This window comes from Ambystoma mexicanum, chromosome 8 (assembly GCF_040938575.1).
Source record: "Ambystoma mexicanum isolate Mex_15411 chromosome 8, UKY_AmexF1_1, whole genome shotgun sequence".
Classification (NCBI taxonomy): Eukaryota; Metazoa; Chordata; class Amphibia; order Caudata; family Ambystomatidae; genus Ambystoma; species Ambystoma mexicanum.
The window spans coordinates 1556963942-1557036030 of NC_090929.1; positions in this window are offsets into that span (position 1 = coordinate 1556963942).

Genomic DNA, 72089 nt, shown 5'->3' on the forward strand with positions numbered 1-72089 from the left:
TTCACAATTCTAAACAGTAAGTTATCAGTCTTTTTAAAATATGTTCTTTGTCCATGTTAAGCAACAAATGGTTGTTTGGCTCCACCCCTTGGTCTCTCCCGGGAAGCCCAAGAGCCATCCCCCATGTTTGTTCCTTGCAGAGGCTATTTACGACTGTCTTCACACTTTGAATTTCCTGAGCTGCAGCTTGTCATTGTTCCTTTTGCCTCTGTAGAGCAAATTCTTTCCTACCCTGTAATTGACACTTCTCTGTGATTTCCTTCCTTCTGGGGGGAAAGACCTTCCTTCTGTCAGAAAAACCTGTTTTTCAAGTTCTGCAGCTTCAGCCAGGTTTACATTAATTGTTAAATTATGTGGCCTTTTCCTTAGAACAAAACAAACTTGTTGTATCAAATACAGCTAGAATTCTCATTCAGGATTTTAAATCATGGGATCAAACCATTGCAATATGGGTTACTATCAGTAACAGGCCTCTTAGATTGCAAACATTTCATTTTCAGTTTATACATGTTAAAGTTTAATCAGGCAGGCCCCTGAAAGCTGTCATCACAGCAGCCCTCTGCTGGTCAGAGAATTTTGACAGATCCACAGGCAGGCCATTTGCTGTGGAAATCTCTTTATGCTCTCAGCGTTTCAAGACATTGTAAGTTCAAAATGATTCATTAAACCAAGTGAATTGTAGCACCCAGCAAGAATTTCGAATATTTAAAAGGTGTTCTGTAACGGCATTCTTTCCAGCAACAAAGAAAAAGAGATTTAAAACAATCTTGGAGTTTCATTTAGCAAAGCACTGCTTTTTCCTACTGCACTACACTTTCAATTGTTGTGGAGCCCAGTGACAGATTTCAGTAGTGAGAGCTCTGTTCCACCACTGATAACATGTGTGGCAGATTGGGCAGCCATCTTTTTAAGCGTGGCAAAGCGCGATTTTCAGGGGTTTTGGCACACACGAGGGTTTTGCGGCCATTTTGCTCTTTCTGGCACCATCATAACAGTGTGATGCAGCATAGCAGAGCAAAGGTGTGTCAATACATCCCACAAGACTCATTTTCCTTCTTCACAACCTTCATGATAAGTGTGAGGTGACTGCCTACAGGAGTAAAGCTGAAATCAGTGATACCAATTCCAAAGGAGGCGTCCAAAGTTAATTCCCTGTTCTAAATAATGAAACTGCTGGGCTTCCGCCCTGGTGTCAATCTTCATCAAGTTACCCTCTCAGAGTCTTTTAAGTATCCCAGTCATGTCTTGGTCTGTTTTTTGGAAGATGTTTTTTCAATGCATTAATCTATGCCTTTTCCTTAGCCTTGCATCACCTCTTTGGCGATGAGATGGCCTCCTAGCTGCTTGTGTAACCCTCTTTCCCTCAGGGGTTCAGTCCATTGCTTAACTTGACAAGACCTGTAGCTCTGCCTCTTGCTCTAGACATGCCTTTCTTGGTTTGTTATATGCAGGTATTCCCCTCCCTCAGTGGCGTCGCTAGGAGGGGGCCTGGGCCTAAATTTGATTTCTTGAGATGCCCCTGCCCTCCCTGTCAGGATTTTCCTCTCTCCATACTTTCACATGTTAGCACAACATCGCTATTTGTGTTGGTAGCCTCACTGCTCCCACCAGGATCTGGACTGATTCTCCAAGCTACCTTTGTGGTTACTCTACCTGGGATTTGAGGAGGTATTCCTAGCCATTTTCTCTGCCCAGGTTAGCAGGACTCTCAGAAGGCCAACTTTCTTCAATGTGGCTTCTGCTAAGCTTTGGCTCCACTAGCATTGCCAACTCCCTTGCTCATTTCATGTTTTGCATTTACCCTCTTGTCTTGATCAACAAAGGTTCGGCTTTCCTGCTTCTTCTTCTATTTGTCTCTCTCTCTCATTATCTCATCTTTTTTTTCTTGGTCATCTCATACCCTACTTTGCATCGTCCCCGGCTTGTGTTCATCCCAGTATATGACCTTTTTGACTTTCTCAACTCCTTCGCTGCTCCTCTTCCCTGCCTGTATCTCACTTTCATACCTTTTGCCGTGGACAACACAGGTTTTGCTTTCCTGCTTATCCTGACGGCCTGTCTCTAACTGTCTGTCAAGCCCCCCTTGGGTTTGTCAGCACAGGTTGTGCACTTCTGAATCTCCTCCTTTTCCTCTTCCGGCTACATCATCTCTCTGGCTGGAGTGAAATCTGAACACCCAAAAAAGTGTTGCGCATTCGAAGTGAGGATGGTGCTGCATTAGTTGAGGTAAGGGTTCTGGTTCATGGGTCTGTTTATTTAAATGCTGGCTTCCTTAGTTGGAATTATTCTTTTCCAACTTGTTCACCTTCTCCTCAAATGAGTGTACCTCTCTCATTCATATTCCAAGGTGTGGTGTGTTCTCTAGTCCTTTGGATAAGCCCCTGTGCAGGCCCACCATGGTAGGGTCATGCATTAACATCATGACTGCTTCTTGAACCAGTGCCACATTTGCCAATTTCTTGGGGAATTGCATTTCTAGTATGTCATATGATTGGGGTCCCAAGAGCCAACCCTGGATCCTCCCTACTGGCATTTAGAAGGCATTCTCTTCCCTGTTGGATAGGTCAGGGTTTTTCCCTGGCATTGACCCCTGATGTCCCTATTGAAGCTCTAGACATGTGACCTCATCCCAGTATTCATAAATACAAATACACACACATTGGCTGTTCTGCAGTGCCCAACCTAACCGTTCAGTAGACCTATGTTGTGTTTCCTCTCTTTGCTGCACCACCAGAGAAAGGGTATGGATAGATGGAAGGCAGACAATTATTATATAATAATGGGGGCAGAAAGTGGTACTTCACATGGATGGGAGATACCGCATCTTCTCTCTTTGTGTGGTGGACAGGGAACCTAAAATTACTAAAGAACAGGGCTGTGATCAAACTTACATATATGTGTGGATGATCAATGGGTGCTATGCGTCTGGGTCTTCTGTAGTGCACACCACAAGACTTACATCTTTAACTGAGAAAAATAGATGTTGTTACTGTACACAGTAATACCCACGTTGTTACCCATGGAAGGATGAAAACATGATGGAGTCAGGATTCAAAGAGTTCCCCTCCGAGCCAATGGAGATCTAATATTTAAAATTTCTAATGCTATGTACCCATAGAACACTGAGATCCATTCAGCCCACTGCAATATAAAGCAGTTTTGGAACAGTGTGCATACCTTTGGCTTTTAGGCCAGACTTGCCAATGTACCAATACTTAATGTTGCACTTTGAAACACTTGTGTATAGGTGCGTTATAAATGCCATATCATATTATATCATATCATAATCTTCAAACACATCGTGTTATGTACGATTATCCATTTTATTGATGTCGCTGTATGAAGGATTAGTTCAAAGAGGAGTTGTCCTCCCCCCTCAGTTCCAGCCATACGGAAATTAACGCACAGGGTTGGTATACCTTCCTGGTCCTGACGAAGGCGGTCAAATGATTACCCCAGTCCATCGAAACATCTCCTAATAACAGTTTTTAGTTTTTCCCATCATGACAACCTTGGGTTTATACATCCCCAGTGCATTCCAAGGAGACGTTGACACTGAAGACAGGAACACCAAGCTTGAAACTGAAGAAAACATTACATCCCACATTCAACGTGCATTGTGTGCCCCATTTTACATTACCCAGCTCACTGAGAAGTCTTGTACTGTTTGGATACATTAAACCATTGACATTCATGCACGAAGAAAGCAGCGATGTAACGCTTGTTTCCACTAAGGGACACATTTCTCTAGCACTAAAATGAATGCAGATTTGATTTATATAGAAGACTGATTCCTCTTGCTGTCTTTTGGGACACAATATTGAAAACAGAATTTCACATGATTGATTTTTCTAATCGGGTTTGTTGGTTCTAGAATGAGCACTGAAACCGACGTTCCTTTAAGACGAGGTAACAGTATCTCAGATGGATTGGGATACAGATCTTACTCATACATCAATAATCAGACCAACTCAGGAAGTTTGGCAAAAACACAACTGTTTTATGTGCAATTGTCTAAAACAGGGAGAACTGACATCATACTATGTGGCAAAATAAGAAAACCTACGGGAGTTTATGATAGGCTTAAAGAGAACATCTAAATATACTTTGAATAAGGGCTTGGATTGTGATTGGATCTATAAGGTCAGGTGGACAGCTATGCCCACCCCAAGTGCAAATCATGTTCTGTGTCATACTAATACACAACATTCTATTGGCTTCTCAAACTGTAGGGCTCCTTGCTACGTGGCCCTCTACAATTGGTTGGAATGCTTGTACCCTTGTGGAATATTCCTCTTGCTAGCAGCACGCAAGCTGGTACCCCAGGTCCTGGAGGGTTGGCTTGGTCATGCCTCCCGACCTAATTAGCCCAACATCCATCATCACTCCTGCTGTCTGCCAGTAAATTAGTCTTTGAAAGTGGCCTTGCAATAGCCTCTTATCTCTGGGAACAAAAGGGAGTGTTTGCATGGCCTTATCTTCTGGTCTCGGTGTAGCTCGCCCCAAATTCTGTTTCCAACTTGACCATGTGACAGGAGGCTGTGTTTTGAGCTCCTTCATTGCATTTAATACTATTAGATGAATTAAACCTGCCACTTCTAGTGTTTTTTCCATTACACCTCAAACAGGAGCTTGGCTCATTTCTCACATTGAGGCTTTGCTGAACTTTGAGGCTTTGCTGAATGTCAAGATGAGTCGTGTGTCTGTTTCTTCTATTTCATTTTCAATTTGAACCTTAGGCATCAACAGAATTGAACAATCCCTTTGTCGGGTTTTGAAATAAGCTCTCTCCAACACTTTTTTCGTATAGCCTCTTTGTTGAAACATCAGGGCCATAGATCTACATTCATAAGTTTCCACTTAAGAATAGTTCTGTCTAATGCGGATAAATTCACTGTAGGGGATGCTCCACTTTAACGATGTAGGGTGGTTGCTTTTGGCGTGCAGTGGTGTGTTGGAGCTTGTAGGTTTTCGATGCAGTTCAGTCACTAAACTATCCTGAGCCACAGTTACGAGTATGTCTAAATAGACAATAGTGGTCTTACTGTGGCACTCGGTAAACTGTAGATTATATTCATTTATGTTTAGTGACTTGACAAAATCCAACCATTCGTCAGTGGGGCCATCCCACATTACAAATAGATTGTCTATGTAACGCAGCCACAGGACTACTTTGTCCATTTGGTAGCTGTTTGAGGGGACCCACACTGCGAATTACTCCCACCAGCCCATCGTTAGATTTGCATATGATGGAGCAAACGTTGTCCCCATGGCTGTTCCTTGCAACTGGGTATAAAACTTGTTATCAAATAAGAAACTGTTATTTGTTAAGCAAAGGTTGATCATCTCTAAAATCATCTAGCCATGCTCGAGGTAATTCAACGATCTGGTTTTCAGGAAGTACTCACAAGACTGCAGTCCATCTTTATGTTTCATTGAAGTGTATAAAGAGACCACATCTAATGTGGCAAGTAGGTATGTCTTTTCCAAAGGTATGCCATCTATTTTATTCAAGAAATCCTTTGTGTCTTGTAAATATGACAGCAGGCTGGTGACACATTTTATCAATGTTTCATCTACTAATTTTGACACATGTTCAAGTAGTGCCCCACATAAAGTTACGATAGGTCTCCCTGGTTGTCTTGTTTTATTCTTGTGGACTTTTGGCAAGAAGTAAATAGTGAGCATCGTAGGAAACTTAGGATGCAGATATTTACACATGTCTTCCTCCAATAAGCCTTTCTCCTTCCATTTCATTAGTAACTCAAAAAGTTTGTCGTTCATTTCTACTGTTGGGTCCATATCCAGCAATTTATAACATTTATGATCCCTTAATTGTCTGTTGGCTTCAATGATGTAATCAGACCTGTTCATAATGACAATGTTAGTACCTTTGTCAGAGGGTTTAATGATGTAATCTTCCAATGTTCTCATGCTGGATAAAATCTCCTGCTCTCGTCGTGTTAAATTATTAGAAATGTTGATTTTAGTTTTCCTAAACTTTTTGAGATCATTTATGACCAGATCTTGGAAGGCCTCTATGTTGCCACTCGGGTTGAACATGGGGTTAAAGCGTGATTTGAGTTTGAGATTACTCTTGCAAGGCCAATCAGTGCAGATATTCCTAAATTCCCACTGGGGATCATTTTTGTCTCCATTTTCTTGCCATTCGGTTTCTAGATGTATGAGATCTCGTAATACATTCATGTTTTCGATGACCAACGGAGTGTATCCCAATCGTGGTTCATCATCTTTAGTTTTGGGAGGATTGACTGCAAAGAATTTTTTCAAGCGAATCTTGCGCATATACTTATCAAAGTCTATTCTTGTCTCGGCGTAGTTATACGGAGAGGAGGGGCAAAAATTCAAGCCAAGTTTAAGCACCTCTAGTTCTTCTGCTGAGAAGATACGTTATGTTAAATTGACAATAGACATGTCTGGTGATTGGCTTTGTGTTCCCATCAATTTTTTGTTCCATAACGTGTCAATCTGTCCGACTTGTCCGCTGCTGCAGTGTCTGAGGTTGTTGACCCTCCTTGTTTTCTTGTGCCTTGTGACTTGGTCAAGTTTCCCCGTCCTCGTCCTCTTACTTTTTTGTTGTTTCCACTTCTGCCATCCATCCCTAAGAGTCTCATCTCTTCTAAAAAATTCAATTTTCTTTGCGGCTGATCATTTTCACTTTCCGTTGAATCTACATCAGAGGATGATGGTATACTAGATGCTGCGTTCTCCACATTAGATGTTATTGTTGGGAATGTTTTCCTCAAGGTGTCAAACCTTTTTGCAAATGTGAGGACCCTTCCCTTTTCATAATCCTCCTTATCTCAGAGAAATTTTCGTTGTTTCCGCAGCTTTATTTCTGTGTATATATATTCAATGAAAAAACTTTGTTAAAGGGACGTTATGGTTAAGTTGCACTACTAAAAACCTATGAAATTCAGTGAAAAAAGGTTGTTAAAGGGACGTTATGGTTAAGTTGCGCTACTAAAAACCTATGAAATTCAGTGAAAAAACTTTGTCAAAGGGACGTTATGGTTCCAAGTAAAACCGAAAAACCCTTGAAATTCGCCAGTTATGGTAAACTAAGCAACCATAACTCGCGCCACCACCGTGCACTGCTAAAACTAACACCCAGGACATCAAAGATGACATCACAAATGTCATTGATGACATCACTGATGACATCACATGTCTGGCTCGCTCTTTTTTCTTTTGCTGACATGTCTAGGCCACATGGTTTTCTTCAGTAACAGTCAGAAACTAAAAATGTTATTTTATTTGTAGACATATCCTTCAAGTAGGTTCTTACAGTAATTCCCTTAAAGTCCAGTCACATCATATGAAACATATACATATGGGAAGACACAAGATTGAAAGACAGCAATCCTTTTTGTGCAGAAAGATAATCAATAGGCTTATGAGCACTTCCTGATAGTTCTGTTGTTTTTTTTATGGCTGTACTTTCCCTGTGGGTCCATTCACATTAAGTGATACATATACATATGGTAAATAGCAGCTTTGAAACAGCAATCATTTATTTGCATAAAAATAATCAGTTAGGTTATGAATTGTTTCTGCTACTACTTGTGCTTTTTTGCTAACTTCACTTTCCCTGTATATACCCATATTGGTATGTGTTCTTGTCTCTTTGTGTTTTGTCTATAGTAAAGCAATTATATAATACATGGGTTATATTAGCTACTTATTACAGATTTCACAGTACACAAAAATCTATTAAGAAAACAATTATCATTTCATTATTATTAATTATTAACATTACTAATATTATACCTTCATCTTGTATGCTGCACACAATGCTATGTTTCTGCATGAGTAGCTTAGTATACTAGATAGAACCCCATAATAGAAAGCTATTTATATCAATGCATCGTTCAATGCACTAATAAGGGTATGATATTTATTGCAATGATCCTTGACACTTTTTTTCGCAACATTATAATAAGAATCCCTTGTACACATATTTCATGAAAAGTACATACACATCTGATGTCATCAGTGATGTCATCAATGACATTTGTGAGTTCATCTTTGATGTCCTGGGTGTTAGTCTTAGCAGTTCACGGTGGTGGCGCGAGTTATGGTTGCTTAGCTTACCATAACTGGCGAATTTCAAGGGTTTTCCGGTTTTTCTTGGAACCAGAACGTCCATTTGACAAAGTTTTTTCACTGAATTTCATAGGTTTTTAGTAGCGCAACTTAACCATAACGTCCCTTTAACAAAGTTTTTTCACTGAATTTCATAGGTTTTTAATAGCACAACTTAACCATAACGTCCTTTTAACAAAGTTTTTTCATTGAATTTTGTAGGTTTTTAGTAGTGCAACTTAACAATAATGACTTTCACTTTATATACATATCATATGGAACTGACTGAATCTCTTCTACTGTACTTGATGTCCGCGAACTCATTTAATGTTCGTGGACATTTTCGAAGAACAGTACCACTACCTAAAAAACTCTGGGGGGGTATATTTGATTGTTATATCATAACATAGGAACATTTAACAAATTTAAAAAAAAGCACACAAACACATTATATGTACTAATACATAAGAAATGTAACCCATATATACAACACACTAACCATTCATTTAAATACACTATGTTCTAAAATGGAATATACCACAAGAAAATAAATTGGCTTCCAACATAATTACCTCACAAACAGAACAGAACTGAGAAGAAGAGCAGACCCACTGAGTACATAGGACATATCTTACCTGAAATAGTAAGTGTGCTTAATGTTATTCATATATTTATAAACTTTCTGTATTAGATAAAAAAATATATTATCTTTTTTTTTTCTCTCACAGAAATGTCTATGTCTAGTACTCTGGATTGGCTAGAGGAACATTTCCCACATGAAGAAATGTCACAAGATAGTGAAACTAATGGTAAACACTTTATAATATAAACCATTTAATTATTATTATTTTGTATACATTTAACATATATATTTTTTTTTGTACAGAGCATAACAAAATAGAAACCTCCTCTGAAGAAGCTGTTATGGAAAACACGCTTGACAGCATAAAAGAAAAAATTGATTTATTGTTGACCAATTTTAATAATTTGAAAACTTTTGTTGAAGATCATTTTAAAACAAAAACGTCATACCATTGCCCCACATGTACTTAACCCCCCTCACCATATCCCAGTCAATTATCCCCAAACCCTCTCCATAACCCAAAACGTTTTGATGAGACTTCCATCCCTTCTTCACCTAATAACAATCATGATGAAACCCCTAATTCTCCTGTTTTTGTTTCTGTTTCTGCCTCACCTTCTCTGTCATAAATTATTAATATATATTAAATAAAGTTTAATTTTTATATTGTGTTGTAAATAGTTTCATTTTTTTAAAAAAAACAATGTAGGTGTCTGCGGACAGTGCAGGTGTTCTAAAATGTTCGTAAATAAACGAAAATGGAGGTGTCCTGAAGAACACTATACCTGTCCGTACTGTGCGCTACCAAGTTGAAACTGTTCTAAGAACACACGCGGTGTCCTGAAATGTTCGTAAATAAACAAATATGGAGGTGTCCTGAAGAACACTATACCTGTTCGTACTGTTCGCTAGCAAGATGAAACTATTCTAAGAACACACGCGGTGTCCTGAAATGTTCGTAAAAGAAAAAAATGAAAGTGTCCTAAAGAACACTATATCTGTCCGTAGTGTTCGCTAGCAAATTTAAACTGTTCTAAGAACACATGCAGTGTCCTGAAATGTTCGTTTCACGTGTGACGCAATTTTAATTAGTTCAGGACCCGAACAGTGTCCGTAGAACATCAACGCGCATGCGCTAGCCAATCTCCGTGCATTTGGTGTCCTGCGGACATGCTCTTCCTTCGCGGACTTGTTCGCGAACGGATCATATGACCACGCCCACGCTGATCGCATGTTCTGAATGAGGACACTGTTCGGGTCCCTGAACAAATTAAAAGTACATTTTCAATTAATCCATGATATTTTTCAATAAAATCTCACCATGGCACAAGTCCCACATAGTAATCCTGAGTTTCTACATATCTTTTGAAACTTTTCAAACTTTTTTTTGTGTTCGATCTGTCCGCGGACAACCCGAATGTACGCGAACCGCGCACAAGCACCCATATAAAAGACCACGCCCTAGAGCTTATTCTCATTGTGTTTCTGGCTATTCTTCAGAGCACAGCTATTTCTCCAGCAACTTGCTGATTACACCATCGAGATGGCATCCCTGGCTGCAGAACTGCCACCTGGTGCTGCACCTGCTTCAGCACCACCCCCACCCCCTCCACCACCACCACCTCCCCAAGGGCCTGAAGAGGGGAACAGGAGTGAGGATGCGGAGGAGGAAGAAGAGGATGATGAGAATGAGGTAGAGGAAAACCCTACTACCCGCACTAGGCGTGAGTCTTGGGTGAGGCGGTTATTTACCATTCATGGTTATGTTCCTAAGGCTCGTGCGAACCGTGTTACCTGCAATGAGTGCAAAATGATACTCAGTCGTGGGAAGCACGGTAAGTACAGCTTTGGGACCACTACTATGAAGCGACACCTGATGTCATTTCACTCTGGGGCTATTCGCAGGGTTGTACCTTGCGAAGAACGTAGCAGGTTGATTTCCTCTACTTCATCCTCTGTTTCATATTCTGTCACCACAAGGACCACCTCTGTGGGACAGCGTCTTCCTCAAGCTGCCTCACAGGCCATAGAGAATGCTGATGACCCTTACCTTTCGAGGGTCACAGTTGTATGTATGTACTGTGACACAGTACTCTGCAGGGGGGAGCAACTTCGTAGTGCTTTTGAGACTATCGTCTCAGAGCACGAGAAGATCTGCTTACTACCCAAATAAAACCCACTCTACATCTTCCTCTCTCAGCTCGCCCTTTCTTATCCCTGTGGTTGGTGTCCCCCCCTTTACCTTCCTTTCCCCTCCTCTCCTAGTGTGTCGTGTATAAAAAACCAAAAAAAATACAAAATATCAAAAATCAAAAAAAAAATAAGGCTCTTTTCAGAGCCGCCTTTCACAGCTAAAAAATAGAAGTGAAAATAAATGAAGCAGGGCCCTTTGTATTTTTTAGAAGTCTGCGGACAGTTCGCGAACATTTAAAAAATTGGGTTGCTACCCCATCACAAACATTGCAATTTTCTCTGGGAAGAAGTGGTGGCTCTGAAAAGAGCCTTTGGGTGGTGTTTGTAAGTCAAAAATTATAAATGCTTAACACCTACTTCAAAAAAGGTCGCAATGCATTTTGTACATTTCTCAGAAAAATCTGATTGCCAGCATAAGTAAGATGGACTCCATCTCTGCGAAAAATGTTTGTACTACGAAACATAATATTTTCATTGTGAAAAGAGGACATGCCAAAATCTCTTAGAAAGGCACAAACAGCCTTATTAACATTGCGCCTTGCTTTTTCCATTTGTGGACCAAATGAAGAAGAACGAAGCCACATTTGTCTCTGCGCAATCCGTGAAAATATCACTTGAGAATTAGGAAACATGTCCATAACCTTCCGAAGTCCTTCTTTCATAGCAAGTTGCAAAGCAATTCCAGTCACATGTCCTAAACTGTTCCCTCCACAATAAATTACAATTATGTCTGGATGTTGCTCTGTCTCCAAAGTAGCACAGAGAGGTAGCAAGTCCAACCACTTCATTCCACGTACTCCATGCCAGTGTACTTCCACATGTGGGAATCCAAGATCTACAGCTACTCCACAGCTTTCTGCATGCACCTTCAACCAATGTATCCACGAATCTCCCAAAATCCAAACAATCTGTTTTCTGAAACACACAGCCATAGCTATCTTTTGTTCTCTCAGCAAAAAGGGTATCTGAGAAACTCTCTCCTGGCACAACACACCCACTAAACTTTCCTGACCAATCCCTTTCAGTGCTTATTCTCATTTGCATGACTTCTGAACCCAAAAATCCCCGGATGTAACTCCCGATGTCCGCGAACTACCGCCATGTCCGCGGACATATCGTAATATGAACAGCCCTTCTACCATTTCCACTTCACTCTCTCTGCCATTCCCTCATTGGATGTAGCTAAAAAATCACATGACCATGCACCAATCACATTCAAGACCTCTAGATCTAACTGCATCATCATAGATCAGCACTGCAAATGTACTGTGAATCTCTCTGAGTACAAGTGTCATATCATTGGCAAGCACCATCTACCAGAAATACTGTACAAGTCTCCAAGATTTCTACTTGCAGCTCCATGCATATCCATATGCATGAAAACAAACTTCAGGTATGCATATTTTCTGTACAGTAGATGAACACATTTTCAAACATACTTTTAGCTTGTGTAATCTGTAAAATGAATTTACTGTATTTCTTTCAATATCCTAAAATCAACTATCACTTATAAACCTTTATACTATTTACTTTCTTTATACACACACACTCAAATCATGTTAAACTAACATTTTTTAAATGAAATATATAGACTACATATATTCAAACAAAATTGCATGCAAGCACAATCTATGTTTAAATCTTTAAAAAAATACTTATACAATTTCATATTTTTTTGTTTTTTATTATTTATTTACTTAATTACTTTAATTTAGACATGACATTGAGGCGCTATTACCTAGAACAGCTTACTTACAGAAATAGTAGTATTCACTGGTATATTATAAATTTCACAAGACATAGTAAAGATTTTTTTTTTGCTACAGTTAGTCATTCAATACAATTTGTTCATTAAGAACATATCATATGTACTGAACTGATGCAATGTATCTCATGTAAATAAATTAGTTTAATGGTTTTAAAGAAGGCACTGAGTATTTCAATTAAAAAAATCAATATCTAAATTAAAAACAGCGCTATATACAAACAAAGTTACTAATTTGAAGCTTTTACAATTGCAGTGAAGACCAGTCTACTGAAAAGAAGCAGCAGAATTTGAAGAACAAAAAAGAACTAAGAAGTTACCTGTTCATTTAAGAAAAAAAGTAAGTAGAATATCACCATAATATTTGTATTATTAATCACACATACTATAACGTTAATACAAGCTATTGTGGTGCCTAAAAATAGAGATTGTGTACCATTTTGTCCAAAAATCACCATGTCTTAAAAAGTGATTTACAGCCAGAATGGTCCACAAATTTCTATTTTTGGACACACAAATTACCCAACTGAACCGCTACAATTTTCATGTTATAGAACAAACAACTGTTTTAATTGAATACATTAGATTTACTATTTGTACTTTTCCACACCACTAGCTTACTTTTTTTTGTCATCTGGACCCCAGTTTAGTAACACATAAATTCAAGAATACCTATCCCTACTAGTTGTAGTTCCCAATGCACAATCACACACCATTACATACATCTTTATCATCTTACTCAAACACTCATGCACACAGCACACATACATTCCAGAACACCCCAACCCATATCTTCTTTATTTTTTTCAACAGACCCTAAAGAATGCCTACCAAAAGTCAAGTCCGTAGAAAGCAACGCAAAAGTAGAGCAAATGAAAATAAAAGTGTCCAACATAAGCATCCATCTCTAGCAGAATTTGTAAAAAAAGTTGAAAAAAACAGCTAATACAGTCATTTAGTGAAACACAAGAAGTTTCAAGTACAAAAACTTTGCCTACTCTATCAAAATGTAAATCAAACCAAAAAACAATTAACAGAAAATCAGCTATCACTACAGATAAAACTACTTCTTCAAATTTTAATATAGTGCAAAGTAAGCATACCAAGAAAGGTATTTTAGCTAAAATGTACCGTCACAAAGTCCTTCAAAATCTTATAAAAACAGGAGAGAAATCAGGTTCAATGCTTAAAACCTATCGTAGGAAATTAATCTTCGAAGCGTTGATGGACAGTGCAATTCTTCTGAAAAGAAAGTTATTTATTTTACTGTTAAACAAAATGAAACCACTAACAAAACTAATAACTAAATTACAAAAGAGACTTCTCAATAAGCGAAATGTCAACAGAAAGAACCTCTTAAGTATCTGCGGAGGTGAATGGAATCACACTACGAGCACAGAACCATATTTTAATGAAGAAGCGTACAAACAAAAGCAAACAAATACAATTGCCATACATAGCAGTGGTCGAGGTTATGAAAAAGTGAATAATACCATAATGGAACAAGAAGTACTCCTTACAAAAATATGCCCTGAAAACCTAGAGTTACCCCTCCATTCCACTGAATCAGATCGTCTAGTGTACAAATGGCCATGCACGACAATGTGTAACATTCCCAAACAATGTTTCAAATCTTTGCGCCAATTCCTCAATAAATATGTAAAAAGCAAAGACAAAATCAAAATTAAATTACTGCAAAATTTGGATACCTGTCCAGTGCGCAAGTACACAGGACTACAAGGACATTCATTGGCCTGCATTACAGGACCTACTTGTAAAACCACTTTCCATGATATCAAAAGGATATGAACACATCATTCAACTATAAGAAATCTAGTCTATAAACTGTGCTATGCTAAAAGTCCTGCTTTAGCACTAGCAAAGTTAAATAACATCCTTCTACATGGTACAGCAAAAGACCTACTTGAAGAAATTCACTATATCCAGAAAATATATTTTGGAAGTGAAAGCCATTTACATAATGAAATAGCTTTAAACCAATTAAGCAACAATTCTACACATGGCAACTTTTTGCTAAACACATACAAAAAAGAAATACTAAAATGTAAAAGTACATCAGCTGAAGTACCAAACCATGTATGTGTATGTTGCTGTAGAACATTTTATAAAAGTAACACAAAAACTGTAGACCTATCATACAAAATAGAAGACAATGATTTTCTAAATGGTTTGAATTAGCTCTCTACCTTGTAGCAGAAAACAAATACGAAATAACTGAGCCCTTAATACTTTGCAGTTACTGCACTACAAAACTTGACAACAACCAAACTCCGTCACGTGATATCACAAATAATTTGGAATTATACCCAGTACCAAAACCCCTACAACAACTTAATTTATATGAGAGCATCATAATTCAAACAGTACACCCATTTCAAGCAATAATACACCTTCAACCAAAACCAGCAAAATTACCTCCTTCTGAATTGGTAAAAGGCATTCGTGGAAAAGTAGTTTATTTACCATTAGATCTAAAAGAAAATGTGCATACTCTAGGAGTGCAACGTCCAATGCAGCAATCTTTAATTATCTTAGTAAATGGAGTACCTACAAAAGACAAAAAAATATGGCAACAGCTGGTAGATTTATATAAAGTTAGACTAGCCTTCCAATATCTTAAAGAGAATAATGAATATTACAAAGAAATTAATATTGAAGAAAACTTGAAAGATACAACTGAAATAATTCAAGAAACACAAGAAGCTGGTCAATTTGAGCTACTAGATCCTGCTACAATATCAATTACTTTAGACCATTATACAATTCATCCTTTGCACTGTAATGACACCGTAGAAGATGCACTGGAAACTTACCAAATGCGTCAAACAAAAGGATCGCCAATCAGCATATGGGAAAAAAGTATAGAAGCACGTGCTTTTCCTCTACTCTTTCCTACTGGCAAAGGAAGAAGGTATGATGATAGACCTATTCAAATAACAGCTTCAGAATACCGCTCATTACGGATGTATTCTGAAGATCCCAAATTTAGACAAAATGTCGAATACATATTCCACCTACTCTTTGAAAGTGAACTAGCAACTTTATGTTACGGAGTTGCACACTTATTAAAATCAGGATCACACTTTCAAAATATGACAGCTACACAATTATTAGAAAAAGTGCAACAAAAGGATGAGGTTTTACAATCAAATATTACAAATCTATTAGCAAATATGCGTGGTACTAAAGAGTACTGGTTTTGACGTCATGGAGATGTACGTTGTATGATCAGAAACCTTGGCCCACCCACTTGGTTTGTTACATTAAGTTGTGCAGAATATGCATGGGAAGATTTACATGATTTCCTACGCATATCAAATAAAAACAAAACAAACATAGATATACTAACACCTGGAGAACTTTGTTCTTTGGATCCTGTTAATGTTTCAAGATATTTTCACCATCGCTTCATTGCTATGCTACATTTTATTTGTAATAAAACTGTTCCTCCCCTTGGAGAAGTTCAACACTTCTTTTGGAGAAAAGAATACCAAGCTAGAGGAGCACCACATATCCACATGCTTTTATGGATTAAAGATGCTCCTAAATTTGGTCAAGACAGTGATGCCACTGTTTTACAGTTTATTGAAAAATATGTCACTTGTGAAATTCCATCAGAAGCCACAATTAGTGATCTTCATGCACAAATTTTACAATTTCAAAGACACAAATGTGGAAAATATTGTCGTCGCAAATACAAAAACAAAGGGAAATACTACACCAAATGCCGATTTGGTTTCCCTAGACCAGTAACAAAAGCAGGTCAAGTGAACAACCTCATGTCTTCAGTTAGACATAGTGTTAAAGGTAAGTCACCTAAAAATACATATTACATACAAAGAAAAGAAGACGAAAAATATATCAATGATTATAATGCAATCATTGCCCACTTATGGAATGCAAACATAGATGTGCAGTACATTGCAGACAATTCTACTGCAGTTGCACGCTATGTCACAGCATACTTAACTAAAGCAGAAAAGACAGAGCTCCAAGACCTCTGGAATGACCTGTCATCAGATAAAACAGTATCTCAGAAATTATACAGCTTAGGCATAAAAATGCTCACCCATAGAGAATGTGGATCATATGAAGCAGCTGATCGTTTAACTAGTACTGCATTGTATGGTAAATCTGAAAATATAGTATGGCTAAGTCTTGGTCCAGCTAAATCTAGAAAAAGAGTTCTAAAATCATATGAAGATATAGAAACAATAGCCAAACATGATCCCAACAGCCAAGACATTTAAAAAAAAGAATTATTGGACACATACTACCCAAACAGAAGTAATACTTTGGAAAACATGTGTCTATACCACATAGCCCAAAACTACACATACAAAAATAATATGAAACCTCATGAAAAAAAGGTAAATATAGAGTAACAAACTGTGAAGGCAGCTTAGTTGAACTCACTAAACCAAATTTAATTAATCATATCAAAATGTCATTAAAGACTCCTCAACATAAAGAAGTATATTACATGTCCCTGCTACAACTGTTCAAACCATGGAGAAAAGAAGAACAATTACTAGATAACTATGATTCATATGAGGATGCTTTCAAAGCAAATGAAAGCACTATAACTGATGTAAACTTTACGCAGTACAAAACAATGTTGCACAATGAACAGCAACATGAAGAAGAACTCCAAGCCCAACTAGATAAGGACACTCCTGAAAGTAGTCAACCTTCTGTAACTGGAAGCCAAGAACCACTGGGAGAACCACTAATAATAAATGAGGCAGAATTAGCTATGATAGAAGTAGAAAACACCATGTGTCAGTATGAAGATAAGGAAGACTTAACTATACTAAAATCAAAACTAAACAATGAGCAAAGTAGCATTTTTCAAGAAGTAACAAAACAAATTGCACATGGTGTAAAACATGAAAATAAAGAATGTTCCTGCCATAATTATAAACCTATACTACTGTACGTCAGTGGTGAAGCTGGTTCTGGCAAAACATTCCTAATCAAAATCATTAGTAAGTTCCTTCAACAATTGACAAACAACAAACTGTCAGCTGTTGTCACAGCCCCCACAGGTTTAGCAGCCTACAACATAGGTGGTGTTACATTACACCGATTACTACTATTACCAGTAGAACACCAGAACAAATTAGACTATTACAAACTATCTGCAGAAGCTGCAATGGAATTACGCAGAGTATTGAAACAAATGAAAATGCTACTAATAGATGAAGTGAGCATGGTCTCCAACCTGATGTTAGCTTTGATTCACCTCAGATTACAAGAAGTACTCAAAACAGACTATGAAGAGCTCTTTGCAGGAAAACACATTATTGTTTTTGGAGATCTGCTTCAATTAACTCTGCTGTAAAACTGTTGGCAGCATTAGAAATGTCAACCTTTGGCAACATTTCCAATACAGAGAATTAACAGAAAACATGCGGCAATCTGCAGATCTCACATATGCCAACATTTTAAAAAATATCAGAGTTGGTATACTTTCTAAAGAAGCAGAAGCAATATTGAAAACCCGGCACATTAATGCACTTTATGGCGTTAATGCATGTGCTACAGATGTTATGGAACAATTAGCCCACAAAAATATCAATTGTATGGCCTTAATGCCAACTCTTGCAAGCTGTTTCAAATTCAATGAAATCATGCTAAATAAAGAAATGCAACCAATCATGGAAATTAGCGCCACAGACAAACTAGATGTACATGGTATGACACTACCCATGTGTGACCAAGCCACAACAAGACTAAATAGTTTAGAAAAATCAATCTCAAACACAGCAGGCTTAGAAAAGATATTAAAATTATCCTTAAATTGCAGAGTAATGCTTAAACGTAACCTTGACGTGGACCAAGGACTAGTTAATGGAGCACTGGGTACAGTTGTTGGCTTTCAAACATACCCACGCGACAACAAAATTCAGTTTGTCAATATACTCTTTGACAAACTTTCAGAAGTAAAAAGGATAGGACGCTCAACAGCTAGATTCCTTCTCTTCAAAGATATGTATGTACGCAGAGAACAATTTTCTCTAACTCTTGCATACGCAGTCATGATTCATAAATCACAAGATCTTACCCTAGACAAAGCAATGATAGATATTGGTAACACAGTCTTTAAAGAAGGCATGAGCTATGTAGCACTATCACGCTTACGTACACTTGACGGTCTATTTCTAATTAACTTTGATGCAAGTAAAATAAACGCTGATATTCCTTGCATTTTAGAATACAATAGACTTCGCTCACTATACACCCCCCACCTAAACACATATTCTGTTCCACAAACAGTAAAACGTTATAAAAGAAAAATAAATCAATCAGAAATGCAACAGGATGTCACTGCAAATCCTCCAAAGAGAGTAAAAGAAACTAATACTTCATCAAGTACCACAAGCAAAAAAGAATCAATTAGGGAAAGTAAGCCAAGTACTTCTTTAAAGAAGGAAGACAAACAAAACTCCACAAAAAGCAGTTAAATACAGAACTACCTGGACCATTTAAATTCTCAAATATAGTTGGTGTAAGTTGCTACGCAAATGTAGCAATGAATATTCTATCTCAATTACCACCAATTGTTGACAACATTTACTTACACAGTACAAACCCATTGTGTTTGCAAATGTTAGTACTTCACAGAAATGCAGCAAACAATCCTGACAGCACGTATAGTGATTTTGGAATAAGACAACAATTGGACTACTGTGCTGGAATGGTGAAATTCACTATAAATTCACAGCAAGATCCACAAGAATTTCTAATGTACTTACAAGTACTGGAAAACAAAAACATACCTTTAAATGAAATCTTTCAGATTTCATACATGTGGAAACATACATGCACTCTCTGCAACAATGTGACACAAGAGGAAATCCCCAATGAACACTTCATATATATATCAATACCAAATTGTGAATCCATTCCATTTCAGCGACTTGTACAAAATGCAAACCATGGTAGATTATGCTCTACCTGAAATTCAGATAATCGCTCCACGTTAGTAATACAAACACATAATAAATAAATAATACTAATGCTTCTACGTTACAATGCAGATGGTACCAAAAACAACTGCAAGCTGACTGGATTCACACATGGTCAAATATCACTTGGTAAGAAAACCTTCACAACAATAGGTATAATCTACCACGCAGGAGCCACAACCAATTCAGGGCACTACACTGCATATATAAAAAAGAAATGTGGATGGTTTGAATGTAATGATAGTACCATTACTCTAAAACAGAGATTACCAGGAAATCTTACAAACGCTTATTTGATGTTCTTAAAACCAAAATTTGATAACTAAACTGTATTTAAACCCTAAGTAAACTTGTGTTAACAAAATATAAACTGTTAGAATACTCCAAAAGCTATCTAACTGCTCAACGATTCTACAACAACTAATCAGATAAATGAATAACACTAAATTAGACCAAAAAATACACAGTTAGAATACGCCAATTGGTATCTAACTGTCCCAAAATTTAACAATATCCAAATAGATAAATCAATACCACTAAAATATATAAAAAAAATAGACAGTTAGAATACGCCAATTGGTATCTAACTGCTCCAAAATTTTATAATATCAAAACAAATAAATAATATGTTACTGCTCCAAAAAAATACAACAAGCCAAAGTATTAAGCATTAGCCAGAAACAACAAGTGAATACTGAAAACAAACAAACAAATAAACTGTAGCATAACAGAAAATCCAACATGTTTTTTTTTTCTCCCACAGACCCAATGATTTTAGCAACAAATACAGAAACTGAGAAAATTGCACAGTACTCTGATTTGTAATCTACTAAATATGAGGGTCCAAAAAAAAAAGTATATTGATTATACAATGTAATAAGTCATTGCAAAATACTAATACTAACATGCTATTTTCTTTTATCACAGAAATTAACAAGAAAAACAAGAAAAACATGGACTCCTGTTACTAGTTACTAGACCAAACAGTAAGTATACATTAATAAGGAGAACCATAGCAGCATATGACATCCATAGTATCTAATACCTTTGTTCCTTATACATTTGTTTTTCACCCAAAGTTATAAGCAAATATGAATGTGACACCGTACATGGACATGCACCCAAGACTCTATGCCCTGGCAACAACCACTGCAGCATATCACATCCATAGAGTTGAACATTTCAGGACACCATGAGTGTTCTAAGAACACATTCAACTTGACAGAGACAATACGGGCAGCGTCCTCAGGACACCCCCATTTTGTTTATTTGCAAACATTTCAGGACACCGCAAGTGTTCTTAGAACACATTCAACTTGTCAGCCACAACCCCATTCATATTTGCGAACATTTCAGGACACAGCCAGTGTTCGACAACGTCTTCAGAACACACCCCATTTTGTGTATTTGCGAACAATTCAGGACACCGCGAGTGTTCTTAGAACATATTCAACTTGACAACGAACAATACGGACAGCGTCCTCAGGACACCCCCATTTTGTTTATCTGCGAACATTTCAGGACACGGCGAGTGTTCTTAGAACAGTTTCAGTTTGCTTGCGAACAAAACGGACACATATTGAGTCCTCAGAACACCCCCCATTCAGTTTATTTAGAACATTTCACAACACCCGTGATGTCCGCAGACAAATCGAACACAAAAAGAACATCTAACACATAAAAAACACAACTTTCATCCTATCTCATACCCTCCCACCTTCCCCAAACACTCCTACACACCAACACACTCTACTAAATACAAATTTTTAACAAAGTTTCACCGCGCTGTCCGCGGACGACTGCAAATCCAAAATGGCGGGCGCTACCGAAAATCTGATGCGCTTCACGCACCACGCCATCCAATCAGCGAACACGTTGCATGTCTGCGAACATCACGCAAGCCGATTGGCCAATCAGGACACTGTCTGCGGAGCAAACAGGGAAGTCCGTCCGCGGACCGAACACAGATATCACAAATTTTTTTTTACCTACTTTTTGGTCATTTTAAAAAAAACTACCGCTGGACGGATTTTCACCAAATTTGCAAAAGCCCACTTTCGGGACCAAGCCGCTGCTCCTGGTCCAAATTTGGTGAAAATCCGTCCAGCGGTTTGGGCTGTAGACGCGAGCAACATTTATTTCCCATTCAGTCTATGGGAAAAAAAAAGTTTTGGGACTCCCCCTGTAACTTTTCCCCCCGTAGATGAATCCTCGCCAAACTTTGTAGATCAATTCAGAGTCACCCAAATACTTATTTTGCAAAGTTTGGTGAGGATCCGTCCAGGGAGAGCGAAGTTATAAGCCGCCCAAAAAGTGCTCTTCCTATGGAAACACCAATTTAACCATAACTACATGGCCACTAGCGTGGCCATGTAATGTATTGGCGGCACCACCTGCAGTCTATTCACTATGTATAGCCAGCCTTATGATTACTTGATCTACTTGCATTACTGCATCTGTACAATTATAAAATAGCTTTACATTTTCTTCAGTGCTTCTCCGTACCTGCAATCTTCATTTTGCTCCCAAAATGTTGCTTGATTCTCTACTTCGCCATCAAATTCTATAAGGTCTATGTACTCTCTTGATTATCCTCTCTTCTGAGTGTGTCATTTCTGATTCATGTGATGTGACCAGTCTTCTCTTTCATTCACCTTCACACTCTTCTGGAACTTCCTTCAGAAGACCGTAATTCATTCGGGGATACATCATACATTTAAATGTCGATGTATTTTGTTTTAAATGTTGCATTCAAAAATGCCTTTTGATTAATGAATGTATATGTTTAAACTTGGTTATGCACTTCATAATTAGCAACAAATAAATGGTTGCTGAGCACTGCTCATAGAACGTCTAGCAAAAACATATTTGGCCAACACAAAAAAAAGGTTTCAAATTTTTTGAACTTTGCTTCTGTTAGGAACACATTCTCTGTGTGCTAGCCACGTGAAGGATTGCCATCTGTCCAGGGTGTAGAAGCCATGGATTTCTTTATTTTTATTTTAGCATAAAATGATGTGGGTAATTCTTTCTCAGAGAGGGTGGTCTGCTGACTGGATCCAGCTCTCTCCAAAGGCCACGTGAAAAGTATAGTACACATCTGTGCCTGGCTGAACTAGTATCCTGATCTGTAGCAGCCATCTCCAATGGCACAGAGCAGGTTCAGGGCACAAGTGCCCACTTCACAGCTGCAATGTCAGCCAAGTCACTGCAGCATAGGATAACATTTAAGACATATACCTCTGTTCATAAAAAACACAATTATGAATTTATTCTCATGGTGGAGGTTCCAATTTAAATATAAGCCAAACCTGAGTTAGGTTATGGTAACTGGTATGTCTCATAATTATTACAGCCATATCCAAATGATATCGCCCTGTGAGTGTCGGGAAGGATTTTAACCTTTGCCACCCCCCTATGCGCTTCAGAGAGAGACACGTCCCATAGATAGACAAGTGATGTACTAATGGGGGAGAGGGTTGTGCTAAGAAACCCTACACGAACACAATATTGCACAAAATACAGATGTATAGACTTAGTGCACATATGTAAGGAGATGCCATTTTTGTAGTTTATGTTAGATACATTCAGTCCTGCATGGCCCGGTAAACACAGGCCCGATGAAGATACCTGAGCAGGCCCAAGAGCTGATGGTAGGAGGACCTGTGCTGCTAAATCCCATAGAAACTTCTCTTTGTTCCTTAACTGTTGCAAACACTTGTTATACCAAGAAGGAATGTGCCCTGCAAGGCCGTGAGACAGCACCAGGTGCCTCACTATGCACATTCATCAGAGCCAGGCCGAAAGCAGATCTCCAACTCCCACCCAGCTCACCAGGAGTAATGACACCCACAACTGACCCAGTCCAAGACCACCGAATTCCGCGATAGTAGGTGACCTCAGACCACCAACCATAAACCCAATGGTCATAAAAGATCTGAAAGAAGATGACAATTTCATATTATTTTATAATGACACACTTTGAAATATGAGGAACAGGCAGGAATACATTACAGTCCAAAGCGACGGTGGAAACCTTGGGTGCGGAGAGTGTGATATAAACTGAGTGATGAATGTGTGGGTCAGCATGATCTTGAGCCTCCCCCTGTGCCAGTCCCGAGTTTCCCAGGTGCACATCATAATGATAGAAGAGCATTGTCTTACAATAGTAACTAATGAGGAACGCTCCTTCAGTCCCAGGAGAGATGACCCCAGCTGATCTCATGTGATGGAAGACAGAGGGACCGGGCTGGGGCCAATTGAAGCCTGGTATTCCCTATGGAACAGGCCCATGTATAGGGTCTCACCAACCAGCCATGTGGGTTTCTACTGTATGCATGACGTAGTAATGATGATGCGTTCCCTTGTAACCTTCCGCTTGTAGCATTTTCCGGCAGAACGTTCTCGAGGAGCTGAGTTATTTGCTGGCATACTCATTTTTTGTGCTATTAAAACTTGTGTTCCTTGCAAGAAATCTCTTGGACTTTTTTCCCTAGCAGGTTGTATTTCTTCTGGAGTTAGCATTCATGGGTGTGCCTTCAAAAGGTTATGTGTATTTCCGCAGCCAAGCTGTCTTTACTGCTGCCAGCAATAGTGTAGCCTTGCCGGCATCCTCTCTTTGTTCCTTTGTTAGAGCAGGTAACACCTTCCCCTGGAAGACCGCCACTCCACAGGAAGCATTTAGAATATAGGGCCTCATCACGAGTTTGGCGGTACCCTTAAATCCGGCGGTAGCGCTGTTCCCACCGGATTTAAGGGTCTGCCAAATCATGGCCTTGGCGGATTTCTCCCCAGCTCTGAGCTGGGGGGAAATCCGCTGAAAATTCTCGCTCATACCGCTGCGGGAAATCCGCCGGCGGTATGAGCGCGAAATTTCCCCATTGAGCCCAATGGGGAATGGGGCATTCCCGAATGGGCTGAATGGGGAATGGGGATTTCCAAATCCGCCAAACCTGTGATCCGGCACTAATAGCGCCGGTGGGTTTAGCTGTAGGGTAGATAGCGCCAGCGCTATTAGCGCCGGCGTTACCGCCCAACTCGTGATGAGGCCCATAGTGTTTAGTGATCCACGCATAGCCAATCAATTCCAATGTTGATATAGTAATAACAGTCAATAATAATTATTGAAATATGTTCACAAGGTCCATTTAAAATTCTGTTGATTGCTTTAATCTAATCTTATGTTCAGCCGACATGTGTTTCGACGCTAGGTTGTTTTCAAGGCTATACAAATATTGACGTATTCCGAGCATAATATCATATATATATGTTGTCAATATAAAAAAATCTAAATAATAACATCAAGTTAATCAACAAAATAAATAGGTGAAGAGGTAACATACTAAGATGGGCCGTTGATTGGGTAAAGAAGAGAATTGCACAAATAAGGATATGTCAACATTAGTCACACAAATGCTTTCATGTTGGCCATATAAGTAATCAAACTGTTCTCTCTATACCGAGTTTCTATAAATCATTAATGAATTACCACCTTATTGAAATACCTTCTTGGGAGCAGTAGTGTGCGGCACCCTATAACCCGTGCCAAGAGATTTGCAAATTAGTGGTTGTTGTGGTGTATTTCAATTACAACTATTCCTGATGAATGGCAATTGGTATAGTCACCTTAAAAGTGGTGGGGGTGTTCGATTATATTTGTTTCCTACCTAATATCTGTGATTTCAGTACCTGTTGGTGAAATATAATGTCACGTTATACACTGACATGTCCTGCTTAGCATTAAGCTCTCACTGATACCCATAGTTTTGAACTTCTCCTGAAATCTGAATGGTATCAGAACTTGCTTGCTGGGTTACTCTTGGTCAGTCCTGTAGCTGTGTTTGCCTCCAAGATCCAATAGCCTACAAAAATAAATTATGAATCATGTCTTGCTAATCGTTGTCTATTGTTGGCCGCAGTGACCATGGTAAGAAAAGTGCAGTTGTCTACCCGCTGTGTTTGTTGATCAAATTCCCCGTCTCCTGACTTCCCCCGCCCCACTTACCACATATCTGCAAAAAGTCACTGGGTTCTATCCCTGGCTCCACGCGTGTGGTTGCATTCCGGCACCATTCTACCATTGTGTTTATATTCTTCTTTCCTGTTTGACACTTAATGTGCACGCGTGTCACATCATGGTGTCAAATCCGCATTGCGGTATGTCGTAAATGATGACATTGTATTTCTTGTATATATGGTGAAGTTTAAACTATTAGGATGTGTTTGAACTTCTTAAACATGTAATATATTGCTTGCTTTTCCGTAATAAATTGAGTGGTACTGTAAACCTCTTCACTCAGTGTATTATTAAAATGTCTCGGGTACCTATAGAGATGTTGATGTAATCTTGACTAATTGATTGGCCATTTAACTAAGGCCGTAGCCTATTCGATTGTTTACTAGTGTTATATTTTGATATCCTCTCAGTAAGGAGATAATTGTTAGCATGCCCGCGCACAATATTCTGAATATTGGTTATATCTATAGTTAACTATTTGAATGGCCATTTGACTGAGGCCATTGGCTATTTGTATGTTAGCTGGTATTGTAGTTTGATATCCTCTCAGTAAGGAGATAATTGTTAGCATGCCCGCGCACAATATTCTGAATATTGGTTATATCTATAGTTAACTATTTGAATGGCCATTTGACTGAGGCCATTGGCTATTTGTATGTTAGCTGGTATTGTAGTTTGATTTTCTATCCGTAATGAGACAATTGTTGGCATTCCTGTGCACAATATTCTGAATATTGGTTATATCTATAGTTAACTATTTGAATGGCCATTTGACTGAGGCCATTGGCTATTTGTATGTTAGCTGGTATTGTAGTTTGATATCCTCTCAGTAAGGAGATAATTGTTAGCATGCCCGCGCACAATATTCTGAATATTGGTTATATGTATAGTTAACTATTTGAATGGCCATTTGACTGAGGCCGTTGGCTATTTGTATGTTAGCTGGTATTGTAGTTTGATATCCTCTCAGTAAGGAGATAATTGTTAGCATGCCCGCGCACAATATTCTGAATATTGGTTATATGTATAGTTAACTATTTGAATGGCCATTTGACTGAGGCCATTGGCTATTTGCATGTTAGCTGGTATTGTAGTTTGATTTTCTATCCGTAATGAGACAATTGTTGGCATTCCTGTGCACAATATTCTGAATATTGGTTATGTCAGTGGGCACACGGTCGGTTGGCCAAATTGATGTGGTTGGCAGTGGCTTGTCGATGCCACACACTAAATGCTCCTCTTTCTGTTGTGGTTAAACACTGCTGCCATCACAGACATATTTTACAAAAAGGCATTCATTTCGTGTTCAGCGTTGAGATCAGCCCCTCTTTTGCCACACTGGGCCCGGATTAGACGAAACAATTAATCTTAGGTTGTTCCTGTTTGCCATCTGATAGCATGCCTGCCTGTGTACGGCCAATGGTAGCCTATTGTCCTGGCTGTTCAGATTGGCCATGTGTTCCCTAATTCTCACACGTAGTTGTCTGATTGTACTACCCACGTATATTCTCTCACAAGCACATATAATAGCATACACCACCACAAGTGTGGTTTTACAAATGATGAAATATTTAATTGCAATTGTAATGCCATTACTGTCTTGGAATTCCCTGCAGTCTGCATGTGCATATTTGCACATGCTACATTTGCCACATTTGTAAAACCCTGTTGTTTTAGTTAGCCAATCACAACCCCTAGGTTGTTCAGTATCAAGGAAAGAGGGACAGAGTGTGGTCCTGATGGTGTGGGCTGGAGTAAATATGAATTTAAGTCTCTTGTCCAAATATTGGCATATATCTGGGTCCATGAGTAATATATTCCAATGTTCCTGGACAATTCCGAAAAGGGTATCAGAGCCTCTGAGTTATGATGTCAATCTTTTTTGGTGCTGTGTTTGGTTTTGAATGAGCTTGTAACATGGCAATCCTGTCTTTGAATTGTGTTTTCTGATATCATTTTTATTCCTATATCTGTTGGGTACTCTCTCTCTTGAAATGTCTTGGTCAGTAGCTGGCATTCTTCCACAAAACAAGTCTCCTCACTACAATTGTGGTGTGCTCGATAGAATTAGCCAGCATGTATATTCTTAATGGCAGAGCTACGGTGGAAGCACTCAGCAAACAGGGTAGAGTTTACTTCTGCTGCTTTTCGAAATGTTTTCATTTCTATTTTCCCTTCTGCAATGTAGATATGAAGATCTAGAAAGTCTATACAAGAGTTGCTACAGTATCCCTTTAGCGTAATGCCAAACAAATTGTTGTTCCCATGCCATATAATTAGAATGTCATCTATATAGCGCCTTCACATGATAATATGGTTCAGAAATGCATTGTTACTTAGGGCATGCATCTGTTCATATTCTGCCATGAATTGATTGGCTAATGAAGTGGCATATTTGGCCCCCCATAGCCACTCCTTTCATTTGAGCATAATAATTGTCTTCAAAAAGAAACACATTGTTTTGTAGTGTAAACTTGAGAAAGCTTTTAAACATTTTGACATGTAATTGGTATGAAGCGGATACATTTCTGTAGGTGTAGTCAATTGTTTTGACTTGCAAGCCATGGTTGATGGAAGTGTACAGTGCTGTGACGTACAAGACATGCCCTTCTTGCAACTGGATTTTGGACAGCAGTTGTAATACCTTTGTGCTGTCTCTAATGTGAGATCGAAGCAAAAGTACATGTTCTTTAATGGTGTTGTTGATATATTTAGACAGACCTTCCGTTGCCCAGCCTATCTCACTCATAATGGGCCTTACCTCTGGTAGTGCAACATACACCTTGTGTATCTTGGGCAGGAAGTAAATGGTAGGCATTGCTGGATTGGTTATGGTCAAAAATCATTTCTCGTCATGTAAAAGTAATCCCTTCGCATCCCACTCTTGAATCAATAAAAGCAGATTATTTACTATGGTCGATATCGGATTCTGCATCAATTTCCTATAACACCCTGGAGTACTGAGGTGTGATATCCCCATACTGATCTAATATTGTGTGTTCATTACTACCACGTTCCAGCCCTTGACTGCCTCCTTAATCACTATATCCTTGTTTTTTTCTAGATTTGTCAGTGCCATTCTCTCACCTTTGCTTAAGTTGCTCTTGGTTTGCTTATATTTGGTCATTTTGTTGTCCAGATGTGAGTATATGTCATTAGTCACTGCTTGGTGAAATGTTTCAATGAAGCTCTCATTTGACAAATTGGGTGTACGTTTTGACTTAGCATGAACCAATAAATCTGTGCATACGTCTTCATGTGAAACCTCTATTTTAGAATCAAGCAACATCAGTGAGTGTGTATTCTCTATGTCAGCTAATGAAAGTCAGCTCAGAGGATCTGGTATTGTTCTGGACATAAAGGTTTTCACCTGTGATGCAAAGAATTTAGTTCATTTCAATTTCGTAGTAAACTTAAAAATGTCTATTTGGAAATAAGTATAATCAGTCCTGTGGTGGGAGCAAAAGATAGCCCTTTGTTAAGAACTGACTCTTCTGCCTCTGTGAGGTTTGTTTGTTTGTTTGTTTAGTATTTATTATGCGCACCGGACCCTGGAGTATAAGGGCGCAAAAGGTAAGAAGATGTACAGCTTAGAGCACGGTTACAGGTTACAAAGGTCATCGGTTACAGGCGTGTAATACATGTGACAGGTAACAGGCAGGTGGGAGCAAGTTCATGCATTCATTTAAAATGTGTTGTCGTCAACCAGTTGATCACATTTTGCCTGAATTTGGTAAAAGATTGTTTGAGCCTCACAGTGATGGGTAGTTCATTCCACAATTGAGCAGCTTTGACTGGGAAGCTAGCTCCGCCTATGGTGGCAAGTTTAAATCGGGCTATTTGGAGGCGATTGGTGTTGGCCAGTCTTGTTTGTCTTGTGGAGTGTGTTCTGGTGAATCTGTCCTTTTAGTATTGTGGGGCTTTATTATAAAGTTATTTGTATGTGAGGGATGCGGTTTTGAGTCTGATTCTCTCGTGGGTGGAGAGCCATTTATGTTTCCTTCTTGTTTCTGAGATGTGTTCTCTCTTGGGAATGGTTAATGCAGCTCGGAGGGCATTGTTTTGCTGTATCTGAATTTTGTTAATGGTGGATTTAGTGGCTCCTATGCATTACAGTAGTCTAGTTTGGAGATGATTAGGGCTCTGGCTAATGTCAGACAACTGTGCTGAGATAAGAATTGTTTTCCTGCTCTGGTTAGTTTACATGTGTACGCTGTTGATGAGGCTAGAGAATTTACCTGTTTGGAGAATGATAAGGTAGAGTCAAGGTAAATACCTAACGTTTTTACTTCTTTGGCTACTTGTATGCAGTTCTCATCGATGATGAAGGAGGAGTAGTTTGTACTTAGTTTATTAATTGAGGTGAGCCGTAGCTAGGATAAGAAGCTCAGTTTTATCATCGTTCAGGAATAAGCCATGGGTTGCCATCCATGCCTGAACGATGCTGTAAATTTTGTTCATCAGTGCTAAGTCATTTTCGTAATTCCCTGTGAGTGGGAGGAGGATCTGGGTATTGTCAGCGTAAATAGTATACGTGATACCCAGATGGTCCAGGTCATCAAACAGGGGCTTAGTGAAAATGTTATATAGCGTTGGTGAAACGCAAGATCCCTGTGGCACGCCGCAGGTGATGGGGATGGGGTCTGCAGCTGCTGTAGGTGAGAAGACCCTCATGGTGCGGTCACTAAGGAATGATTGGATCCACACTACAGCTCAGTGGAGAAGTGTGCTGCTATATCTAAGTGGTTACACAAGACTTCATGATCCACTAAGTCAAATGCGACAGATAAGTCTAATAGCAGGAGAAGTGCTGGTTTTCCAGAATCTCGTACTTTATCTATTTGGGCTTTTAGGTCAATCAATGCAGTTTCTGTGCCGTGCAATGAATGGAAGCCGGATTGACGGGAGCCTAGTAGTTGGTTTTGTTCCAGGAAGTTCTGGATTTGGATATATGCTATCTTATCCAGAATCTTCAAGAGGAACGGTACGGTAGTAATCGGTCTATAATTAGTGTGTATAGCCGGGTCTAAAGTTGCCTTTTTAAGGAGTGGGAGCACCCAGGACTCTTTTAGGTTACTCGGGATGGTGCCCGTGGTAAAGGAGGCATTAATCAACTTTGTGATAAACGGTGCTAGGTCTCTTGCAGCATCTTTGATGAGTTCTTCTGGGCAAAGGTCTCCTTTGCAGTTGGACGGTTTTAGACCAAGTATTACTTTCTCCACCTCTAATCAGACAATCAGATAGATTTACCACCAAATTGTTGTTGGTCATTTCTGTGAGTACTTCTTGCAACCCAATCAAGATTCCTGTGGGTCCCACACCTTGCCAGAACTTCCTCCTGCAACCCCTCCTGCTGCCCCCCCTCCTGCCCCTTGTATGACATTCCATGTTGTGGTATTTGTGATGAGAGGATCTTGAAACCTTACTTGTTTCATGTTGTGCTGTGTACCTTTTCTGTGTCTTCGTATTTGGTCTAAAACACTTCTTCCTTGTGTGTTGTCGCTCTCATTACTGTTAGTAGGCCCTCCCATATTGCTGGTGCTCTCTCCATCTGATTCAATATCAGAGCTATCTGTTCACCTGTTGGGTGTATGGTCCCTTGATTTTCTATGTGCATCATTAAATTTGGTCTGGAATGTATAAAACCTATCATTGCAGTAAACCTGGTTTATCCCAAAAATACTTTCTACATTTTCTTAATTTTACCTCGTCCTGATATTGTCCTAAAATTTCAAACATCTTAGTGTAATTTTTCTCCTTAGTGGCTTCCAGATTTTTCATATCGATTATTGCTTGTCTGACAGTCACTATTTGTTCCTGTACTCTTGAATGTTCCCTATTGACATGCTCCATTAAAAGTCCTAACATTACCTTTGAGCTCTTGTTAAGATGACCCTCCCATTTCTCTGCTTGATCTTTGTCCTCTTTGTTCTCAAAATTAGAGAAAATCAATATTCTTAACCCTCTCAGCATCTTGTCATTCTCCAAATAGTTACTTAGTGATGCTTGCTCCCAATATTCATTGATTTATTTTTTCAAAAGGCGTTCCAGTCATATACATTTTTTTCTCAACTGTGTTATAGTTGATTTTGGGTGCAAACAAGGCAGCTCTTTCTTCATCCCGGGTTAGTAGGTAGTTTGCCATATTGACCCAAAATTTGGCTATAGGCAGCACCCAATCGGTTAATGTAATGCTTAATGAGGGGAAGGGTATGACCGTAGGGTGGGTGCGCTCGTGCCCTCCATCTATTGCTTAGGCTGGCTGTGTTCCCATCACTGGGCGGTAGTACCCAAACCATGCCAATTTGCAGAGTTTAGAGATAGTGTTTGGCGATTTGCGCACAGCCAAAAAAGTCCAATGGTAATATAGTAATAATAGTCAATAATAGTCATTGAAATATGTTCACATGGTCCATTCAAAGTTCTGTTGATTGCTTTAATCTTATGTTCAGCCAACGCTTGTTTCAACGCTAGGTCGTTCTCAAGGCTGTACAATTATTGATGAATTTCAAGCATAGTATCATGTACATATGTTGTCAACATAAGAGAATCAAAACAATAACATCAAGTTAATCAACAAATTAAATAGGTGACAAAGAGGTAACATAGCAAGATGGGCCGTCGATGGGGCATAGAAGAGAATTGCACAAATAAGGAAGCTGTCCTTGTAACCGGAATCAAAGGTCACACCCAAAAGGAGTAGCCTCACACCAAGGTGTGATATCAGAAGGCAAAGGTCACTGGTTCCAAGGACATGGATTGGACCCTTAAATCAGACTTGCTTTTGTCCAATCACCTATAGCCTGTTGCCTTTAAAAGAAGGGGTCTCCCACTCCACAGATTCACTTTGGAACAAACACCCAACGAAGAATTAATTGGAACTCTGCTGGGAGAGTTGACTTTCCGGAGCACACAGAGGTGAAGACTGAGTGCCCAAGGAAGAGGCAAGCTCTGCTCCCTACCCACTCTGAGGCTGCATTGGGAGTGGGTCTTCCTTCTGGAACAAGACCTGTATCTCTGTCAGCCCCACCCTTGCCGGGAGCCAGAGAACAAGGAATGAACTTGCCCCTGAGACCCCTGAGTGGGACACAAAGCATCCTGAGAGCCAAGACAGACAGGATCCCTTTTTTCATTACATCGAATCCGTCCAGCTGCCCTTGAACCGTGTTTGCAACATCTCCAACCACAGTACATGCCTGTGTTGCCCTTGGCACTCAATCAAACCTTCGTGCTTGCAGCTTCAAACCAAATTGACACTGCACCATGTTCTCACACAGCCCTTCACACTGCTTGGCTTTAATCAACGGTTCAGCGCCAGAACCGACTTGAACCATTGGAGTGTCACTCATCGACTCATACCAGCAGTTACCGACCGACTCAACCCAATTTGACCTTCAACTGGCGCTTTGTCGAACCACACACCTAATCAACAGGATCACTGCGTCGAACTGTCACTGACCCTTGGCTCGAACTGCTGGAGTGTCACACATTCACTCATGCATTCTCTCTTTTCTTGCATATTCTTTGTTCCTTCCATGGGGTTTGATTTGAGCAGTTTTTCTATTTAGTTGTCTTGCAGATGGTGTGTTTTATTAAAGTATTTGTAGATGTTTGTGTTGCTATTGAATCACATTCACACCCCTCTTGACAATAAAATCTTCCTTCTGCCCACATTACCAAAAAAGGCAAAGGAGGTATATATTTGAACTGTGTCTGCTTTACCATCATGATAGGGATCACTGAAGGTTTGTAGAAGTGTGAGGGTTGAGTAGGTGATTTGACACTACTCACGCCTATACTCCTGCGGGGAAGAAGTCATTTCGTCACACCAGGCTATGTTTACAGTTTTTGTAATGTCACTTTCCTTGATCCACTCCACTTTGCAGACTGTGATGTCACTTCCAGTGACATAATTAATTGTGGTGTCGCTAGGTATGCAAACGAGGGGGCCCCAACTCCTTTGCTTCACATGGGATTATAAACCCTATGAACTGCCTGCTGTCAATTTAATAGCCAATCACTTTCTCTAAAAGCATACGTCTCATTAATCCAAACAGCACACGTCACTCATTTCAGAGTCAAGGCAATGGAGCATGGCTTCCAAATGCACAGCGTTTAGCAAGCCTTGAAACCCTGTAGAAATGTGTGCTACATTCAAGGCAACGAAATATGTTCGAAACTCAGTCTGCTGTTAAGCACAATTTCAAAAAAGAATTGTAAAATAAACTCCTCAATTTTCAGAGCCAGAAGGAAGCCGAAACATTTCCCGGCTCGATATTGAAAGGCGGTTACACGGTGAGCGGTGTATGCAGCCTAAATGGAGCCTGACAAGCTCATATCCAAAAGGTGTTCAGCTCAGCCCATTAAAACAATCTGCTATTATTGAGCACAGTCAGACACTGGAGATGCTGAAGGTCTCACTGATTGGACCTGCCATGCGGCCAGGCAGGGAGATATTCATGTCTTGCTGCGATGAGAATACACCGTCCGCAGTGAACGCTTGCATGCATAGAAAGAACACTGTTATAAAATGGGGGATAATAAAAACCCGATCAATCGGTGTCAATTCTGCAAGAATAAGGTTCAGACCGACAGCAAATTGCCCCAAAGGAGGGGAGTAGACTTTGCTGGTGTAAGGTTTTGTATGCCTTCTTTCGTTAGAAATGCAACCAGCATTTCACCACCAACCTCTCTTATACTTTCTGGATTTCTGTCGATAGGAGTACAACACAGGTGTACTATCTTTCTGTTAACAGCCGTTGACTTGTGTTCTACGAGGTTCAGCTATTTTCTGTCCACAACTGTTGTTATCACTTAAGTAAGATTGTAACTGGTCCAGGTGTACGTGTACAGGGGCTGGTCCGAGTTTGCATTGGTACTCGGAGCCTTAGGATCTACCATCATTCCTTTTCCTGTGCCAGGGAACAGGCAGCACACAGTGGCAGAAGAGCGGGTAAAGCAGCCACTGGGTTAATGGCGCCTGTTAATTGTTGTGCAGGTGCACTGGCATGTCTTTGGGAGAGGACTGCCATCCCCCACTGCCCATGGTGGATATGAGACAGTGTCTAGGTCCCTCCTAAGCTCCTGCATAATAGTTGTACTGTGTGTGCGCACAGAATGAGGCCCAAATCCAGGTGGAGCACACACTGGGCCTGATTCATGGAAAGCTTTCCTATGGGATTTCGCCATTATAAAACACTTCCATGAATCAGGGCCACTGTGTTTTCACCCAGCGTCTAAGTGCATGCATGCATTATTTAAGTATTAATGCCCCTCTTCTTGAGCTATCACCAGGAGTTAATGGCGTGAATGGCCATCGACCCACGTTAATAAGCCCACGCTAAGTAATGGCTTATAACAAGGGACAGGGAATGTTTACACCTGCTAATGGACAATGTGCGCCTTTGAAAAGAGCAGAAAAACTTTTGGGATTTAGGAGGGCACTTGTAACCCCTTATGCCATACTAATTGGATATTGACTACCCCTATCTTCTCCTAAGAGAACATTTTGAGGGGTTTTATAGACTAAGAAAACTGATACTGAGTCCAAAGACTGCAGTGGCCCAGAAGAAGGGTTGGAGAAATAAACACAGTCTTAGGGGCACGTACTGCCAACCTAACCTCCGCATGGAGGATCCTCGGGAGGATAGCTCAGGGGCAATGCGATCGCCTTGGAAGCAAGACAGCGCAGAGCAACACAGGTTTAATCCCTGGGTCCGAGCTTTGAAACCTCTGGGTATTAAGCGCATTATAAATAAACAATTATAATTATAATTATGGGTTCAGAGTACAGCAATACCACCTAAAACACTTATTCTATGTACACGCTCATTGAGACACTTCAGAGATCCAGAGGGGGCAGTGGTCTATCTGAATCAATGACAGCATCTAAAAGACCATCACTGCAACCAGTACGGCCTCCTGCACCTGTGCACCTTGTGGGGTGTCAAGGCCCCTCTTCTTCTGCCTCTGCTCAACAGCCAGTGACACCTACTGCGAGTTCACAGCACACATCTAGCATGTGGAATTTCTTTGCACAGGGTGAAGGGCAGAATCTTGCCACCTGCATTCTATCCCTTGGGAAATCTGGGTACATCATTACTGGGCCATAGAAATGACATTATGATGACCAACAAATTACACAGACTACCCCTACCATCCAGAAAAAACTCAGCAGCATTCTGACACTGTCCTCTGCAGTGTGTGCCTCCCTGTGGTATAGGCATCACCCAAAATTAAGTACAAATAGGGGGTCATTACGCGTTTGCAGCTAATCGCTTGCTGGTAATTCAGTTTCCTTGAACTCTCAACGTACTTGCAAATCACAAGTTGGCGGAAACACCGTTGCCAGTAATAATGGCACCAGAAACTGGACCTTCAATACCGACAATGGAATACTAGATGTCCAAGACCATGGCACCAGTATTACCGGCACAATGGTAATACCAGCAAATCACGAATATGAATTTTCCGGTAATTCTGGCAATAACTGTCCAGTATTACCAGCAAATCGCAGATACCAGCACCTCAGTGCAGCTGGTGAATGGTCACAGGTGATGGTAAACAGGCCACATGTGAACCCAATCCACCCAGGTGCACACAATGCACACAGGAAGAGTAAAGAAGGGCCCCACCTTCACCAAAAACATTTCCCAACACAACCATGCTGCTACTCCTTGCGGGCAACATGGACCTGAAGGTTCTCCATGCTGAAGTACAGCTGCTGGGCTGGAGTACCAGCAGTGGCGACAGGTGGCCCGGGAGAGAAGGAACAGAAGGAACCTGCAGATGGGGATGAATGTGGCGAGGAGGAGGAACTGTGGAGTGATCCATCACAAAAGGACCACACCATGGACCCTCACAGACACATATTCCTCACACTGTACCGCCTTGACAGGGAGACCATCGGAGTACTCCTCACCCACATCCATGAGGACATAGGGAGCATGATCGGCATCAGGACAGCCATACCACTGCTAGTAAAGCTGGTATCAGTCCTGCGCTTCCTGGCCCCTGGCACGTTCCAGCACTCTGTGAGCCAGCTGCATCGAATACCGGAGCCTGCATTCTCCAGAGTGCTGGTGCATGTGCTAGATTCCCTCCAGCACCATGTGGGCCCATACATTGCCTTCCCCACCACCCTGGCACAGCTCAATGCCACCAAGGCCCGGTTCTTTGCCAATGCCGTAATGCCCAATATGATGGCAGTATTGGATTACACGCATGTGGATCTGGTGCACCCCACACCTCATAGAAGGTTTATAGGAACTGGAAGCAGTTCCATTCCCTCAATGTCCATGACCTGTAACGCCAACCTGTCCATTACGCAGTGCTGTGCCCTGTTCCTAGGATCAACCCATGACACTATGGTCCTGCTGAACAGGACCTTGCCGGCTTAAATAGCACATCACAGAGGACAAAGGACCTGGATGTTGGGTGAGTACTTGTACAATCCCATCTACCTTGCAGCTTGAGTGACAGGCAATAAGGGGGAGGTGTAGCAATGTAACAAATGCATGTCTGGAATGCAACCTGCACATATAGGACCCACCAGCGCACCCCAAAATGACAGCCACAACACATGGCAGTAGCACATGATTTGAGAGGTAGTAATAACTGAGCAGGCCATTACAACCCAAACAGGACATCCACACACAATGCATTACAGTTACCAAGACGCACCACTACAGCCCCCACCCCCTAGCATGCCACCCTCTCAGTCATATACCTAGAACAATAGGGATGATGTATCTGAGCTGCATCTATGTTTTACCATGTCACTCTGAATGACACCCTGAGCAGTGCAATATGCATGCAAGGACTGGAATATAAAACAGTGCATCACAATTGGACATGGGACATGCATGCACAGACTGACCATTGTTATGCCACCATCACAGGCAATGCCATTACCAATCTACAGTACTCACAACCACCTGCTCAGCCTGATAAGCCTCAAAATGTATTATAAATCGACTATGTACCACAACATATCAATGTACAACGTGTAAATACATTTCCCAGCTGTACCTACCCTGTAACTAAGATCCCCACAAATAACAGTGCCTCAATGCCCAAGGGCTGTTTGTGCGCTATACAAATGTAATAAATAAATAAATACATACCTGTGTCTCGCCACCTTGTGAGTGACTCTGGATACCCACTACTTCGATGGCTGATAACCCCTCTGAGAAATCCCCAGACAATGCAGAAAGTGGTGTACAACAGGGCCCATGTGAGGATCAGGGTGGTGATTGAGTGGGCCTTTAGCCTCAGGAAAGCCCGATTGAGGTGCCTGCACAGGTCTGGGGGTGCGCTCATGTACACGCCAGCCAGTCATATGACCTGGCAACAACTCATTGAGAACGTTATCTGAGTTCCCCCTCCACTCTGCACTGCCCTTGAACCTTACTGCATATCATGCACAATCACAGGAAACACTTATTTGAAAAGAATGGAAAGCCCTGTTATTGCTTTAAGTGACTCTTTGTATCTAGCAATGTGCAACGTGTAACAAACATCCCCACAACAGCATTGCCCCTCCCCAAAACACCTACCCTCAAGAACTTCCTTCCTAGAAACACCCACTCTCAAGAACATCGTCCCCAATACACCCACCCTCAAGAATATCCTCCCCAGTACTCCCACTCTCAAATAACACCCCTGCAGTGTCCAAATGTCATTTTCTGACCCTCTTGACCTTGGGGTCCTGCTCCTGCTCCCTGAAGGCAAGGTGGTACAGTGAATGGTGCCTGGGTGTGCTTTGAAGTGAGCCCTCCATGGGGGTTACAGATGTGAATGGATCAGACCTCCTGGGCCCAGATGTCTTGTAGTGTCAGCTTAAAAGGCCTGATTCCGTGACTGCAGAGGCCGAGGAGGAATATGTGTGCTCAAACACTCTCTGCCCCAGTGTCACCATGGCCATATTGACATGACTGATTGACCAGGCAATCCTGCGTGTGCAGCCCTGCAGGCAGTCACTCCCTCATTGCTTGCATTTCTTGCAGCTGCTGGCACACAACTGTGTGGAAGTCATCCAGCCTTGCAACTATTGCATGCATGTTTGTTTCAGCCCGTGGTGGTGGTCTGTGTGGGCTTTGTCATTGAGCCTGTCTGCAGCATGGTGTAGCATTAACCTCATAATCCTCATCCTCCTCCTCTTCAGTGGTGGGGAAATATCCACCACTGCAATGTGCCAGGGGCTGCACTCGATGCGATGGGGATGATGACATTCTGGCTCCCTGTACTCTGTGTACCAGTGCTGCGACAGTCACAGTGTATGCCACTACAGGCAGTGTCTGTGGCATGGCACTGAGAGATACAGTGACAGCTGAATCACTTGCCTGGTTGGTGGAGGTGGGCACTGCCCACTGGCAAGGGGATTGTGTCCCCCTCAGGGCTTGATGTTCTCTCCACAGTGGTGGTAGGTAGTGGTGGTGGTAGAGGTGTGGGTGGAGTTGGTGCTGGTGGTGCTGGTGGCCCGGTTGCCCTGCCCTGCTGCTTGCTCCTGCTGGCGAGTGATTTGGCATGTGCAGGGGCGGGGGCAGTTGATGTGACTGCGGTCGAGGGTCCAGCCTCTTCACTGTGCGTGGACGGTGTTCCTGTGGGAAATGCAATGCAATTACATGCTTTTAGTCATCTGGCAGACGTCTGTGGGCTTGCATTACACTCATGCAATATTGTGTGTGTCCAGAATTCCCTATTTCATGTGGATGGCTTGGGTGCCATTGCTCTGATGGATGCCCCTGCATGTATGTGGTGGTGGTGCCTGCTGGGTGTGTAGACAGTACACCATGTGCACGTTGCTTGTTAGCCTTCCAAGGTGGGTTATTGACTTGGGTGTGGTAGGGCATCACTTTCTGACATAGATGGTCTTGGCACATATGGGTGCTTCTCATGTGTCCATGTGCATGCATGCACATTTCAACTACATTGCATCTGTATTGTTATGTTTATCCGCATCCCCTGGCACGTGAGTGCATGCTCACTGGCCATTTTCTATGCCTGCCTGCTGCAAAACCGTTTCCCATGATCATTCTGTGCATCTATGTTGATGGATACATGCAATTTGGGACTACATGCACATGAACCTGCAGTGGCACTTACTGCCATCACCTTGGGTCCTTGCTCCAGCCTCTGCACTCCCTATATCCTCAATGCCTGCCATGTGTAGGATGCTGCTGGCTGTTTCCTCCCAGGGCATGTCAATCCCTAGTACTGCGGAGGACAGTTCCCAAGAGTGTCACCCTCGTCATGGCATCAGCCCATATCTCTCCCTTCCTCTGCAAACTAGTCTTCCAGTGCTTACTCCCAAATAGGGTCTCAGAATGCTGGACCACAGCATCTGCTAATGCAGTCAGCTCTGCCTCAGAAAATGTAGGCTTGCAGAGCCGGAGATCTGGTGCCTGGGACTTCTCTTGCTGGGGCATGATTTGGCTGCACTTCTGTGATTAGATGGCAGTAGAAAGTGGGGAATTCAGTTTGGATTGGGCTTTTAAAATGGCTGCTGCCGGCCTTCCACTTCCAGCAGTAACGCTATATCTGGTACCGGTAATACTGTTGGTGGTATTACTGTAGCCAGTGATACTGTTGCCAATATTACCAGTGCCAGTGTTACCGGCAGTTTGTTTGGCGGTATCGGTATTACTGGCACTAATCTGCCGGTAATACAAGCAAATAGCTGCTGTTTCTAGGGGTGTACCGAACTTCGGCTTCGAGTAAGTATTCGGCCGAATTTCGGCTGAAAAAAAAGCTGTTCGGCTCTGGCCGAATAGTTTCTTGCTATTTGAATACAATGCAACATGAACTCAGAAAGGCAAATATAGACTTCAGTTTGCAAAACTGAATGGAATTAGGCCAGACAAATTGCTATTACACAGCTGAAAAATATCTTATATTGTAATCTGCTCTTTAGGGCATGTTTTGTTACAGATTCTTAGACAAAAAAGGTGCTCATCTTTTATACTTAGCCTGCAACACAACAGGAACATCTTTTCTTTTAGCAAATGTTTATATGCAATGTGCACTTTTTTTAGTTGAAAAAAACACACGGAAAGAAATGTGCCTTCAGTTCCTGTTATGTCACTTCCCATTGCGTACATCATAGTCCCCCCTTTTCATATTTTTAGGACTTGAGTCCTGAGTTTAACATTATCTGATTTGTTGGCAAGAAAGAGTGGCTAGGATTAGTGAAAAGTGAGCAGCATTTGTTTGGGTGGGGTGAATAGTTGTGAGATGGAGTTCACGCATTTCAGATTTCCTCTTGACTTGTGTCCTGCATGAGCCGACGTTAACCATTTTATACATTTCTATGTGATCTGCAAAGAAGTTTTGAAACTCGAAAGCTTCGACTTTGCAACTGGATAGAGAATGCAATGCATCTGATTCACAAAGGCAGTCCTTTTGCATTGTGAAGCCTCCTACTTTAACTGGCACTGAATATGCAACAATCTTCTGTACATTTGGTCCCTTCATTTTGGTTAAATCTGCTTTATTTCTGGCTTTCATACTTTAAATAAAGATGCTATATTAATTACAATGAAGAGAAATAAAAGTATAGAATGCATTTAAAATGGTGCTTTATTTCTTTTTTTAATAAGTGTGTTTTTTTAAAGTTTGGAACATGATTTATTAAATAAAGCAATTTTTCGGCTTCATATTCGGCTTCGGCCAAATAGCTGACAAACTATTCGTTAATCGGCCGAATACTTAATATGCTTTTCGGTACAGCCCTAGTTGTTTCCATTAATACGAGCATGCCGGTATTACTACTTTCGGCAGGGAGATGTCCGTGTGCCGGCAGACTCAGGATATGCTGATAATACCAGCGATTGCCCCAACGGTAATGGTAATACTGGCACACCGCTATTACTCCCATTTCACCGGTGTATTCGGAATGAGACCCAATGTCTATGTGCCAGCCCAGCTTCAGCGAGTCATTTGAGCACAGTCAGAAATAACATTGTAACCATCCACAAGAACAGCTGCTCAATGTTAAATTAGCCATATTGCTGTCAGTAGACATTCTGCCATATGCCAGAGTTTAAAATGAAGGTTTTGGAGAGCTGATGACCGCAGGAAAATTCATAGCCAAACTTACTTTTCAGACAAAGCTGTATACTGAATTGTATGATATAGAAACTTTGACGTGAGAAAGGCATTAGATAGGTCAGATGGTGTGAAAGTCCACCTTACTATGGATAAGTAGAGCAACAGAAGTTGTCACGGCTACTGCATGCTGTCTACAAACAATCTGTTTTGTGTATGCAAGGCATTTATGGTAGGGTTGCACACGAGCAGACATCTAAGATAAAGTGAAGCAGGTTGTGGCAGAGTGGCTTACTCCCTGGGCATCTAACATTGGGCTTAGTGGCAGCAGACAATGGGTCCAATGTCATTGCTTTAATAAGGCTGGGGAACTCAATACATATGCCATGCCTTGTGTGTGTTCTCCACCCTGAGGAGACCCATTTCTTCAGGAATTTCTCACCTGTCCGTAATATGAAGGCTGCGACGCATAGGATCTGCTCTCATTTCAACTTGTCATAGAGTGCCAGAAATGCTTATAGTGAGTTAATATACTCTTTCTGCACTAATCAGCTCCTTTAATCTTTCATGTTATTTCAATGCTGATGACACACTAATCTTCTCCTTCTCTCCCTTCCCCCCTTCTCTTCATGACACTGTTTCCTCTTGCCTATCTGCTATTAAGACTTGGATAACCTCTAATATTTTCTATCTCAATCCTAAAAGATTGAGATTATCTACTTTCCTTCTGTCTCCACTTCTCCCTCTCCCCAGCCCTCTGGTAACTTTCCCCCTACCATTCTTCCCTTTTCCCCTTCTGCTCACATTCTTGGGGTCATCTTTGACCCCTCTCTCTCCTGTTTCCTTCACATCTCTGCTTTTGCACATTCTGCTTGCTATCATCACATTAATCTCCATCACACATTGACCATTCCTATTTATTCAGGCCCCAAAGCTTCTTGTCTCTTCACTAGTTTTTTTTCCAATCTTAGTTACTGTTCTGTACTTTTTCTTGGCCTTCCCTCCTCTCATCTTGTCCCCTTGAATTCTGTCTTTAACTCTGCTACCTGCTTATTGTGTCAGACCCCCTCCCGGTTCCCATGTCACCCCATCTCTTATCTCGGCTCTCCTTCACTCTTTTGATCTCTATCTTTTTCTCCATTTTCTATGCTTTGTTTTTATGGTCTTGCCCTCCCTCACCTCTCCTCCTTTGACAAAGCACTACAAAAGCATTACTGAAAATGGAGGAGGTATGAACGTAAAAAACAACAAAAGGAGGGCTGCCAGGTAGGGACCACACATCCAGACATCATTCCGAGCAATTACATAACATAAGTTTTATAGGAATCTATACAAATGAAAATGCATGTCAACCATGCACTGGAGAAACCATCATGAATCCCCACTAGGGGTGTATACACAGTTTGGACTTCAAACTGGCCACACAACTGATGAAAGCCCAATGCCTCTGTGTAAGTTACTGTCACAAGGTACCCTCCTTGCAAGCCCATGGAAAGGGGAAGCAGGTGTGGCATATGTGTTGGACCCCAAGCCTCAAACACAAACACGAGACAAGCCTGTATGGGCCCAGCTGGATCACACAGTGGATGCCTTCGGATGCCGCACAAAGCAAAACAATGTTACATGAATGCGCAATAGACAACAAAAATTAAATATATATATTTAAAAAAAATGTAAACAAATTGCCCATGGTTGACCAGGGGTGGGGGGACCACCCAGGAGGGAGGATGTGCAGGGTGCACCTCAACAGCCACATGCGAGGATGTTGAGAATTAAAAAAAAACTCTTTGGGGTCATGGCCTGCACGGCTAGCCTATAGTGTGAGTACTGTTGTCGCTGTCGTCACACTCTGGTGCAATATGAGAAGGTGTGCATGGTAGGGGAGCCTGGCCATGCATAGGCCTGGCATGCTCCTCCATGGCAACAAGCATGCAGGTCTGAAAGGTCTGGTTCTGCAGGATGATGATCGGGAGGTCCTCATGCAGCACCTCATGTGTCGCTCGGAGTTCCACCTGCAAGGCCTCACGTGTTGCACGGACTTCCACCTGCAAACCCTCACATGACACACAGGTCTCCTCACGGCTTGCCTGGAGCTAAACCGAGATGTGTATCAGCTGCTCCATTTGCTGGTACGCCCGTCTACTGTGGGCCATCTCAAGTGCACCCAGAGTAGCTCAGAGGGAGGTGTTCTCTTCCCTCAGGGCATCCCTGTGGGCCTGTGCCTCTGCAGCCATGGCTGTGCACAGAGCCCCCAGTTGAGCCTGTCGGTCCCTGTTCAAGGCCAACATGTCCTGCCTGTGTGAGCGGCACATAGACCGTGTTGCTTGCTGCTGGAGCTCCACCTGCCTTTCGGGGGGGTGCAAATGGCCACCCTTTTCATGCCCTGGGCCATTATATCACATGATGCCCCCTGTTGCTGTGCAATGGCATGCATGGAATTCTCCCACACAGTATTACCCAGTGGCGCATGGCCACTGTGTTGCCGGATACCATACCTATTGGGTCCGAGGAGACATGGTCTTTGCTGTGTTGGCGCTGCCTGTGGCTGCAGGGCTGCATTCCTCCTCTTATCTGCTGCCCCAGGAACAGGAGCAAATAGTGTAGAGCATGACCCTGCATCCATAACCGCCACAGGCGGACATACCAACACTGAATGGCCCCTTGAGGGGTCTACCGCCACTGCAGGTGTGTCAGACAGAACAGCATCCATGCCAGAATCACTCACCTGTGACAGCACATATGGTTCAATATCCAATTCCGCACCAGAGGCATAGAGATCCTCAGAGGTGTACTCAGAGACACCCGTGGCCAGGATGGTCTGTAGCACCAATGGTTTTTCCGTGCGCAATGACCCCATGGCCTCCACTGGTGCCTGGTTTGGGCTCTGGATACTGCAACCCCTCCGCTATCTCCTCCTCCTCCGCTGCTTCCAGTGTCTCATCACCTGCACAAAATCAAAAAGAAGACATGACACACATGTTAACAGCATAGGCCACACACATAGGTATTACAATATTGACAGCCAACACATGAAGCAGCCATGTGACACATGACACAAACTCAGGCATGCACGCAGTGCCATTTTAATGGAACGGGACCCTGAAAGCAAACATAGATGCCTGTCAAATGGCAAAATAAGACATGTGCTGCATGGTGCATAGCACCTCCATCAAACACAAGCCTGTGACTGGACCTTCAACAAACATGACAGATGCCAACCACATAGATGGCACGTAGCATTGCCATGCCAGAACTGTCAACCAGCCCCAGATGGGAGTTAAATAATACTGTCTGTGATCCATGTAAAATGCATGTCATCAGACAGTACATAGAAATCACTATGATAAAACACACATGTGTCACAGGATGCAACAACGCTAGGGTGTTGAAATACAGTGAAGGAAGGCACATGGATACATTAATGCTAGGTCACTTTGACATCTCACAAGTGAATAGGCATGTTGAAGAGTGAAACAGGGCTCAGGTGTGTGTGGGTGCTGTGCAGTACATGTGTACGGCCTCTAATAACAAAAAGACAAAAGCAGTAATTTCAATGTCGTGGCATGATGGCAGTGTAAGGGCAGGTGCAGTCATCATGTGCAAAGTGTTGGCAGTCGGTTGAAGGGATACAGTGAATCCCAACCCCAAGGCCGGGGGATGTCTTGTAGGCAGTGCATGGGTCAAAATGGTCACTCAGAGTACCCTGTTGTAGCAGAGAGTGTGGGCAGGTATCAATTGCATTCTCACAGTCATCTTGGACTACAGCAGGGGAGAGGAGGACATAAAGCACAACACATGAGGAAGCATCAGAAGTGCCCTCAGACCCAGAGAACCCACAACACCAGTTGCATAGAGGCAGGGAGGCTGTACCAGAAGGAGGCATCCACTCGACACAGATGAGAACCCCAAACAAATGGTCATGACGATCAACTGACCCTGAGTGAGCAGGAAAGGGATGATCAAATACCATGAGAAGGAGGAAATACCGGAGATGGAGTCAAATGAGGGGCTTGGCCCAAACCCATAGGGGCTTCCTTGGAATGCACATGGTCCATGAATGAGCACTCATGGCCACTGTGAGCCTGTGCCATCAGCACAGTCCGAATGAGAGACTGTGCATCAAGGCCAAAGGATGTCCCACACAATCCAAGTCTGCCAGAGTTGCAGATGGAAGAGTGTATATTCACAGTAAATTGGGAACATGCCATTGCAGTAGTCCGTCGTGGGAATCACCAGTCCCATGGACACAGTGAGCTGCTGGGGGATAGAGAGGTAAGGAAGGATGCCTCTGAGGAGGAACAGCTTGCAGGGTGACCTGACAGAGACGTCAGTCATGTGACAACAGAGGGCAAGCGTGGAGTGGAAGATCATCACAGGCTATCCGCAAACATATTTTGGAGCAAGAATATGGACAAGAGAGGCTCACCAGTGATTGACATGGAAGGAGGCTGCAGGTGTGGTGATGAGGATTGCCTCTGTGTGCAGTACATGGTCTGTATGCATTCTGCATCACAACAAGCACGTATCAGTCAAGCATCACATGGGTCACACACGAAAGTCATGACTACATAGCCTGAACTGGCAGTCAATCACAGCACATCACCCAAGCAAAATACACATGGCCTGGACACACACGCATGAACACTCAGCGGACATCCTCTCATAATCTGGGAGTGCTCCCCGCCTTGGATCTTACCCTCTGCGATGAACCCTTCAGCGATCGCCTCATGTTCAGTGAGTTCATCGTCCTCTGGTGGTGACCCACTGCCAGTCACTAGAGTAGAGGCATAATTAGAAGCCTGCTTGTTTTTTGTCGGAGGTCATTCCAATTCTTCGAGCAATCATCAGCTGTGCGCTTCTCACATCCCAAGGCACTAATATGGTCCACGATGCACTGCCAGTGAGCCCTACACTGAGCAGGCATAGATTTTCCCCCTGCCATCACCAGCAGGTTGTGGCCGTGTACTGACACGTAGCACTCAAGCCCGCTTCCTTGACGTGTTGGAGGCCAAAGCCGTGTCTGGAATCTCATCCTGTTCCGCAAGAGTGCGCTTCTTCCTCTTGGGAGCTGTTGTGGACATTGAGTGGCTTCTGCCGCCATGGTCAGTAGGGGCTGAAATGCTGGTGGACTGGCCACTAGAAGCAGGCAATGGAATGACGATCGAAAGTCTGGTTGCAGGCATTGGCTGCTGTCACCAGATCCCAGCACCACAACTGCCTCTGTGTCAAGGGCCGGGACCAGCACACTCCGGGATGGGGTACTCAGAGCCGGGGTGGTGTCAGCTGCAGCTGCCCCTGCAGCTTCCACACTCTGGCTGCTCGGGGCAGCAGATGACATTGCTGCCCCCGATCCATGTGGCCTGGTGACAGCAACTTTCACCGCCACACGTGGCTTGGACTTCCTGACATGGAAGTCGGCCTGTGAGTCATCCTGTGATTGTTCTGTGACCAATCCAGGCAGGGCCACCCTGCCCACATTGCACACCGCTGCCAACCTTGGCCACCCTAGCCACTCTGGCCATGTCCCCTACCACGGCCACCTCTGGGAGAGCACCCACCGTTGCCTCCCTTACCAGTCATGGCACTGATGTACTAGCAGGAATGGGAGGTGCAGACAACAATTGTCATGGGCATTGGGATAAAGGGGGCTGGTTACGTGATGGAAAAGTACCCCTGTGCTCCTGCTAGGCTGCCTGTGACCCCTGGGGAAAAATGATGGGTCACGCAGTGCTCAGGCACCCCAAAAACAAAAATAAACGTGAATGCGACCCCTCGGTAGCCTACATGTGTGGTATTAACGTCCTGCAGGATGCTGTGGCACCCAGAAACCCAAAAAATGCATATGCGTGGAACACGCAGGCTACTATGACCTTGGAAATGGGGTACGCGATACACAGGGGAAACCACAGTGGGAAAAATATGTGCATGGCTCACTGTCTGCCAACAATAAGTAAGCACTACTGCAGTAAACAAGAAATAAGCACTGCCGCAGAAAACAAGAAGTACGCACTGCCACAGTAGAGGGCAAATCACGTGTGAACCCACAAGAAGAAGAATCTCTGGCATGGTTCCCCACGAAAAGCACATACAGTGCACTGGTGTCCTATGCAGACCTTTAACCCATACTGAACGGCAATGCCCAATGTCCCACGCCTTTCCTCTGATTACATGCTAACCCCCTGTTTCCACACGTGCAGAGTCACTCTGCATCTCGCTGGCCACGCTAAAGCACACGGAAGACCCACGCTCCTGCCAACCAGGAGATTTACCTACCTCAGATGCCGTGAGCTGCCTCCTACGAGCCATCTGCTGCTGCCCACCCACTCTGTGTGCCTGCTGCCACGTGCCCTGCAATTTGGTGCCTGCACATCAGCCATTGCCAGTAATCCCTCTGCTGGCCCAGAAGACTCCCGAATGCCATTCCATCACTCCACAGTGATGACCCAGGACCCAGTTACCTACCCACACATGCCTCGGCGGTTGCCACGTCGGACCAAACAACATCTGGGGCAAGTACCAAACCCCCGGCAGAGAGGCAGAGGGCTGCCAGTTTCTCTTGCAAAGAGGTTGGCATCCTGATGAAGTAAGTCCTGGGGCATTATGATGCCCTCTTCCCTGGACCATTGCGACTCGACAAGGAAGGACAGATTAAGATCTGGGCGGACATCGTGGATGCCATCAACACGGAGGGGGTGGCCCCCCGTGACTACAAACATGTCCAGAAGCACTGGGAAGACTTCAGGGCCAGGACCCTCAACAAGGCCTGGCACCTCGTCGTGTCTGGTGATGGAGTGCGGCACCAGGGTCATTTGATCAACAATGAGAAAAGGGCTCTGGAGCGCAACAACCCAGCGCTGCTCACCCAGGTCTTAGAGTTGGACCTCTGTCCGGAGTCGAGTGGTAAGTGTCCATGTGTTCTTGTCCAGCATAGTGCATGTTGAGGTGTGGATGGAGTGTCTGGCATGCCTCACTACGGATGTCTGTGTGCATGTCCATGTCAATGCTGCATGTGAGTCCAATCAAGCATGTTCCACATCAATGGTGTCTGTGTTGCAATGCATGATGTGCACCAGCATGTGACGATGCGCACATGTTTTCATGCCTGTGTCTGGACTTGGCCATGTGAAAGTTGTGAGGCATGGATGCTTATGTGACATTCATGGACATGCATGGTGTACATGTGCGTGTGTATGAGTGGTGAGTGTCTGACTGGCCAAACCCATGGATGCATGACACATGTGCATCTCAATGCTTGATTGACTCATGCTGTCCAGTTGTCCACAAGTGTGCTGTGACGGGAGGTCTACATGGCCTGATGCATGATTGTCAGGTGATGTATGTGCGTGTGATGTGCATGTTCCATGAGATATGTCAGGTTCAGCCCCTCTTCTGATGTGCCCGCAGTGCCTTATTCATGGATGCTAATGTTTGTTGCATGTGGCATGCATGTTTGTGCATGTGTGTTGCTTGCACTGACCTGTGTGTTGTGGAAGGTGATACTGGTTGTGACATTTGACAGTGCCACTCATGTGCATTTACTTTGTGTCAAGCAGACATTTGTTCGGTACACTGATGCCTGTGTTCAATGTCTCGCTATCCACAGCGGTGATGGAGGAAGAGGGCAGAGACGGTGCTGTGGAGCACCGCGGCAGGGATGCCTCCACCACACGGAGATGCAAGGCCCAGTCATCCTCCCAGGTTTCAACATTTTCTGGGAGCGAGGAGACTGGTGCTGCATCTGCAACTACGGCTGCAGCTGCTGAGGGGGGGCCCAAGAAGGTGACATTGGACGTGGGCTCCTCGGCAGTGGCAGGGACAGGTGAGCCCCCACAGGGGCAATCCAATGTGGAACACCACAAGGGACCCCCAACACCCGTGACCATACCCCGCAGGCAGCCCACACCACAGGGGACCCTCCAACACCCGTGACATACCCACAGGTGGCCCACACCACAAGGGATCCCCCAACACCGATGACCATACCCCGCAGGCAGCCCACACCACAAGGGACCCCCCATCACCTGTGACCATAACCTGCATGCAGCCCACATGGGACCATACCCCACAGGCAGCCCACACCACAAGGGAACCCCCAACACCCGTGGCCATACCGCGCAGGCAGCCCATGCCACAAGGGAGCCCCCATCAACCATGACCATACCCTGCAGGCAGTCCACAGGCAGCCCACACCACAAGGGACACCCGAAAACATGTGACCATAGCCCACACCACAAAGGAGCCCCCATCACCCATGACCATGCCCCACAGGCAGCCCACATGGGACCATACCCCACAGGCAGCCCACACCATAAGGGATACCCCCAACACCCGTGACCATACCCCGCAGGCAGCCCTCACCACAAGGGAGCCCCCCATCACCTGTGTCCATACCCGCAGGCAGCCCACACCACAAGGGACCCCCCAACACACGTGTTCATACCCCACAGGCAACACACACCACAAGAGACCCCCCAACACCCTTGACCATACCCTGCAGGCAGCCCACACTACAAGGGAACCCCAACACCTGTGTCCATACCCGCAGGCAGCCCACATGGGACCATACCCCATAGGCAGCCCACACCACATGGAACCCCCCAAACACCCACCACATGTGGCCCTTTCCACGCGATGTGACTGGTGCGAGCAGGGTATGTAATTTTGTGGGGGTACGCTAGTCCCTTCTCAAGCGATTTGACTTAGGGAGCAAGGAGACTGGTACCGCGTCTGCAACTACGGCTGCAGCTGCTGAGGGGAGGCCCAAGAAGGTGAAATTGGATGTGGGCTCCTCGGCAGTGGTAGGGACAGGTGAGCCCCCACAGGGGCAATCCAATGCGGAACACCACAAGGGACCCCAACACCCGTGACCATACCCTGCAGGCAGCCCACACCACTGGGGATTCTCCAACACCCATGACCATACCCGCAAGGTAACCGCTCAACACCCGTGACCATACCCCGCAGGCAGCCCACACCACAAGGGATCCCCCAACACCCATGACCATACCCCGCAGGCAGCCCACACCACAAGGGACCCCCATTCACCTGTGACCATAACCCGCATGCAGCCCACATGGGACCATACCCCACAGGCAGCCCACACCACAAGGGACCCCCCCAACACCTGTGGCCATACCGCGCAGGCAGCCCATGCCACAAGGGAGCCCCCATCACCCGTGATCATACCCTGCAGGCAGTCTACAGGCAGCCCACACCACAAGGCACACCCCAAAAACATGTGACCATACCCCGCAGGCAGCCCACACCACAAGAGAACCCCCCATCACCCATTACCATGCCCCGCAGGCAGCCCACACCACAAGGAGCCCCCATCACCCATGACCATGCCCCCCAATGCAACATATAAAAAGGTATAACGTTGTAGGATTTAATTTCATATTTGAAGTGATATAAGAGATGGTAATCCATAGCTAAAGCCTGATTTTGTATCCAATCAAATTCATAAATTACTTATCTTTCTCTCTTTCGCGAGGTTAGTAGATCCTCAAGTGTAATGACATAACCAACCAATGATTTGGTTGTTAAAAGTTACCACTCAGTCAAACTCTTACAGGACTTTTGAACCAGTTCAAGTCTTAAAGTAAAGAAAGCAGAATTTTATGGAGGAAATACAAAAGGTCTTTCCAATCAGCGCGAGCATCAAGTGAGATTAAACCCACTTTGTGTTTTAGCACTGCTATTGGGGTCCCTTGTGGTACACTTAGAACCCTTCTCCATAAAAATGCTTCAACTCTCTCCCAAACATTTACCAACAGGCCCGTTTCTGCAGCATAAAGCAAACAAGACACTGTGGCCCTCATTCGAAGTTTGCAGGTCCGGAAACAACAGTGCCTGTAAGCTTACTGGCACCATTGTTTCCGGACTGGCAAACTACGAGTCTGCGGGCGGGTGGAACAGCACCCGCCCTCAGACTTTCACGGAAGCACTAGCACCATTATTAACGGTGCCCGTGCTTCTGTGATCCCCATTCCCATTGAGTTCTATGGGACTGAAATGGGAATGGGGATTAACATTTAATGCCGTCTGACTTACCTGATCGGCAGGGCTGTAATGCCCCGGTGATTACGGCAAGTCAGGCAGCGGTAAATCATAACAGTCCAGCAGCTTCCTGCCAGTTTTACCGGCATGGTTTCTGCTGTACTCGGAATGAGGGCCACTATCTTTTGGTGGTAAAATTTGACCAAGGGGATTGCAGAAAAACGTTTTCATGATGTCCAAATCATTTTGCTTCGTTCTATTTGCAGTAATCACTAATCCCAAAAATATAAAATTTTGGACCACCTCCAAACGTACTTTAGCCAAAAAACTATTAAAATGTTTCTTCCTAGTTTTATTGTAATTTATCATTAAAATCTTTGATTTATGTACATTTAGATGCAGGTCCAAAGATAGAAAACAGGGCTTTTTAGAGGTCGAAGCTCTTTGCAAACTGATGGGAGTTAGAGAGAATAAAACAACATCATCTGCACAGGCCAAATGTTTTTTTTGTAAATTGCCCAATTTGGGTGGGTTATTTAAACATTTTCCAAAAATATCTTCATGGTCATTAATATATATATTAAATAATCTTTCCTGAAAGATAGGCAAGTTAGAGTTACTAGCGAATTGGCAGTAGCTGACCCCATGCTGTTATTGTATGGAGTTCCACAGTAAATAGTGTTATCTCCTCAGCCTCTTATTTTCTTAAACTCTTCCGTCATCTCCGTCCGCTCATTTCTGAAAAAAAATCAGAAACTCTGGCTGGAGCCATTATTGGCTCAAAACTAGATTATGGGTGCAGCCTACCGGTGGGCATCCCTCAGACAGAGATCCATCGCCTTCAGGTGATTAAGAATGGGGCAGTGAGAGTAGTGAAGGGCCTGAGTAAAGGAAATCATGTATCCGAAGCCAGAAGGAGCCTCCATTGGCTACCGATTGGAGAAAGAATTCGGTTTAGACTTCTTCTTATTACCCAAAAATGTATTATGGGTCAAATGCCATCCTATTTGGAGGAAGCCATTATCATGAAAGACAAAGCAAGGACACTCAGATCAGATAACTCCAATCTACTCAAAGTGCCCCGGTATAAGACCAATAAAACAAGACAGGGGTCATTTGAAGTAGCAGCCCCAACCGCCTGGAACACCCTCCAACCTTACTAAGAACGTTAGCCTCAACAGAACACTTTAAGAAGAAGCTGAAGACTTTGCTCTTCACTTAGAGATCTGTTTGTAGATATTCCTGCTAGGTAACATTTTGTGTTGTGTTGTGCTGTAGTTTTATGTCTTCGTGTCTGTCAGTCTGTGCCCATCAGCCTTCGGGTACCAGGTGCGCATTATACAAGATCGGTCTAAGCCATAACGTTGGCATAATTCACAATGGATTTTAATCCACCTAGTTCAGTTACCACTCTGGTCTAAATGTACCGTAACTTCAGTGTTTCAATGATACCGGTAGGACAGCCTAACTTACATAATTTTGCCCAGAGTAATATACCCGGATCCAGCAGCTTTGGGTTAGAAATGGCACACTGCAGTGTTAGGCAGACTTTATTGATATGATATGGCATTTGTAACGCGCCTATACACAAGTGGACACTGTGCTTTTGCATGTAAGCCTCCCTCTCTCTCATGCACAATCTCACTCTTAAGTGTTCTCAAATGTTTCGGTCGTTTTGACTGAAAAAAAATGGTCGAAAGGACCAAATGTTCGAAAAATGATACCACCAAAGGATCGAACACCAAAAGTTCGATCCTTTGGTGGTAGCATTGGAGAAAAAAAACGGCGGCTGTGGGGGTGTCCCCCGCATTCCCCCGCTCACTATACTTTATGGTATAGCGAGCGGGGGCTGCTGGGGACACTCCCGCAGCCGTCCGTGTTTCAAAAAAAATAAATAAAAAGAAACGGGGGCTGCAGGGGTGTCCCCCGCATTGCCCCGCTCACTATACTTCATGGTATACTTCTGTTAAAAAAAAAATGAGAAGAAAAGGACCCTGCAACGCCGGTTCCCTTTCAGACAAGTGAAAGGGAACCGGCGCTGCAGGAACCAGCGTGAAGATGAAGGTAAGTGGGGTTTGTGTATGTTGGGGTGTGGGTGGGGGTGTGCTGGGGGTGTGGGTGGGGGGGGTGTTGTGTGTGTGTGTATGTGTGTGTGTGTTTTTGCAAACTATCGCGGCTGTAATGTCCGAAAACAAAGTGTTCGAACTTTTGGTTATTCAAACACTTTGGTTTCGGTCATTTCAGCCTCGATAATTTTGGCTTCGGCCAAATCACTGGGATTCAAATGTTGCATGGTATATGTACATTACTATGCAACAGGCATTTTCTTTCTTAGGTCATTTTACATGAAAGTGGACAAGAAGATTAAATGTACTGTACATATGAAAGGTGCACTCCGAGGGGTGTGACATTATCTTCACTCACGAAACATCCATCGCACATGAGCAGTTTTTTCAAAATATCTGAGACCTGTCTAGTAAACTGCAGCTAAAAAATCCAGAGAAAGTCCATGTCAGGAGGACCTTTCCATGCATGGCCTTGGACCCATCATCATTTTAGAAGGGAACATCAACACTGAGATCATCAAGGAAAGCATGGTCCACTGGACACTAGGGACACATGGGAAAATGTATTAAGCGCAGGACATCAAAAAACCCTGGTTAACACCTCCTCAGAGGGACCACTGGACGCCGGGAACACACCCTAATGCAGTCTTAATTCGGGCCGACATTAATTGCCACAGGGTCGCAGGGAGGCTGAAATGATGCACAACGGGGACGATACGGAGGAGCGGCGAGGGTTAGGAGAGGGACTCGGAGGGGGGGAGGTGGTTGGGGCGCTGGTTGACGGCATAAAGTTAAAATCCACCCTAATGTGGGTGTGTATTTGTATGGTGTGTTGAAAGACCAAAAATAAAGGTTTAAAAAATAAAAACCCTGATTAATTATGGGAAGAAATCCAAAACATTCCTCAGCTGAAGAATTCAGCAAGAGGCAGGGCCTTCGTTGGGTCAGGACTCCATCTGAGCCTCTAACCGCAAATCTGATCAGAATTGTGCGAGTGCAGTTTATGGGTATTTTGAAGTGGGGTCATTAACCTATCAATAAGGTTAAGCATTTGGATGGCACAGACATGTTCTGCACAGAGCTACTTTCCAAGGGCATGTGCTGCATCAATCAACCAACATTCTGCCCCCGTGCCACAAATATTGGGGGTTGGAACCGGCACATATTTCTGTGGGTGTTCTGCCACCCATGCCACACATTTTGGGGTTTGGAACCCAGTACACATTTTTAGGGGTGTTCTGCCACCCATGCCACAAATTGCGGGGTTTGTAACCCAGCACAATTTGTCAGTAGTGTTCTGTAACCTGTGCCACAAGTTTTGGGCTTTGGAGCCCGGCACACGTTTTGCGGGTGTTTTGCCTCACGTGCCACACATTTTGGGGTTTGGAACCCGGCACAATAATTGTTTTAGGGTTTTGGACATGTGAAGGTTCTCTCCGCTGGTTAGTGTACTGGGTGGTCTGGGGAACACTCAGGCACTCACAACACAACATTCCATTCAGCGGCATTCCATCGGGCATTCCAGAGAACTCATGCATAGAGGATCAGTACAGGGGTTAAGCACAAGACGCAACACATCTCCCCCCTCACATAGGCGAAAGAACAAGGGACGCCATGAAGCACAGTAAAGGTACAATGGGAAAACAACCAAGGTGCAATATAGCCACCAGAAGAAATAAGAACCAATCACTGTGGTCCTAATGTGCGACTACAATGCTTGTCGCTAAGAACACCAAACTTTCCCTCTGCCACTCACTCCATTCCTAAGAACACAGAGACATGCTCACTCTTCCTTTACCTTGTAGAAGATGCAGCAGTGGGTCCCTGGCATCTTCCCAGCCAGCCATTGCGTTGCCAGTGTAACGGTGTACAAGAAAAGATGAATGTCCATACTCCTTGTAGGGATGAACAAGTCCTTTACTTAGGATTCAGCACGAAGTAAACACAAGCAGTAAGTCTTAGAATGAGATACATGGAAGGTGAGGGAAACATCCACCGGCTCCCAGTCATACAGGTCTCTGACACCAACTGACTCTGGGGAACACTCAGCACAAGATTCCACCCGGCGGCATTCTCTCAGGCATTCCAGAGAGCTCATGCACATAGGATCAGTCCAAGGGTTAAGCACAAGACGCAACAGTAAGGCAACCTCCGGTTGGCTGGGTAATCCCGTGACCATAATACAGCTAGAGGAAGAGGCGCATTAATTGATATGATTGTGACTCTGAAACTATTCCACGCTCGGGTATATGGCGCCGCTGATCGAGTGTGAGCTGGGAATGTTAGCAGATATGGGCTAACGGTCCCTGTGCCAAGGTACTTTCAATATATGTCGGGTGTTACTTCTGTGTATGGGCCGTTGCTTGGTGATCAAGATATAGTGGACTACTGGGAGATGACAGTCTAACGAATATATAAGTGCAGTTTATAGAATTGGAGATGATAAACTGTCACTTGCACAGAGTAATCGGGAATGTATATGGCCAGCTAACGGGAAGCTAACATGTGCGAGACAATGCTTCATACAGATGGAAACAGCTTGGGTCAGAAAATGAATGCACAAATCGAAATTAAATAAGAAAGAAATGTTTCGTCAGTGGCTTCTGGTCATTAGTCAACCGTCTGAAGCATTGTTTTATGTACCTTAAAAATGTATAACTCTTGATCTTTGGTATTTCTCTTCCTTTTTGTTTTCCCCAGATCTTTTTTCTTACTGTCTCTGCATTTGGAGGGATTGAGTGGGGTCCTTTTAGAACTATTTTATAAGAATTGAGTTAAACACTTACAGGTTGTGTTGCTTTGTTGGGGGAGTCATGTGTTATAGTTTGCAACATTGTTCAATACGGCACGTAGCTCTAGGAGAATTGCTCAGAAAAATTGGGAAATTGTACATATTAGTTTTGTTCATGAGCCTGTTTTGTTTTGGTCTGTTTCAATGAAAAAATCTATTTTTCTTGTTATAGTGTTGTGTGAGCTGTCTGTCAATGTTGTGTTGTGGTTGTTGTATGTGTGCGGCATGTGAGTTTATTTTTATTTGTTTTGTACTATTGCCTTGCAAATTTATCAGTATAGACTTGCCACAAATGGTTCATGCATTACAGTAATTGATCTATTCTTTGCACTTGATAGCTACATTGCTGGTTGGGAAAGAGAAGAGGAGTAATTTGCGCAGATGAATGGATTAACGTTCTGCACCTGGAACATCAGGTGCTGAATTGCCCTCATAAAAGGAAAAAGTGATGTCACGAATATGGAGGCCTAGAACAGATGCTGTCCTCTTGCAAGATACTCACATGTTGGATGATTCTCAGAGTGTTCTTAACAATGCTATGTATGCTAAAATGCTTTTGAATTTCTACACCTCCAGATCTAGCAGGGTAGGAATCTTGTTTTGTAAGGGGCTAGGAGTGTCTGTGGAGAAAGGGACAATGGATGATGAGGGCAGGGTTATTCTTGTTGAAGTTTGCTTTGAGGGGAGCCTAATCATGATCAGGTCTATCTACGGTCCGTGTTCAGCAGGGGGTTCTGTTTTTATTGCTCTCTCCTCCTTGCTGCATGATATGCATGGAGAGAACATTATTCTGGGGGGGAGATTTCAATTGTGCTCTAGATTATAAGCTTCACCACTCAGCGTCTTGTTGGTATACTGCATCGGGAGCTAGTAAAGAGTTTGGGAGGCTATTACATAGGTTTGATCTGGTAGACATTTGGAAAGTCTTGCATTCTAGGGAGAGAGTCAGTCCATGAATCATATTCCAGAATTGACTATTTTATAACCTCTAATAAGCTCATTGAAAAGACTACCAGTATTGATATGTTGGAGAGACGGTTGTCTGACCACTCCATGATTAAACTAAATGTAAGCTTGAGTGGAATGGGATCAACCTTCACGAGATGGCGACTTTGAAGTGAATATGGGTACTTCAAATATATTGATAGTACGTGATAGATTCAAAACGACGATTCAAGGGGAACTAGTAAATGTATCGTCTTGTGAAAGTAAATCAAAGCTCAGTGAGGTGAAGCGTTTGGAAAGTGGCTTGGTAGATGGGAATAAATATATCATACAACAGGAACAATGGAGGATAAGATACAGATAGATGGTGCTAAGGAAACTCTGAAATGTGAGCTGGATCTACAGGTAGAGAAAGGTTCATTTTATATTAAACAGTATTGTGAGAAAGGGGATAAAGGCGGGCGACTTTTGGCCCATAAACTAAAAGGAATGGTAGAAGAGTCATACGTTCATAGAATAGATGATCAAGAAGATATAGTCCTAAAGAGGGCAGATATTTGCAAATGTTTTCAGAGCTTCTATGAGTCACTTTATGCTAAAACTGTATTTCCATCAGAGTCTGATCTTGATGTTTTTTTGAAAATGCAATGGCTCTTGATCAGCAAATTAGCGAAGTGGAGATCTTACTTGCAATTAACCAGGTGAACACAGGTAAATCTCCTGGTCTGAACGGATTGTCAGTCGAATTCTATAGGGCGTTGGCCCTTGCTTGATGCCTTTCTTAAGTGATCTATATAACTATTTCCTAGCAGAAGGTACCTTGTGTTAAACTATGAGAGAATTCATTATTACTGTGATTCCAAAACCAGGTAGGGACTACTCAAAGTGTTGTACCTATAGGCCAATCTTGTTACTCAATGTAGATGTTAAAATCTTTACTAGAACTTTGACCAATAGATTGGATAAATGCATTGGTTAGTTAATAGACAAATCTCAGGTTGGGTTCATGTGGGGGAGGTAGGCCTATGACAATGTTAGAACTAAATTAGACATCATGGGGCTTCCGGATAGCAAAGTGTAGAATATGTTACTGTTTTTTATGGATGCAGAAAAAACATTTGATCGAGTCAATTGGAAATTACTAGATTATACTTTAAATAAAATGGATTTCGGGGTCACCTTTTTTAAAGCAATTGGAGCATTGCACTTGTCTATTTGTGCAAGCGTTTGGGTGAATGGTGAACTCTCAAGTTATTTTCAGTTATCAAGGGGTACCAGGCAAGGATGCCCACTTTCGCCATTCTTTTTCAACTTGGCACTGGAGTCATTAATTATTATTATTATTATTTATTATTATATCAGGCAGGCAGGAACCAAGTCTGTTGGGCCTAAGGCTGGGTGATAGAGAAATTAAAGTCTTAAGCCATACTGATGACATGACAGTTATTTTTTCTAATCCAGATGAAGGGAGGAACTATTTAAGGACATGTTGGTCTTTTGTCAGGTCACAAGATTAATTGGGAGAAAACTGTGTTTTTTCCTCTTGGACCTCTTTGTTTGCATGGAGACTTGGCTTTGTGGAATTGCCAATGGGCTGGCACAAGTGTGAAATACTTGCAAGTTCATCTGGTTCAAGACACAATGGGAATTCTAGATTGTAATGTTGTAAAACTGATAGAGATGCTTGAAATGGATGTGCAAAAATGGGACCACTTGACACTTAATGTTTGGGTGAAGATTAATGCAAACAAAATGATGCTTCTATCCAAAGTACTTTACATTAATTAAAAAACTTCCTCTGAAACTCCCGAAGAAAGTGCTAAAATGTATTAGTAAGGTCTTCCAGAGTTTTTTATGGGGTGAGGGTAAGAGGCCTAGGATTCCACATTGTATCTTTGTCTGTCCAGTACGTGAGGGAGGATTTGGTTACCCTAAACTCGCAAACTATCATAAGGGGTTTCTTTTGAAGAAATCTGCACACTACATTGCTGCAAGAAACGATTCAGCACTGCTTTGGCTATCCATAAAGAGGGAGAAATGTTTGTCATATTCATTGGAAAATGTGTACTCCATGGGAGGATGATATGGTATGTCATTTACAACATGCCTATACACAATTTAGCAACTAAGCTTCCTGCCAGTGTGGCCACTATGGAAGCACTTGTTTCATGGTTCCTTGGGTGTGATGAGAACTTACTGATTTATGATGGGGCATCTTTGTGGTACAATCTGGGGCTACAGAAAGACAATAAAACCCTATACTGGCAAAGCTGGGTGAGTAGAGGAGTTTTGAAAATTGGTGATGTTTGGAGTGATGGACAGATGCTCCCTTTTGATTCTCTTAGAGCTAAATTTGATCTAGGATGGAGGGAATTCAGGAGGAATATGGACCTAGTGGAATTCTGTCACAAAGGCAAGAGATGGTGAATGACGCGATGCAAGATAGGCCTATGGCCTGTAGTGTGTTTGATTTACAACCTCACATGGTATTGACGTTTCTAGAAATGATGCCTTTGGATGCCTCTTGTGCTGCCTCTTGGGAGAAATTACAGTACTCATGGATAAAAGAGCTAAGGAGGGACATTTCAGACAAAGAATGGGATAATTTGACTTGAGTTTTGATAAGATCAAAGATGGATTTGAACCTACGATTTATTTATCAGAAGATTCTCTGCCATCTATAGTAGACCCCTGAGTGAATGTTTAGGTTAGGTATGACAAATGAGGAGTCCCGTTGGGGCTGTGGACAAAGGGGATGCACTTGCTACATATGCTGTTGAAATGTCCAAGAGTGACTGACTTTTGGGAAGGGGTTTTTGACAGATTAGATTCATTTCTGGGAATAGCATTTCCCAGAACACCTTGTTCTGTGATTTTACTTTCAGGCTCAGGAAGATGCAATGTAACTAAGGGTTACAGTGTCTCGAGTGATAAAGTGCTGGTGGTGGCTGCCTAGCAAATTCTAAGAGTTTGGAAAACAAGGAAAAAGCCATCAGCAGATGGTTGGTTGTTAGACTTGCAGACCTTGTCAAGCTATGAGCAATTCATGATGCAAAAGCAGAAGTGTCAGGGTGATTAATTAAAGATGTGGGCACCATTTAATGTACTATATAAGCCTGAGTTTGAGATTTCCTTCTATAGTATAGCTGTGGGAGCTAAAGCGAGCATAGATGTAGTGAGAATAAAGGGTTTTGTGCAAGTTCTGTGTGGGTATGACTGTGAATTGTGTTGTGTGATTTTTTTGTGTACATGTCTTTTATTGTATCATTATAACTAGGCATGGGTTTGTTGGTATATGGTGACCTTGAGAGAGGGTGGGTGAGTTATTTTGTTACTCCCTTGGCCAGGTTATCATTTCAATTGTTGAAATGTGCCGTATTGATTCTGTACCTGTGCTCATATTTTGTTTGTTGCCGTTTTATGAAAATAATAAATGAAGAGTTTTCTAATCCACACAATGTGGCCATCAAGGCAGTGGAGGGTAAGCCAAAAATCAAGCCCTCTGACTACTGCCTTGATTATGCAAGGCTGGTGTCTTGATAGCTTCAAATAATTGGTTCTTAGGTATTTTGGAATAGAAGCAATATGTGTTGATGAAAAAATAAATGTATATGTCAAAATGGCAATCTCAAGTACAGTTAGTTCAAGATCCTTGCCGCCTCCTACTACTTTTAGAAAAACACAGAGGCTGAATAACGTACAGACTCCCCAGTACACTGGGTCACCAAATATAGAAAACATCTACTGATCTAAGTGGGTAACCACTTAGATCACCAGATTTTTAAAGCTTCTGCCACATGCCAACTGAACATCCAAATGGGGCCCTGCATTAAGCTCTAAATGTCAGCAAGCTTTGACCCTTTTACTTCTCCACAATGTCTCACAATAGCTTTCCTAGCCCTATCTGTTCTGTCTAGGAAGCAAAGACACGTGATGGGTTCTGCACTTCTGATAAATCCCCATCGATCTGTGAGTCCATGTCATCAGTCTACTATTACATCAGTTTATTCCAACTAAATGTATCCTGCAGATTCTCTGTGCCATTCAGATAGTGATCATAACTCTTCATGTGGGGGTGAAGCCCCAACACACTGCGAGAAGACGCGTGGACAGGCAGTAGTACGCTGGTGCGACCGGCATAGGGCAAAAAGGGCACATGTAGCTCTGTGCGTACCAGATCCGGATTGAGGATCTGAAATGGGCCCCAACATAAAGCGGCAAACAATGACCATATGCTGGGGTACACGCTTGCATGGACTGAGTAGATACCAGTGACACTGATCCCAGTTAACCCAGGCAACAGGGTGAAGTTTTTGTCTTTTACTGCCCATTACACTAGATTGCTTGCAGCCCTAACACAAACCTGGCAAAGTATGGCTGACTATTTGAAATCTAGGGAGGAAGATATAATTGCCCTTTTCGCTCCAAGAGGAGCACATTGAATGCCGTTAGAAATACAAGTTCGACAACAGAAACTTTAAGGCAGAAATGTGTAAAACTAGAAAGATTGTCAAGACGAGAAATTAATACATTTTGATAATTGACAACGATGCAGCAATATCTCGAACAGAATAAAATACCAAGAGGTTTTAGAATATTAATATTCCCCGGATTTACTAATAAGGAGGATGCGGATATAGCAAATAAATGGGAGGAAATTCTAAATCAAGGATCTAAAGTGATGATACAGTTACTTATTGAACATGCCACGAGGGAACATACACGTGCAATTGATGCTATAGAGAACATCAAACAAGAGATTGAGGAGTTGGAAGCAAATCCAGCAACTAAAGAAATTGTTTTTAAAACAATGAATGAGATACTCAGAATTCATCAAGATGAGGTAAAGTTGCGTAAATCCAGAAAGTTCTTTCGAGATGATAAAGAATACAGAGATGATAGAGTATATTCTTTTCAGAATAAATATGATGATCCAACCAAACTTCACTCAAAAACTAGTACAGCAGAATCTTCTCCGGCCAGTTCCGATCCAGAAATTGATCCATAAGCAGGCACAGAAGAGGCCATATGCCTGAGAGTAAACGTTTTTAGACCAGCTTACAAGAATCAAAAAGGGCAATTTCAAAGCCACTACCAACAGCAAAAAAGTAAGGTTTCAAACACCTCAAGTCAATAAAATGACAAGAAACCCATCAGCAAATGTGGGAACAGGGGCAGGAAACATACCAGGAGGAGACGGGGTGGATCCACGTCAATGGGTCATATGATCATCGACCCACAGACAACAAAACAAGTAAACCTTGTATTGAATATCTCTGAAAAAATGTTAAAGGATGATGAATTGTCTCTTCTTAATAAAGGTTTGTCTTTTGCACCTTTGACTGAAAGTGATTGGATCAACATGCAAATTGACTTGTTTAAATTCATCAGAAAATTGTAATTGAAAAAATTCTTCCATCATCATCAAAAACAGATTGTACCAAAAGTGAGACAAGTACCAGATTGTGAGATGACAGTTAAGGATCTTTTTGTGACACAAACCCTAACTAGTGTTTTAGAAAATAATGAGGAGATCAATGAGTTTCGTTCACTTCAAGACCTTGATATTGAACCAAAATCATTAATGCAGCAAGACCTGAAGAACAAATCTAAATTATTGCCCGCATTTGGAGCAGAAAATGTGATAGATCTCTTCCATAGATAAGTGGTCCAAGATATACACAATATCATTGAAAAAAGAAAGATATATAGATTTAAGAATAATTTAAGCAGGAAAGAAAGATTATCGCTCAGATCACTAAAGTCAGATACCAGTATAGTGATTAAACAGGCAGATAAGGGTGGTAATGTTGTGTTGATGAATCGTGAAGATTATATTCTAATGGGAGAAACACATCTGAATCAAGTTGGTTATTATGAAAAAATTGCTTGTGAACAAGTTAAAGGCATAGGCAAGGAAGCTACTGATCTCATAGAGAGAAGGATGAGGTCTGGTCTTTTGACAGATGAGGAAAAGAATTTCTTGAAGTTAAAGAGCCCAAATAAACCAACAATATACTTTTTAACAAAGGTTCATTAAGATTACATTCAAATACCAGAAGGGAGGCCAATAGTGAGTGGGTTAGGATGGGTGACAGAGACATTTTCAAAGTATATCGATGCTATCCTAGTTGAAGAAGTTCCCAAGTTCCCAGCGTACTTACGAGACACTATGCACCTATTGAAACTTTTCCAAATGTTTTAATGGAATAATGAGTTCTGGTTGGTTACATTAGATGTGAAGGTGTAAAGGCTCACTCCCCGACTTAGACATGCATATTCTTAAAATATAATACACCCCAGTGAGGAATGAGACTAGGACGAGAGGTTGCAAGATTTAGATAAAGTTTATATAAAGTTGGCATCCAGAGAAATCTTCTGCCTCGAGAGCGCTCTGGCAAACATTACAATTACATGAATTTATAAGGGGCAAAAGCATCATCAGTGACATTATTACATAAGGGATTACAATAGTTCAGGATTGGACAAAAAGCAAAGCAACATATGTTTCTTTAGGTGCTGCTTCCTCCGGGTGGCTGCTCATTTTGCGGGAGGGTGAGCATCACAAGGTCCATCTGCCTTTGTCCGGGCGGGGTGAGGGTTAGGTCATGGTGAGACAGGGCAGACACTAACTAACCTAGCATGAAAAACTACCACTAGTCGTACAATAAACAATGATCATAAGTATACCTTTGAATAAATCTAGAAAACCTATAAATTGCATGCAAGGGATTATACCATTTTATGCCATCTTTTATTGGGACTTTTACGGGGTATAAGGTGTAGAGGGCTTGTTCTCTGTGATAACCTGGGTGACTGGGTGGATATTAGCACATCAAGGCAAGTGGGGAGTTATAATGAGATGTGTTGGTTTTAAGGCACAATATACTGAGACAGAGTTCTGGGTTTATTGCGGGCACTGCGGGGTGGGCTGCACAGCAGGGTTACACTTCTGGTACATCAAGAGAATACCTTAGGAGGGCACAGGTTTACATTAGCAGAAATTGTCCAACAGCGGGGCCATGGGGGCAGGGGCAGGTTTGTGGAGATAGATGAGCTACAACGCATGGTTTGAGCCGGTTCACACACAGGACAGTGATCACAGAGGAAGAGTGCGATGATACATTGAGTTGTTTGTTTCAATTAACCCCAGCGCATCCGTGAGAAAGGGAATTGTGAAGCTTTCAGACAGGCAGGAAAAGATGGGGGCCATGAGTGTGCTGTGCGCTGCGCTGCAGAGGGGAGAGAAGCCTTTTCGTACTATCGAAGTGAGGCCTAGTCGAAAGATGGAGTAGAGGGCACAAAAAATGGAAGGGAGGTCTCCCGCAATAGCCCCACTTATTCTTATGTTAGTATATGGGCAATGGAGGCATCCCCCACTATTAAAACAAGCAAGTGGTCCATAACGTACACAATGTGCGAGGGGGGGCCCAAACGAACCCTCACTCCCACACATTCCCTCCTTTTGTTACATCTAAAGTAACAAACTAATCCTTACTGTTATTTTCATTTCGATAGTACTCTGCTTCTTGCACTGCTTCATCCCACGCAGGTGTCCCTTTAATTGGCATCCAAGCCCTGTAAACACTTCGTAAGCTTTGACCTCTCCTGGCGTATTCATCAGGTGAGCAGGTCATTTATATTCCCCCATCCCCATCCAGGTCCACCCACACCACCCTGTACCATTGTAACTCAAGTGGCTTCTTAATAGTGATGTGGTATAAGCTATCTACCCTGTCCCCATGCTGGTGATATACAGCTGTCAGGCAATATTTTGGTGGATTTGACTCCCGAGTCTGTATTTGAGCATCTATCATGGTTGCTACCATTGTTGATTTGCCCATTGTTACCATCATCATTGTTGAACTAGGCTTAGATCTTGCACAACATCGTATGCCCACCTGGAACACACAGAAAAATAGCACAACAAAAACGATTACTGGAACAAAAATGTTCATCATGATGCTGAGCGAGGACAGTATCCAATTGAAGATGTCATCAAACCAGTTGCTTGGCTCTATTCCTCTTTTCTTCTGCATTTTCTCCCGCAGGCTGTGCACTGCCGAGATGACGTGGGAAAGGGTCCCATTATCAGCGTCTTTGGAAGGTACGACTGTACACCATGCACTCCCGATTTTTCAGCAAACACCGCCGTTCATTGTTGTGAGGAAGTCCAGGATGTACCAGTTCTGCGTTGTCATTAAGCGCAGGGCGCGAACTTCCACTTTTATGACACTGAACCCTTCTTCAGTGTCATTGGCCAATTGGATCAGCTCCCAGCACACTATTTGCAGCCATTTGGCGTTTGTCCGTGCTTGGAGTCCTGGCGCCAGGAGGGAAGCAGAGAAAGTTTCAACAGAAATAAACAGTTTATATTTGACTGGAATCTCAGCCAGGAGTTCTGATGACTTACTGGAGATATAGTTGGACCTCTTTTTGCGGGATACTGTGTCTTGTAGTTTGTTTTCAGACAGGATGTCATATGTGGAAGGCTCTGTTGTTGCTGGCTGGGGTGCTGCCGATATGTCAGCCAAATTTTTCCCCCTTTGGAGATGGCTTTCTGGAATCGCCATTAGCGCTGAGTGAAGTGTGGCTAGGGCACAAGTACCCCTCCAGGATTGTGGGAGATGCAGGTATGCTTGTTTGCCACATACCCAATACATGTCCATGAGTGCTGCTATACCCTTTTTCATGTCTGGAATGATAATTGTTTTGTTGCATTTTCTGTTTGAGCCCATTTGCACCTTTCACTCGCCGTGGAAGCACAGTTCGTGTTAATTTTCTTTCTGCGTTTTGATGGGTTTCTCGAGAGCTGCGACCCATGTGAGCTTTGCAATGTGTTGGGACCAGACAGGAGTGCATGTTTCTTTGACCCATTGAAAGGAAGATATAATTGCCCTTTTAGCTCCAAGAGGAGCACATTGAATGCCGTTAGAAATACAAGTTCGACAACAGAAACTTTAAGGCAGAAATGTGTAAAACTAGAAAGATTGTCAAGACGAGAAATTAATAAATTTTGAGAATTGACAACGATGCAGCAATATCTCAAACAGAATAAAATACCAAGAGGTTTTAGAATATTAATATTCCCCGGTTTTACTAATAAGGAGGATGCGGATATAGAAAATAAATGGGAGGAAATTCTAAATCAAGGATCTAAAGTGATGATACAGTTACTTATTGAACATGCCACGAGGGAACATACACGTGCAATTGATGCTATAGAGAACATCAAACAAGAGATTGAGGAGTTGGAAGCAAATCCAGCAATTAAAGAAATTGTTTTTAAAACAATGAATGAGATACTCAGAATTCATCAAGATGAGGTAAAGTTGAGTAAATCCAGAAAGTTCTTTCGAGATGATAAAGAATACAGAGATGATAGAGTATATTCTTTTCATAATAAATATGATGATCCAACCAAACTTCACTCAAAAACTAGTACAGCAGAATCTTCTCCGGCCAGCTGCGATCCAGAAATTGATCCGTAAGCAGGCACAGAAGAGGCCGTATGCCTGAGAGCAAATGTTTTTAGACCAGCTTACAAGAATCAAAAAGGGCAATTTCAAAGCCACTACCAACAGCAAAAAAGTAAGGTTTCAAACTCCTCCAGTCAATAAAATGACAAGAAACCCATCAGCAAATGTGGGAACAGGGAGGGGCAGGAAACATACCAGGAGGAGACGGGGTGGATCCACGTCAATGGGTCATATGATCATGGACCCACAGACAACAAAACAAGTAAACCTTGTATTGAATAACTCTTAAAAAATGTTAAAGGATGATGAATTGTCTCTTCTTAATAAAGGTTTGTCTTTTGCACCTTTGACTGAAAGTGATTGGATCAACACGCAAATTGACTTGTTTAAATTCATCAGAAAATTGAAATTGAAAAGATTCTTCCATCATCATCAAAAACAGATTGTACCAAAAGTGAGACAAGTACCAGATTGTGAGATGACAGTTAAGGATCTTTTTGTGACACAAACCCTAACTAGTGTTTTAGAAAATAATGAGGAGGTCAATGAGTTTCGTTCACTTCAAGACCTTGATATTGAACCAAAATCATTAATGCAGCAAGACCTGAAGAACAAATCTAAATTCTTGCCCGCATTTGTAGCAGAAAATATAATAGATCTCTTCCATAGATAAGTGGTCCAAGATATAGACAATATCATTGAAAAAAGAAGAGATATAGATTTAAGAATAATTTAAGCAGGAAAGAAAGATTATCGCTCAGATCACTAAAGTCAGATCCCAGTATAGTGATTAAACAGGCAGATAAGGGTGGTAATGTTGTGTTGAAAAATCGTGAAGATTATATTCTAATTGGAGAAACACATCTGAATCAAGTTGGTTATTATGAGAAAATTGCTTGTGAACAAGTTAAAGGCATAGGCAAGGAAGCTACTGATCTCATAGAGAAAAGGATGAGGTCTGGTCTTTTGACAGATGAGGAAAAGAATTTCTTGAAGTTAAAGAGCCCAAATATACCAACAATATACTTTTTACCAAAGGTTCATTAAGATTACATTCAAATACCAGAAGGGAGGCCAATAGTGAGTGGGTTAGGAAGGATGACAGAGACATTTTCAAAGTATATCGATGATATCCTAGTTGAAGAAGTTCCCAAGTTCCGAGCGTACTTAAGAGACACTATGCACCTATTCAAACTCTTCCAAATTTTTTCATGGAATAATGAGTTCTGGTTGGTTACATTAGACGTGAAGGTGTAAAGGCTCACTCCCCGACTTGCACATGCATATTCATAAAATATAATAAACCCCAGTGAGGAATGAGACTAGGACGAGAGGTTGCAAGATTTAGATAAAGTTTATATAAAGTTGGCATCCAGAGAAATCTGCTGCCTCGAGAGCGCTCTGGCAAACATTACTATTACATGAACTTATAAGGGGAAAAAGCATCATCAGTGACATCATTACATAAGGGATTACATTAGTTCAGGATTGGACAAAAAGCAAAGCAACATATGTTTCTTTAGGTGGTGCTTCCTCCGGGTGGCTGCTCATTTTGCGGGAGGGTGAGAATCACAAGGTCCATCTGCCTTTGTCCGGGAGGGGTGATGGTTAGGTCAAGGTGAGATAGGGCGGACACTAACTAACCTAGCATGAAAAACTACCACTAGTCATACAATAAACAATGATCATAAGTATACCTTTGAATAAATCTAGAAAACCTATAAATTGCATGCAAGGGATTATACCATTTTATGCCATCTTTTATTGGGACTTTTACGGGGTACAAGGTGTAGAGGGCTTGTTCTCTGTGATAACCTGGGTGACTGGGTGGTTATTAGCACATCAAGGCAAGTGGGGAGTTATAATGAGATGTGTTGGTTTTAAGGCACAATATACTGAGACAGAGGTCTGGGTTTATTGGGGGCACTGTGGGTGGGCTGCACAGCAGCGTTACACTTCTGGTACATCAAGAGAATACCTTAGGAGGGCACAGGTTTACATTAGCAGAAATTGTCCAACAGCGGGGCCATGGGGGTAGGGGCAGGTTTGTGGAGATGGATGAGCTGCAACACATGGTTTGAGCCGGTTCACACACAGGACAGTGATCACAGAGGAAGAGTGAGATGATACATTGAGTTGTTTGTTTCAATTAACCCCAGCGCATCCGTGAGAAAGGGAGTTGTGAAGCTTTCAGACAGGCAGGAAAAGATGGGGGCCATGAGTGTTCTGTGCGCTGCGCTGCAGAGGGGAGAGAAGTCTTTTTGTACTATCGAAGTGAGGCCTAGCCCAAAGATGGAGTAGAGGGCACAAAAAATGGAAGCCAAGTCTCCCGCAATAGCCCCACTTATGCTTATGTTAGTATATGGGCAATGGAGGCATCCCCCACTATTAAAACAAGCAAGTGGTCCATAACGTGCACAATGTGCGAGGGGACCCAAACGAACCCTCACTCACACACATTCCCTCCTTTTGTTACATCTAAAGTAACAAACTAATCCTTACTGTTATTTTCATTTCGATAGTACTCTGCTTCTTGCACTGCTTCATCCCATGCAGGTGTCCCTTTAATTGGCATCGAAGCCCTGTAAACACTTCGTAAGCTTTGTCCTCTCTTGGCGTATTCATCAGGTGAGCAGGTCATGTATATTCCCCCATCCCCATCCAGGTCCACCCACACCACCCTGTACCATTGTAACTCCAGTGGCTTCTTAATAGAGATGTGGTATAAGTTATCTACCCTGTCCCCATGCTGGTGATATACAGCTGTCAGGCAATATTTTGGTGGATTTGACTCCCGAGTCTGTATTTGAGCATCTATCATGGTTGCTACCATTGTCGATTTGCCCATTGTTACCATCATCATTGTTGAACTAGGCTTAGATCTTGCACAACATCGTATGCCCACCTGGAACACACAGAAAAATAGCAAAACAAAAACGATTACTGGAACAAAAATGTTCATCATGATGCTGAGCCAGGACGGTATCCAATTGAAGATGTCATCAAACCAGTTGCTTGGCTCTATTCCTCCTTCCTTCTGCATTTTCTCCCCCAGGCTGTGCACTGCTGAGATGACGTGGGAAAGGGTCCCATTATCCGCGTCTTTGGAAGGTACGACTGTACACCATGCACTCCCGATTTTTCAGCAAACACTGCTGTCCATTGTTGTGAGGAGGTCCAGGACATACCAGTTCTGCATCGTCATTAAGCGCAGAGTTCAAACTTCCACTTTTTTGACACTGAACCCTTCTTCAGTGTCATTGGCCAATTGGCTCATCTCCCAGCGCACTATTTGCAGCCATTTGGCGTTTGTCCGTGCTTGGAGTCCTGGCGCCCGGAGGGAAGCAGAGAAAGTTTCAACAGATATACACAGTTTATATTTGACTGGAATCTCAGCCAGGAGTTCTGATAACTTGCTGGAGATATAGTTGGACCTCTTTTTGTGGGATACTGTGTCTTGTAGTTTGTTTTCAGACAGGATGTCATATGTGGAAGGCTCTGTTGTTGCTGGCTGGGGTGCTGCCGATATGTCAGCCGAATCTTTCCCCCTTTGGAGATGGCTTTCTGGAATCGCCATTAGTGCTGAGGGAAGTGTGGCTAGGGCACAAGTACCCCTCCAGGATGGTGGGAGATGCAGGTATGCTTGTTTGCCACATACCCAATACATGTCCATGAGTGCTGCTATACACTTTTTCATGTCTGGAATGATAATTGTTTTGTTGCATTTTTCTGTTTGAGCCCATTTGCAGCTTTCACTCGCCGTGGAAGCACAGTTTGTGTTAATTTTCTTTCTGCGCTTTGATGGGTTTCTCGAGAGCTGCGACCCATGTGAGCTTTGCAATGTGTTGGGACCAGACAGGAGTGCATGTTTCTTTGACCCATTGAAAGTTCTCCTCAGTAAGTCCTCACAACGCCTCTGCTTTGCACGTGATCGTTTCATCATTCATCACTCCTTGCAGCTTACTCGTGCAGGTTTATTTTCATTCTGCAGCATTTCTATTGAAACTGTGGTGACTGGAAAGTGCTCCGAATCATACACAATACGAGATGAACTAAACACTGGGCATCCGACAAAGGCACTTCTTGAGGTATAAGTATTTAGGTGTGCCTGATGCATGTGAAATGAGAGAGCAGACATAGCAGCTCTCATTCGTGGCTTGTTTTGCTGTTGCACTCATGTCTGAGTACCATTTGTTTGATTGATCTGGCTGGCAGGGACTTCAATTTCATCTAATCCCAGGCCATGTTATACATCATACCTTTTCCCTCCCACCCCTCTTTTCCATATCCTCCTCCACCCTTCACCATTGTCTATCAGTTTCACTCTCCTGTACTTTATGGGAAAGATATCTGCCCATGTTGCATCACTGAATTCACTAGCAGCTTGCCAAGACTCTGTTACTGGAGTATCTTGGGTATTTGGAGTATCAGGGTTAAAGTGCATTATAGTGCCTTGTGAGGTAGGTTCGGTAGTTGTATGTGCATTCATATATGTCAGATCGGGCTCACCGAACCAGTAATAATCACCATCATACTCATTTAGTCTCATTACCATTTCCTAAACCTATAGTTCAGTTCAGTTTCTATACAACGTAGTGAGATTGACGTTTACAGAGCCATTATGTTTCCAAATTGTTGTGACTCCAGCCCATATGAGGCTTGAGCCATCCTGTATCAGGTTTACCCCACTCCCCCTCTCTTTCATATCCCCAATTATGTGCAGTACACAGCAGCAAAAAATAACATCACAGAAAATACTATTGCAGCAAATGCTAGTCCGCATTCATAATTATACCATTTATTTATTCTATAATCTACTCTATCACTATGTACATTTGAGTCGTTGTTAGTGAGGGCCCTCCTTTCTGTCCTATTTCCACCTGAAGGGGTGATATAAAAGGGTTAAGTACATTGCAAAAAACATTTTACACTTCTGTGCATATTTTCATTTCAAACATTACCTCATTAATACCTAATTTCTTTACTAATCACTTTTTCTACCTCTAACGCTTTCATTTCTATGAATTCTTTGAACAAGATGAACTTTAGTTAGATGACATGGGTATGTAGTAGTGGCAGAACAATGTAGAGAGAGAGAGAGAGAGAG